Source organism: Falco punctatus, assembly GCF_963210335.1.
Source record: "Falco punctatus genome assembly, contig: scaffold_138, whole genome shotgun sequence".
Lineage (NCBI taxonomy): Eukaryota > Metazoa > Chordata > Aves > Falconiformes > Falconidae > Falco > Falco punctatus.
Window position 1 is genome coordinate 2,549 of NW_027660057.1, and position 72,089 is coordinate 74,637.

Here is a 72,089-nt window from a genome sequence, read left to right on the forward strand (position 1 = left end):
TGGCTGGTGATCTGTCCCGCTGCTTGGAGGTAATCCCCTCCATACCACCCTGAGATGCAACGTACCCAGCTAGAAGGAATCCCAGAAGAGATGGACAAAAAGATGAACACATGCAGGTATTGCTCCCCAGCAACATGCGAAAAAATTCATCAGCAGTACATATCCTGGCATGTATCCGTTCATATGGAATGTGGATATTTATGGTTTTTAGTGTAAGTCAAAAGTTGTTGGACAGTCTGTTTTGCCTTGGAACGAAACCATAAAATTAAATTGCGCAAAGCAACCCGTGTTTCAAATCCGTGGACAAGGTGAAATGCCATGTGCGTGAGAGCGTTTCTCATCAGCGCGGATCTTTGCTGTCTCTAAAGCAGTGCAGGCTGGGGCTGTGGGTGCTACTGGAGATACGCAGCCCGCCTGCACTGTCGGAAGGTCATTCTGGTCTCACTGTCAGATGGAGCTGTATGTTGTACAATATTGTACGTGTTGTGCCAAGCTTTCTGCAGGTAAAGAAAGCAGCAGTCATGTATTTGACAAGAGCAATCACAGGTGATTCTATGAAGAAATTCAGGGAAAATCTGCGGCGCATGTGATTTTGACTATTAGTAATGTGTCATTAATTTAAAAATAACCAGTGCAGTTAAAGAGCATGGGTGTTGGTCAGAAATGCCTGGTTTCTCATGTGTAAATTCACCAAGTCAGACGCACTGATGCAAGTGCCTGGATGAATGGGTAAAACAGGGCTGGGCTAGCCAGGGTTGGCACGGGCAGCGTGTGCAACACGTAGTTGTTTAGGCAATAGCTCTAATTCAGAGTTATGATGGAGGTGCTGAATGTGCTTGGTTTTGAAAGCACGCAGTGTTCGTTAGCTTCAACGGAAACTGCAGGATTCTGCTGTGCAAATCAATGAAACTGTGAGATACAATCCACTGTTCAGGAAAGTCAGAACATGTTTTTAAGGAAGTCTCTGTTGGTAGGTAAAACCTCTGCTGAAGCAATAGCAGTGATGGAGCATGTGTAAAAGAGCCTAGGGAGACCTGCAGCCTTCTGGAGCCAGGCAGAATATTTAGGTTTGCATAACGCCATCCAGCTTTACTCCCAGCACTGCTGTGAAGTGTCGCACCTCATCTGAAACCAGCAGGCAGGGAAATAGGGAAGTGATTCTCCCTTCCAAGCCCTGAGGAGGAATGTGGCCTCTAGAAATGCTGAGGGACTTGGTACTTTATGCAGTAAGATTTGCACATGTATTTTGCCAGAGATACTGAGGCTAGAAAAACGTGGCATGAACATTCTATGTTCAAGATACCCATCATTATAAATTATACATATAAGCACTTTTCAGCTGCAACGCTAGGACTCCTGGAATAAAAAGGGTTTCAACACCAGCTGTTTCCCTTTGAACTGGTGGAAATTAAGTGTCAGGATTACCTGCTCTTCTGCTGTCAGACAAATGGCGTATGAAGTGAGTTGGGAGGAGGTATGAAGATGCACAAAAACCTAGGTGAGCTGAAGACGACCAGATGTCAAGTTTACAATCTGCATTATCTGTGCTCCTGGGAGCTTGGGAGCCCAAGCCTGTGTGCCACCTCCTCCCGGGTGTGCTTCCTAGTGAGAGGATCCTTAGCCCGAGTGGGGCGGCTGTGGTTTGTCTGTGAACCTGTGGGCAAGGGTCAGGAGGGAGAGGAGAGCCTGATGGGGAAGAGCCCGTTTGTCATGTCAGAAGCAGATGGTCCCTGTGTGAGGCCACGTGACACCAGCCCCCCGGTTCCCATGAGAGTTGCCCCCCTGAGTGCAAAGTGCCAGGGCCGGGAAGGCTGGGCTGGGGCTGTGTGGGCGTTTGTGTCAGTCTGTGAGTGACCTCTCCCTGCCCCTCGCCTTCCCAGCTCAGCCTGAAATGGGTTTTGCTCGTCTGTTGCGCTCTGTAAAAACTGCTGGGTGCTCAGGGAGCAGGGAAGCAATGGCAGCTGCTCTCATGTAACCCACCCGCTGTCACCCTGGGATGTGCCATGTTATGTCAGCGTCACTCCAGTCTGTGAGCAGCAACTGATATACCGACAGAGAAGGAAGAAGAAACCCAGTGTGTAACTCTTCTGGAGAGCAGCCAATAGCACTTGTGCTCTGTTTGTCTTGTTCCATGTCAGTAATACATCTATATAACTTTTTGTAGTGATTTTTTTTTTTTCTTTTCTACAAGATCACTTCTACAGTATCCGTATTGCAATGTCTGGAAGTAAAATTCAGTTTTCCAGCAACATCAGTGGGTCTTCTGCTCAGGCGTCTATTGTCAGGGCAGCAGTTTGACTGAAATACTCTGTCTAGATCCATGTCTAGAGACACATTTGTGTCATGCAAGGAATAAAGCTGGGGTCTTCAAGATTTCAAGCCTGTGACTTTGTTGTTTGTGATTTTCTGTGCGCAACACATAGGGAAACTGAAATTGCTGGAGGAATACTGTGTGGCGCACAGTGTGTCAGAGATACAGAGGTGTATATCTACGTATGAGAGAGAGAGGTTGTGCATGTTTAAGAAATAGGAATGGCCTATTTGTGACCATATATAGCGATTTTCAGCAAATTTCCCGTATACATTAAAAAGTATAATGCCCTGGAAGAAAGGAATTCACACAGATGCATCTTAAATCTGTATTATGATAATTTTCTCTCTAGGAGTGCACAAATTTGAGGGGATGTTTTATTTTGTGTTAAGATTTTTGTCACAAGTAGGATGATTCAAGATGCACTCTAGGTGTAAATAAGTAGTATTAAGTCATGCTGGTTATAAAAATGTGTGGTTTTTCACTGCACGTGAGAACTCAGGATCTACCTTTCATATATCATTAGCTGAAAAAGAAGACATGAAGGATGCCATTGAATATTGTGGGATGTGGGTATGTAAACCCAAATATTTTGGATTACAGTCTGATTCAGTAAGTTGTACTATACACTAAGGTAAAGAAAACTTACCAGTCAGTGAATAATGCTGAAGGGATGTCCTGTAGGTGAAGGCTGTATTACAGTCTGAAGTAAAGTTGGATACAGTCGTCTTATGGTGGAGTAAAATCCTTGTCACTATGTCGGATGCTTGCTGTTACACTGATTTGTTTTCAGCTCGTTTGCTTAAATTTTGAGCGGTGTTTTTCCTCTTGTGCACTGCTGAGAAACAGTGCAGCCAAATGCGGGTTTTTTTGCCTTGCAAAACGCACGTTCAAGTGAAGAGGGAGATTTGTCTATAATACGCTGATCTGATTGATTAAACATGCCGGTCTTCCTCTTTGTAAGAAAATGATCAAAGAGAATGCCTTGAAATGTGGTGATCTTTCTGATGCTGCCCCAGCCTTTGCAAAATACGCTCTTGTTTGGCCATGTGAAGTGTTTGAAAAGGGTTTTCTCCGAGGGTATCCTAGAGGGGAATAAGGCAGGCGTCCTGCTTGTGTTGGGCGTGCAGGGCAGGGCTGCACAGCGGGGTCTGGCGTCCTCTGGAACACCCGAAGGGACAGCATAGCAAATTATTTCCAGCCCACAGCCAGGCATCACGAGAGAGGGACGTGCCTAATTCTACCAGGCAAAGCACAGGACTTAAACCTGTTGCAAGGTGGTAGTAGTTGGCCAGTAAGCTTGGGAAGGGAGAGGGTGAGACAGGTGGTGGCTGGCTGAGGTGCTCCTTCCCTCTTGTGAGCGGAGGGGTCTTTGCCGTGGGAGAACAGGGCCTGGCTGAGAAGAGAGGAGCACGAGGAGCATGACGGTCTCAGCCTGCTGGGACACCAGGGCTGCAGGCCCTGTTCAGAAGGCACCACGAGCTGAGGAGGCGTGTGGGGAGGGAGCGTGTGGGCAGGACTGTGACACGGGGCAGAAGCAGTCGGAGCTGTTGAGAAAGAGCGTGGGGACAGGGGCTTGAGGGGGCTGGGTAAGGTTAAGGCATGGTGCGGTTTTCCTGCAAGCTTGGGTTCCTGATTTCTGGGATGAGGGCAGGAGCAGACAGGTTTCCCTAATAAATCCTTTCCTTTGCACCTTGAAATGGAATTTATTATTTCTGAAGCTTGGGTGATGAAATAATCCTCCCTTAGCCAGTTCTCTGTGTGGTGAACGGTAAAAAGCTTGTCATGTTCATTCCCCTTGGGTTAGCTTAGACGGCTGGGGACTGTAAAATGCCAGACAGTAGAGTGCAATGGAGGGAGGAGGGTGGGTGAGAAAAGTGTTGGCAGTTTTAATTGAAAATGGTATTAAAGCAAAAAAACGTGAAAAATAAACATACTCTGTGACAAATGCCAGCAGTTACAGAAAGCAAGCAGGCTAAAAGGTAAAAGCAACCCTAATGCCTAGGCAAATCTAACCCAAGAAACTGTTGCTTCCAAGTCCTTCTCTTGTTAAGAAGATGGTGATGCACTGAACCTTTCATTTAGTATCCTTGATTTTTATTATAAAAATGGCTTTCAGAATGCCTTATTTCTATTACAGGATGAGTTTGCAACATAAATTGCATAGATTAACTGTAATGTTTTTTCTTGATAATCTTTCTGTCTGTACCTGTTTACTTAAGGATAAATATATTTTAGAAACTACCAACTTGATAGAAAAAATCAGCACATGAAAATCACACTGATAAGGCAGAAATTTTACCTCAGAAAATGAGGAATTGCACAGTGCTGACAAGCAGTTCTAAGTCCAAAACCTTGGAAAGAAAGAGATGCAAGAATGTGGGTTGAAAATGAGAAGAGGGAATTGAAAACAAGTTTTAAAAGCGTTACAGCAGAACTAAAGCAGCTGCTTGGTGAAATTAATGAAACTGGGAAAACTACTTCCTTTGTGGAAGAAATGTCAGAAGATGGCTTCAGTGCTGAGCTGAAGAGTTCTCATGTTGTTTTGTCTCATGCAACAGAATCAAGTAACAGCTTAGAAAGTAAAGGTGAATTTGGAGACATTAAACTTACGCTAGGTGGGAAAGTATACCCAAAATGGAAACTGTAATCCGAGTCTTGGTGTCCTTTCTGATCAAGATAAGTGAAATGCAAACACGGAAGATACCTGGAGTACAGATGAAGGAGATTGCACAAATAATATCAATGATACAAAGATGCCTCTAGCAAATGCAGAGAGAAAAAAAAAGCCTCCTATGGAAATGGAAGAGAATGAAACTGGAAGTAGTAGAAATGCAGTGGGAGGTTGTGAATACTTCCTGAGATACAGCTTAAAAACCAAGTCTTTTGGATGACGTTTCTAGTATTATTCTTAAAATAAGACCAGTTTCTACACGTGATGAAAATGCACTTTTTGTAACAGAGAGGGAACTTGGAAAAGACTCTGGATTTAGTGATGATTTTCCCAGGGACTGCTTTATTGACAACAAAATAGGAAAAACAGAAATGGAAAGTCTTTTTGCGAATGCTCAGCAATCATGTGCCATGCTGAAAAGGAATCTTGATGAAGAACTAAAACAAGATATGGGAAGATTTAAGGGTAAGGTAGGAATGCTGCAAATAGTATTCCTGGCTTTGGAGAAAGAGAAGGTACAGCTGCCAAAAGAGGTAGTTCACCTGCTGCTCTTTATTCTTTAATCTCGCTCCGGATCAATGGTCCTATTCACTTTAGCTATTTGTCATGATGGGAAGATGCTTCCTACAAATTAGGTTTTCTTCTAATGGAAATAGGTGACTTGTGAATAAAGAGAGCAGTGGAGAGTTGTCTTTTTCCCCATTTTTGGAAAATGGAATGCATTATTGTTCCAGTTTAACAGCAGGTGGCACTCGGTTCCAGTGCAAGTGGTTATCACTTTATTGCCATAAAAAGAAATCCATATAAATATGTCGGTTCTGATTCTGAATCAAAGAATGAAAATAGCTTCTGAACAGGGTCTTGACTATTAATTCATGTGCTGTGATATCTGCATGGTGTGTCTTCATTGTCTTTCGTGAAAATTCCTCTTTCCTGTGAAACCATTTGTGTTTGTGTGTTTGGGATCTTTTTTTTCTTTCCTCCCCTTGTTCAGGGAGCAGTAGCCCAGCACAGTTCCACTTGATTTTTTTCTGGTGGTGTTACAACTAACACTGCAGTCCTTCTAACTGTCCATCTGTAATGCTTTCACTTTTTTGTTGTTCATGTTTTAAGATACACTATTGTTTTCTTTCTAAGGGCTGTATTCTTGTTATGTCTTTCATGATGAGTGAATTTGAAGAACTCTCAATGACAAATAATACAATTTGTAGTGTAATTTTGTGAAAATGCTTCTCTGTGGATTAAAAAAAAGATATCATTTTATATTATTTGAGGGGTAAACCCTGAATTAATCCATCTTGGATGTGGTGTTTCTGTCTTCTAGAAATACTAAGAAATACATGAAGCTTAACTTTGTTTTTATAGGTTGAGAAGAAAAAAGCAAACAAAGACGTTCAAGAGCACAGGCGTTGGCAAAACAGGAATGTCTGGACAGATTAAATACACCACCAGGCAACATCACTAATTGGCAAATGAAGCAAAAGATTACTCTAAGGAAGAATGTGTGTTTGAAAATGGAGAATAAAAACACGATAGAAGAAAAAGACAAAAAGAGTTTTTCATCTGGGGAGCGCTCAAAATTGATTAAAATGCCAACAAAAGGGTAAGCTAAGGAAATAATCTCTAATTCTTATTTGTAGTGCTATGTAAGTGTCTTAGGTTTTCTAATACTGTAGTAGTTGAAGTAGTTTCCCCAGTGGTGAAAGCCATAGTGAGTAGTCCACTGCTTCTCAAAAAGTGAAGAAAATTTCTTTTTAGAAAACACGAAGCTGACGATGGAGGTTCAATTTTATTGCCTGCTCTTAAAAAAGAAAAGGGAAAAAAAAAAAGAAAACAAAACCCACCCAAATTCCTGTGATTTACATGTCAATACTGAGGCAAAATGCATCTTCCAAACCAGAAAGATGCATAAGGAATGTTGAAAATAAAACTTACTGATAAAAATTGCCCTGAGAGCTGGAAGCAAGTTTGGATTTTTGTTGGATTTTGGGTTTTTTGGCAAATCTGATGCATATGAAGATTCTTGTTCTTTTGTGTGACCACACTACCTGATGTGCTTTGTGTTGACAAACACTTCACTTTTGTTTAGAGTGCTTTTGAACATGCTGGCCAAGTCAACAATAAGGTCACGTGCACAAATTCTGATTAATTACATGAGTGTGTGCACAGGCATAGAAGTATTACATGTGTTTAAAAAGGACGAGGAGAGACTTACAGAAAAGCAAAATTACTCTTTCACTGCAGGTATCTCAGGATTTTTTGCCCTGCTCCCCGCTCCAACTTTTCTCTCGCAGCTGTGTACCCTCCTGACTTCTTGCCCACCCTGAACTTACTTGTGTGGGTTGTGGCAAAGTGAGAAAGAGAAGTTGTTGACGCTGTTCAGCCTTAGCTAAAAATCTGGTGTGTTATCAACACTGTTTTGGGCAGAAATCTAACACACAGCGCTGTGTGGGCTGCTGTGAAGAAAATAAACTGCATCCCAGCCAGACGCAGGACACCAGAGAATCCAAAATTACAGTTCTTTGACCTGTAGGAGAAGGATTCTCAGTATTGAAGAGAGCTAAACCCTTGGTATTAAACAGGGAATGCACGTAACCGTATAGCTACATGTCTGTAGCTGTAAGATTTCTGTCACTTTGTGTGAAGCTGAGAGAATAGTTATTTCAACTATTTGCTTAATATCTTGTGGAAAAAAATAGCCTTCCAATAGACATAATGGTAGACAATAACTGTTTCAGTCTTCAACTACATCTAACAAAGTTGTTATACTACATTTTAGTTTAATTCATTTCTGCAATGAAGTTTTCAAAGCAACTGTAGTGTTATTCATAATCAATGTAAGCATTTCAGTACTGAAATATATTTCTGTTTTCTAGACCTGCAGCAACAACCAGGAGTGGAAAGAACAAGGTACTGTAAAACTGGTTTCTTGTTAAATGGTTTCTATCAGCTTTTAATCACTTAGATGGGAACTGTGTTTACGTCGTTGTGATAAATAACTTAGTCCCAAAATAGGATTACAATCAAAGTTTGCAATTTATTAAGCAAATAGAGGCAAGCAAACAGCGCTGGGTGCACTGGGAGTCTCCGCTCCACCAAGACGCGTGCTGTACAAAGTTTATTTTTGGTTTATATTTCCTAAACCAATACATATTCATAGCTATTTCTAAGAAAGGGTCGGTTTATGTAAATGGATCCTTGGAATAGGCGTGTACTTCGTGGCGCATGCTCTTTCTATCTCTGTCTGGTGGTCGGTGGATGAAGTCAGCAGTCTTCCTCGGCTCACCCTTAGGATGACCCTAGATTTTACACACGCGCCCTGTAAACTTCTCTTACTTAACACTATGCTGTTAGCACCTCAGCCTGCGTATCAGGGTGTGTAACCAGATGTCCTTTTTAAGATACAGAAATTAGGTATGTAGCCAGATGTTCTTTGCAAGATACAGGAACTATATACATTGATCACTCTGTTTTTCTTAAGCGTGTGGTTATACAAGGGTATGTAAGACAGAAGGTTACATTTCATCATGTGGTCCTAGCATTGTTCCATATCGACACGAATCAATTGAACACATTTCACACAGGGAAAGCGGCTGTGAAGAGGGAGAGCAATTTAGTGGGGCAGAAGGTTTTAGCCCAGCCGCAGGGTGGGAGTGGGCCAAACCAGGGGAAGTGGTACAGGCTCCCCTGCGCAAGACTGTGGGAAATGAAGGACTCATTACGGTGACGGTCCAGTTTTCAATAACAGAGTTGAAGAATTGCAAAGCAACCGCAGGAAATTACTGAGACAACCCTGAGAAAGTGGCTGGTGTTTTTGAAATAATGATGGTTAAAAAACAGTATCCAGAGTGTAAGGATATAGAGGCAATACTGCAGGTTTTGTTTGATAGTAGTGAGAAGGAGATGATTTGTCAAGCCGCTAGAATACATGTGGAAGCTGAGGTTAAAACAGGAACTGTGGAGCATCATTTCCCCTGTTGGTCCAAACTGGGACCTGCAAATTAACGGACCCAGGCATCTTTGGACTCGGTATCAGAAAGGGATTATATTTGGCATTCAAAATGCTGTGGCTAAGGCAATAACCATGTCTGAATGGTACAAGGCTAGGCACGATAGCCAAGAGCCCCCCACAGATCTGCAGAACAGAATGAAGGAGGTAGCCCGCAACTCTACAAGTATTGACCCTGAATCTTAAGAGGGATGAGATCAATTGGCCCCTCTATTGGTGGGCCAATCCTGGGATGGTATTAGAAGAAAATTACAAAAGTTAAAAGGAAGTGATTGCTCAAGATAGGGGAAAGCTGTTGGATGTTGCTTGGATTGCATATCATCATAGAGAGTCAAAAGGGAAGAGTAAATTGTTGCTTGTTGGCGGTATCAGAGCAAAATAGTAGGGCGAGGGCAAGGGCCTGAGGATGGGGCAGAGCCCCGAGAGGGGGACTGCGGCCCAGCCCTTGGTTGGGTGATAATCAGTGTGCACAGTGCAAAAGGGATAGGCATTCAGAAGAAGACCATCTGCTTAAGGATTGGAGCCCCTCTGCCCCTTTGCTCCCAGTAAGCGAGGAATGAGGGGGAGCGGAGGAGTCTCTCCCCAGAGGAGCCTCTGGTTAAAGCAGAGCTGGGAAGTGAAGAAGTTGAGCTTTGGGTAGATCCTGGGGCTACTTCCTCTGTTCAGAAGACTTTAGAGGGGAACTAAGCAATAAGAATATAAGCATTGCTGGTATGGCAGGGACCCATGAAACTTGGCCATTTTTGAAACCCTTAGCCATGAAGCTGGGAAAACAGTGGGTTACTCATCAGTTTTTATATTAGCCAAATTCTCCAAAAGCATTGTTTGGGGAGAGATCTACTCCAAAAAATTGGAAGCAGAAATCTGATTTTAAAACGAGGAAATAGAAATCTTAATTCCAGAAACTGTTTGTGTTGAGGCAGCAGCTTTGTTATTACAGGCTATGCTGCCTTGAAAAGAGAAAGATACGCCCGGAGGTCAGAGATGCTGTGATTCCTATTGTACGAGCCGGAGAGGTTCCTGGAAAATCCCACAGGTCAAAACCTGTAAGGATTGACTTAAAGCCTGGATCATCCCCGCTGAGAATGAGAAGCTAGGAATGGGTAGGTAGCGATAATTCAGAAATTCTTGAAGCACAACCTGTTGGTGGGCTGTGCGTCAAAATCCAACACCCCTGTTTTGCCAGTGAAAAAGGTCAAGGGTCAAGATTGCCGTTTCGTGCAGGATTTAAGAGCAATAAATCACATACCTCAAGGTATTTATCCTGTAGTAGCACATCCATACAGATATGAAACCACCCTTACAGGGGAACAGGGATGGTGTACAGGTTTTGATGTGAAGGATGCCTTTTTCTGTGTTCCCCTGGGCACTGACAGTCAGAAGCCTTTTGCTTTTGAATGCGCAAAACCAGAAACGGGAAGGAAAATGCAATACACTTGGGTGGTTATACTACAAGGCTTTCAAAATATCCCGACAATCTTTGGGAATCAGTTGGCAAAGCAGTTCGACATTTGGAGAACAGAAAATGATCAGGGAAGAGTTCTGGTCGCAGCAGGGACTTGGGAGCTGTGTCTTTCCCTGATGATAAGCCTTCTAAATATCTTGGGAATTAGTGGATATGGAATTATCGAGGAGTCACGTCCACATTTGGGGTTTGAAGTGCTGGAAGGCCAGAGACAGTTGGGATCTCAACAGAAGGAGACTATTTGCTGCCTCGCGGAGCCTCAAACTCTCAAGGAACTACGAGGATTTCTCGGGGTGGTCAGATGGCGTTGGCTTTGGGGAGGCAATTGTGTTTTATTTGTGAAAGCTCAGTACGAGCTACTGAAAACCTCCTGCCATGGGTCTATTGGCGGGACAGAGGAGGGTAAAGCCACTTTCAAGTGTCTGAAAAAAGTGAGCTCTGGTGGAGGCCCCCGCGTGGGGATTACCTGATGTGACAAAGACCTTTGCACTTCTTAAGCGTGAGGGAAAAGGCATTGCCTTTGGAGTTCTGGCACATTGTTTAAGGCCTCAGGGGCGGGCTGTAGCTTGCTCCTGCAAAGAGCTGGATGAGGTGAGCTCAGGATGGCCTGGATGCCTTAAAGCAGGAGAAGCACCTGTGCTACTGATGCAGGAGGCCCCTAAGTTCACCATGGGGCAGAAGGTGACCGTCCATGTACCACCCACAGTCGTCACGGCACTAGAAGATAAAGGAGGACATTGGTTGGCCCCTAGCATAATGTTAAACTAACAAGTGTCATGTGGGGAGGCGGTCCTCCCATTTTGGGATGGGGAGGGGTCTGGTTTTTGGGCTCCATTTCATTGACAGTGCAGATCTGAGGGTTGCCCTGCTGCTAAGGACTTCCATCGAGGGGGAGCTTCTGCGTGACAACTGCATGAGAGTGACCTGCTGGAGGGTCCCCTTGGGGGGTCCTGATGTCCCAGGAGTGCTCTGTGGGGGGTCCTTCTGCTTCCAAGATGTCCCTAATGTCACTAGGGTGTCCCTGGGAAGGTTCTAATTTCCCCGGGATTGTCCCTGGTGTCCCACAGATATCTCCAGGGATGTCCTAGTGTTCTCAGGTGTCCCTATAGGCATTTGGGTGTCCCAGTGTGTCTTGGGGGGGTCCTGGTGTCCCAGGGGGAGTTCCTAATGCCCCTACAGTTTCCCTGGATGCAGGTCATGTGTTTCCAGGGGGGCCCTAAATGTTCCAGTGTTGTCACTGAGGTGGTCCTGGCATCCCCAGGCCATTCTAGATGTCCCAGTTGTGTGTCTCAATGGGTCCTTGTGTATCACAATGTGTCCCTGGTGGGGGTCATTAATGTCACAGTGGTGTCCCTGGAGGGGTCCTGATGTCCCCAGGCCATTCTAGATGTCCCAGTGGTGTCTGTCAGTGGGTGCATGTGACCTAATGTGTCCTTCTGGGGGTCCTTAACGTTCTAGTGGTGTCCTCAGGGGAGTCCCTGATGTCCTAATGGTGTCCCTGGGGAGTTGGTGGATGGGGGTGGGGGGGTAGTCCTGGTGTTCCAGTGTGTCCCTGGGACATTCTGGGGTGTCCCTGGGCATGGTCCTGGTGTCCCCATGGAGGCAAGTGGGTAGTCCGTTATGTCCCAGGATGGGGTTCCTGGGAAATTCATAATTTTACAGTGGTGTCCCTGGAGGGGTCCTGATGTCCTAAAAGCTATTCTAATGATGTCCCAGTGGTGTCTCCCAGTATGTCCTTGTGTCGCAAGGTATCCCTGTGGGGGTCCTTAATGTCCTAGTGGTGTCACTGGGGCGGTCCTGGTGTCCCTGATGTCCCAGTGATGTCCCCAGGAATGTCCTTGTGTCCCCAGTATGTCCCTTGTGCGCTTCTGGTCCTGCGGGGGTCCTGGTGTCCCGGGAGGAGTCCTTAATGCCCCTACATTGTCCCTGGGGTAGGGCTTGTGTTAAAGGGGGGTCCTTAATGTCCCAGTGCTGTCCCTGGTAGGGGTCCTGGTGTCCCCGGGGAAGGTGAGGGGGTGGTCCCTGATGTCCCAGGGGGCGTCCCTGGGAAATGCCTAATGTCACAGTGGTGTCCCTGGAGGGGTCCAGATATTACCAGACCATTCTATATATCACCATGGTGTCTCCCCGTGTGTTCTTGTGTCCCAGTGTGTCCCAGTGGGTGTCTTTAATGTCCCAGTGACATCCCTTTGGGAGTCCTGGTGTCCCCCCGGAAGTCCCTAACATCATAATATTGTCCCTGCCTGTGTCCTGGTGTCCCTAGTGTGTCACTGCAGAGTTCCTGTTTCCCTAGGGATGTCCTCAGTGAGCACAGCCTCTCCTGCCTGATCTCTGCCTGCCCTCACCCTCGCTGCACTCTGCGACCGAGACCCGCAGCTGCTGAAAAGCTCACCCTCACCCAGCCCGATGGCCAAGGCCAAGAAAGGTGAAGCACTGCTGCTCCTCCCGGGGAGGATTCACAGCAGGCCTCTCTCAGGGAAGTCCCTCAGCAGCTCTCCTGCTCTTGCTTCTTGGTCAACAAGGAGCGAAAGCATGCCCAGATCTAGTCTGAGAAAGCATTTGGCACGTGATAGAGTTTTGCTCTTCCCTGTGGTCAGCCTTTGTGTCGTTTTCCTGGGCAGGGGGTCCTGGTCACAGGACTCAGACCTTTGCTACGTTCCAAGAGCAATTCCAAGGTGAGGAAGAGGTGTACGTGGGTCGAAGACCCGTCTCCCAGCTAGACATTGGTGAGTTAACTCTGCGGGAGCTTGCGTTCCCCACAGAGGTTATCCCTGGTGAGAAGGCAACGGACACCATCCACTTTCCTGCGCCCTGTTTGGGACTGGGGTGCATGCTCTCTGCACTTCAGAAAGGGCACAGAGAAATTGGGATTTCAGAATTTCTCTGGAGAGAATTCCCTCCAAAGTTAGGCAGACAGCTTGAGCTCCTCCCAAAATAACCACTCCCCAAGAGCCGTTTCCATGAACGACCTTTTCTCTGGCATTCCGTTTCTAATTTTACATGGAAATTCAGCCCGCTCTGCCAGTGACGATGTTCCTCCTCCTTGCAGACAATGTCAAGATCGAGCCACTGAACTACAGGTGGCTATGGCGAGCCACTTCCTTCCCATGGCACGTGGTGCAGAGCTGTGTGCAAGAGACCATACTCTTGCACTCTTTCCAACTGAGGAACAGGCAGCGCCTTGCCTTCGCCTTCAAGGACATTGGCATTCTGTCCTTCACCGACGATGTCTTGTGCATGCATTTCTATCGCAACTGCGTCACAGGGCTGGAGAGCAAGGCCAGCTGGACTGCTCTGCTCAACACTGCGAGTTGCTCAGGCTTTGAGGGTGATGCAGTGACTTTGGGAAGCCTTTTGAAGGGTGAGCAACCCGATGGCCATTGGCCAGCCTGCACATGGCAGGCCAGTCCGACACCTTTCCACGTGCTCACCCGCACTGACTTCTCCATTGGAAAAGAAGTTTTATTCTGAGCTTCTGAGTTCTTGCCCTACAGAAAGGCTGGCAGTGTTACTGTGCAGTCTCAGTGTTTGCTGTGCAGCTTCTCCAGAGCAAATCAAGGGCTCATGTTCACGGAGGAAGATTTGGAGAAGGGGTTTGGAGAAGTGGCTTCCTTTTGGAGCAGGAGGCAGGTCTGCTTCCTTTGGGAGCCAAGAGCAAAGTGCCTTGGAAACCTTCTAGCAGCTCTGTGTCACTTTACAGAGGCTGTGGATGCCCGGTGCAGCTGTCTCCAGTGGAGCGACCAGCACTCGGGGGATGCAGGCTGCTCCTGCCCACGCTTTCCCCAGGTGAGTGCATTTTCTCTGCAGCCCTCGACTGACCGAGCGGGCGGATTCCCAGCTCCTGATCAGGAGTGCGCCTTGCCGGGGCTCGGCATTGCGCGTTGAGTTTGGGAGGGGACCTGACCTGAAGGGGCTGGTTTCTGGTTAACTTACGACGAGTTGGGGTTACACGTGTGTTCCCCTGGAGTGGCCAGGCACCATCATTGCATTTCTCATGCCCAGCCTGCCCGCCATTCCGTCAGAGAGAGCCAGATGCACACAGGGAGGGCTTTAAGCTACACCGTCTGGTGTTGGGGGGAGATTGCTAATAAAACCCATGCATGGCTGCATGGCCACGAGAAGAAGGTGTGCCATGCTTCACACAAGAGTTGTGAGGATTAGTGCTGGGAAGCTGCAGAGGGTAGGGGTCACCCTTCAAGCCTGTGTCATCATTTCCTGCCCAGGTTTTGCTTTACGGTGGTCAGCAGAGCAGTGGCCAAGGCTTTGTCCACCTGGGCCAAGAAGGCTGCAGCAAAGTCCAGGCTCAGACAAGGTATGGGAACAGGTCTCTGCTGCCCAGCTGAGGCCCTGCTCTGCGCTTGGTGACCACAGCTCCGTCAAAAGGCACTCCTCAGGGGGCTGCTCTGCAAAGTTTCTTCCTTTGCCAGGTGCAGAGGAGCATCCTGGCAAGCTGCTGCAGAGACGGATGAAGCTTTCCCTTGCTGCACTGCCAAGTCAGGGGCCAGGCACAAGACAGAAAGACTTGGGCAAGAAGACTTCTGAGAGGTGAGACCCTGGTGGGAAGGGATGAAAGGGATCCTGCACCCATGGAGGAGAGACATCCCCTCCGAACACTCCAGCTGCAGGGACACGGCAAGGTCCCTGACACATGCCACATGGTTCTTACGTGCTTGTTTCCCCTGTTGTGGGCCCCTCACTGGGGAAGGTGGTGGATGCTGAGTGCACCCCACGTCCCTGTGGTTCCCTTACACAAGAGCTGAGGTGCAGTCCTCCCCCGTCCATCTGAGGGGGCTCAGGAAAGGCTTCCCCCTGCCAGCAGAAATGGCCCCACCTCCCGTGCTGCTTCTGCCAGCCTGGGGAGCTTTGGTACCAGGCGAAGGTGGGAGAGCAAACTGCCCCGTGCTCATGCCGACTGCTCCTGGTGCCTCTTTGCAGTGCACTCCCCCCGTGTCCAGGCAGCTCCCCCAGGATGAAGGAGGCAGGCAAGGCAGGCAGGCAGGAGCCGGCTTCTCCAGCCAAACCCACCTCTACACTCCCATCTTCAGACGACTGCCAGAGAGCACTGCAGGTACGTGCCTTGCTGTAGCTACCGTGCTGCTGGGGACTCGGCAAAAGCCTCTTTGTGCAGAGAGCCAGCCTGAAAGGACCCCTGGACATGTGCTCCTTGTCAGCTGTCTGTCACCTCCTTCAGATGTTCCTTGCCCCCTGGGTTGTCACAAAGCACTTTCTCCTGGCCCAGGGGCTATGGGAGATGCCCAAGTCCTTTCTCGGCTGTTCACAGTGGAGGGCTTTGGTCACAGCTGTGTTTGCCAGGAGCCTAGAATGACCCCACAGCCCCCAGTCTGTTAGGGGCAAAGCCCTGCCAACCGACCAGCTGAGGCAAGGGGCAGCAACACGGGTCAGACCCGAAGGACACCCGTTCCAGGAGCGGAGACTAATCCTGCCTTCTGCTGCCTTGCCATCTCCTCCAGGAGGTCTGGCAGCTGTCTGCAGAGTGGGAGCAAGTGAGGCCCAAGTGGCAAGAGCAGCTCAAGCAAGCAAAGGCAGAGTGGGCAGCGTGGGGAGCCTGGTCTGCAGGGAAGGACTGACAGCAACCCCAGGTACGGGCAGCGATTGACACTGCTGAGGGCAGCAGCGACCCTCTCCTTCGGGGCACCCAGGGCGGCAGGTCTCCAGAGGTGGGGAGCAGGACAGACATCTGGCTGCAGGGCAGAGGTTTGCCTGCTCATGCACATGAGGGAGAGACTGGCAGCAGGATGCAAGCGGCAAAATCAGCTGTGATGACGGGCATGTAGTGCTGGGTCTCCCAGCTGCCAGGTCCTGCTTCAGGCTCCTTTCAAGAGGTCCTCTGGGAAACAGCACCTGTGGATGCCGTCTGCTTTGTTGAGAGCGTCTGCTCCTTGGCAGGCACTCAGCACTGGAGGCGCTTGGACTCCCCACCCTCCAGCCCAGCCCAGGAGAGAGGCGGTCAAGGAGAGGTGGAGAAAGGCTCCAACCCCCTCTGGCTACAAGGACCATAAACCTAACCAACCCAACACATGGCACTGCATATTCTACCACTAAATCATGTCCCTAAGCGCCTATGTTTCCCCCAGTACCCAATAACGGATGCTTAGATCTCCTTTTGCCCTTAATGTTTTCAAAGGAGGAGCCAGGGCACTCAGAACTGCAGGAGGACAAGTGGTAAGAGAAGCCTCAAGGTTAAGTCTTTAGGTTAAGTCTTAAGGTTGAGTCTTAGTGTTAAGTCTTATCGAGTTAAGTTTTAAGGCTATGTCTTAAGGATGAGTCTTAGGGTTAAGTCTTAGGGTTAGGCCTTTAAGGTTAAGTCTAAGTTTAAGTCTAAAGGGTTAAGTCATTAGAGTGTAATTCTTAGGGTTACGTCTTATGGTTAAATCTTTAGGTTAAGTCTAAAGGTATAGCCTTCAGAGTTAAGTCTTAGGGTAATGTTTTAGTGTTAAGGCCTAGGGTTAAATCTTAGAGTTAAGACTTTAGACTAAGTTATAAGGTTAAGTCTTAAGGTTGAGTCTTAGGGCTAAGTCTCAGGGTTAAGACTTCAGGTTAAGTCTTTAGGTTAAAGTCTTAAGGTTGAGAATTACAGTTAAGACTTAGGTTAAGTCTTAGAGTTATGTCTTAAGGTTAAGTCTTAAGTTTAAGTCTTAAGGTTGAGTCTTAGGGTTAAGTCTTAAGGTTGACTCTTAGGGTTAAGACTTTTGGTTAAGTCTTAAGGTTGAGTCTTAGTGTTAAGTCTTAGAGTTAAGTCTTAGAGTTAAGTTTTAAGGTTATTTCCAAAGGTTGAGTCGTAGGGGTAAGCCTTAGGGTTAAGTCTTAGGGTCAGGTCTTTAGGTTAAGTCTTAAGTCTAAAGGATTAACTCTTTAGAGTATAACTATTAGGGTTAAGTTTTAGGGTCAAGTCTTAGGGTTAAGGCGTAGGGTTAAATCTTAGAGTTAAGTCTTTAGGTTAAGTGGTAAGGTGAAGTCTTTAAGGTTGAGTCTTAGGGTTAAGTCTTAGAGTTAAGTCTTAAAGGTTAAGTCTAAAGGTTCAGTCGTAAGGTTGAGTCTTAGTGTTAAATCTAAGGGTTAAGTCTTGTAGTTAATTCTTAGGATTAAGTTTTAGTTATAAGTCTTAGGGTTAAGTATAAGGGTTAAGTCTTAGGGTTAAGTCTTCAGTTTAACTCTAAAGTGTTAAGTCTTTAGTATTCTTAGGGTTAAGTTTTAATATTGTATCTTAAGGATGAGTCATAGGGTTAAGTCTTAAGGTTAAGTCTAAAGGTATAGTCTTTAGAGTTAAGTCATAGTGATAAGTCTTAGGGTTAAGACCTAGGGTTGAATCTTAGAGTTAAGTCTTTAAGCAAAGTTATAAAGTTAAGTCTTAAGGTTGATTCCTAGGGTTAAGTCTTAGGGATAAGATTTAGGGGTAAGTGTTAGCGTTAAGTCTTTAGATTAAAATCTTAAGGTTGAGAATTACGGTAAAGACTTAGCGTTAACTCTTAGAGTTATGTCTTAAGGTTAAGTCTTAAGGTTGAGTTTTAGAGTTAAGTCTTAAGGTTAAGTCTTTATGTTGAGTCTTAGGGTTAAGTCTTAAGGGCAAGTCTTTAGGTTAAGTCTTAAGGGTTACGTCTTTAGAGTATAATTATTAGGGTTAAGGTTTAGGGTTAAGTCTTAGGGTTAAGTCTTTAGGTTAAGTTATAAGATTAAGTCTTAAGGTTGAGTCTTAGGGTTAAGTCTTAGAGTTAAGTCTTAAGGTTGAGTCTTAGGGTTAGGTCTTAGGGTTAAGTCTTAGGATTAAGGCCTAGGGTTAAATCTTAGAGTTAAGTCTTTAGGCTAAGTTATAAGGTTAAGTCTTAAGGCTGAGCCTTAGGGTTAACTCTCAGGGTTAGGTCTTTAGGATAAGTCTTAAGGTTAAGTCTACAGGGTTAAGTCTTTAGGTTAAGTCTTAAGGTTAAGTCTACAGGGTTAAGTCTTTGGAGTTAAGTCTTAGGGTTAAGTCTTTAGGTTAAGTCTTAGGGTTAAGTCTAGGTTAAGTTTTAAGGTTAAGTTCTAAAGGTTCAGTGTTAGAGTTAAGCATTAGGGTTAAGTTATAGGGTTTAGTCTTAGGGTTAAGTCTTAGGGTTAAGTGTTAAGGTTAAAGTCTTAATTTTGAGTCTTAGGGTTAAGTCTTAAGGTTAAGTCTTTAGGTTGAGTCTTAGTATTAAGTGTTAAAGTTTTAAGGTTTTGTCTTAATGTTGTGTCTTAGGGCTAAGACTTAGGGTTAGGTCTTTAGGTTAAATATTAAGTTAAAGTGTAAAGGGTTAAGTCTTTAAAGTATAATTATCAGGGTTAAGTCTTACGCTTAAGTCTTAGGGTTAAGTCTCAAGGTTGAGTCTTACAGTTAAGTCTAAAGGTGCAGTCTTAGGGTTAAAGGCCTAGGGTTAAATCTTAGAGTTAAGTATTTAGGCTAAGTATAAGGTAAAGTCTTAAGGCTGAGTCTTAGGGTTAACTCTCAGGGTTAAGTCTTAAGGTTAAGACATAAAGTTGAGTCTTGGGGTTAAGTCTTAGAGTTAAGTCTTAAGGTTGAGTATTATGGTAAAGTCTTAAGGTTAGGTCTTTAGGTTAAGTCTTAAGGTTAAGTCTACAGGGTTAAGTCTTAGTGTTAAGTCTCAAGGTTAAGTCTTAGGGTTAAGTGTTAAGGTTGAGTCTTAGGGTTATATCTTAGGGTTACGACTTAGGGATAGGTTTTAGGGTTATGTCTTTAGGCTAAGTCATAAGCTTTTAAGTTTGAGTCATAGGGATAAGTCTTAGGGTTAAGTCTTAGGATTAAGTCTTTAGGTTAAACCTTAAGGTTGAGACTTAGGGTTAAGTCTTAGGTTTAAGTCTTTATGCTAAGTCTTAAGGTTAAGTCTAAAGGTTCAGTCTTTAGAGATAAGTCTTAGGGTTAAGTCTTAAGGTTAAGTCTTAGAGTTAATTTTTAAGTTTAAGTCTTAAGATTGAATCTTAGAGTTAAGTCTGAAAGTTGAGTATTACGGTTAAGTCTTAGGGTTAAGTCTACAGATTAAGTGTTAAGGTTGGGTCTTAGGGTTAAATATTAGGGTTACGTCTTAGGGATAAGTTTAGGGTTAAGTCTTAAACTTAAGTGTTAAGGTTGAGTCTTAGGGTTAAGTCTTAAAGAGTTAAGTCTCAAGGTTAATTCTTAAGATTGAGTCTTAGAGTTAACTTTTAAGGTTGTATCTTAATATTGAGTCTTATGATTAAGTCTTTAATGTTAACTCTCAAGGTACAGTCTTTAGAGATAAGTCTTAAGATTAAACCTTTAGGTTAGTTCTTAAGGAGAAGTCTTAGGGTTAGTTCTTTAGGTTAAGTCTAAAGGTTAGAGTCTTAAGGTTAGAGTCTTAAGGTTAAGTGTCTAAGGTTGAGTCTTATGATAAAGTCTTTGGGTTAAGTCTGAGGACTTAACCTTAACACTTAACCCTAAGGACTTAACCCTAAGACTGAACACTAAGACTCAACCTTAATACTTAACACTAAGACTTGACTCTCAGACTCAAGCTTAAGTCTTAACCATAAGACTTAACACTAAGACCCTATAGATTTAAACCTACAACATATCCCTAAGTCTTAACACTACGACTTAAAACTAAGTCTTAACCATAAGGCTTAACCCTAAGAAATAACACTAATACTTAACCCTAAGATTTAACCCTAAGTCTTAACTTTAAGATGTAACCCTAAGACTTAATGCTAAGACCTAACCCTAAGACTCAACCTTGAGACTTAACCCTAAAACATAACCCTAAGACCTAAATCTAAGACTTAATGCTGGCTTAACACTAAGACCAAACCCTAAGAAATTACCCTAAGAATTAAGCCTAATACTTAACCCTAAAACGTAATTCTAAGACTTATCCTTCAGAACTAACCCTAAGACTTAACCCTAAGACTCAACCTTAAGACTTAACCTAAAGACTTAACCCTAAGACTTAACCATAAAACATAACCCTAAGATTTAACCCTAAAGACTTGACTTAACCCTAAGACTTATCCCTAAGACTTAACCATAACAGTTAACCCTAAGACTCAAATTAAAACTTAACCCAAAAACATAACCCTAAGACTTAACCCTCAGACTTAACAATGACTTAACTCTAAGACTGAACCATAAGACTCAACCTTAAGAATTAACCTTAAGATTTAACTATAGGACTTAACCCTAAGACATAACCCTAAGACTCAACCTTAAGACTTAACCCTAAGTCTTAACCTAAAGACCTATACCTAAGACTTATCTGCAAAACTCAACCTTAAGACTTAACCCTAAGACTAAACCTTGATATTTAACCCTAAGTCTTAACCTAAAGACCTATCCCTAAGACTTAACTGTAAGACTCAACCTTAAGACTTAACCTTAAGACTTAATCCTAAGACTTAAACTAAGACTTATCCCCACGACTTAATTCTAAAGACTCAACGTTAAAACTTAACCTTAGGGCTTAACCTAAAGACTTAACCCTAAGACTCAACATTACGACATAACCCTAAGACTTAAGCCTAAGCCTCAAACTTAACACTTAAACTTAAGAATTAAGCTAAGGACTTTAACAATAAGACTTATATATAATGCTTAACTCTAACACTTAAGCTTAAGACTTAACTCTAAGACTCAACCTTCAGACTTAACCTTGAGATTTACCTAAAGACTTAACCCTAAAAATTAACCCTAAGGACTTAACCATAACACTCAACCTTCAGTCTTAACCGTAAGACATAACCTTAAGACTCAACCTTAAACTTAACCATAGCACTCAACCTTAAGCCTTAACCTTAAGACTTAACTCTAAGGCTTAAAACTTAGAGTCAACCTTAAGTCTTAACCTTAAGATTTGACCTTAAGACTTAACCCTAAGGCTCAAGCTTAAGACTTAACCTTAAGACTCAACCTTAAGATTTAACCCTAAGACTTAACTCTAAGACTGAAGCTTAAGACTTAATCCTAAGACACAACCTTAAGAATTAACTTTAAGACTTAACTCTAAAACTTAACCCTAAGAATTAACCTTAAGACTCAACCTTAAGACAACCTTAAGACTTAACCCTAAGATTTAACCTTAAGACTTAACCCTAAGTCATAACCCAAATACTTAACCCTAAAGACTCAACTCTAAGATTGAACATTGAGACTTAACCTAAAGACTTAATTGTAGAGTCTTAACCCTAAGACTTATCCCTAAGGCTTAACCGTAAGACTTAACTCTAAGGCTCATCCTTATTCTTAACCCGAAGACTCAACCTTATGACTTGACCTTAAGACTGAACCTAAAGACTTGATCCTAAGACTTAACCCTAAGACATAACATCTAGACATAACCATTAGTCTTAAGCTAAAGACCTAACCCTAAGACTTGACCCTAGGACTTAAAACCCTAAGGCTCAACCTTAATCCTTAACCTATAAGAATTAACTATATGATTTAACACAAAGACTTAACTCTAAGACTGAACCTTAAACCTAACCTTAATACCTAGCTCTAAGACTTAACCATAAGACTTATTCCTAAAACTCTAAGCCTAACACTCAACATTTGGACTTAACCTAAAGACCTAACCTTGAGACTTAACCCTAAAACTTAACCTAAGACTTAATCCAAAAACTTAACCGTAATACATAACCCGAAGACTTAACCCTAAGACATAACCATAAGTCTTAAGACTGAACCTTAAAACTTAACCTTAGGACTTAACCTAAAGTCTTAACCCTAAGACTTAACCTTAAGACTTTACCTAAAGACTTAACCCTAATACTTTACTGTAAGACCTACCTCTATAGATTTAACCCAAAGCCTTAACTCTAAGACTCAAACTTGAGACTTAACCCACAGACTGAACCTTAAGACTTAACCTAAAGACTTGACCCTAAGACATAACCCTAAGACTTAACATCGAGACTTAACCATTATTTTAAGGTAAGGTCCTAACCCTAAGACTTAACCCAAAGTTTAACCACAAGATTTAACCTTAAGACTTAACCTTAAAACTTACTCTAATTCTTAAACCATACACTTAACCTTAAGGCTTAACGCTAAGACTTAACACTGACACTTAAGCCTAAGATTCAACTTCAAGACTTATCCCTAAGACTTAACCCTAAGGCTCAAGCTTAAGACTTAACCCTAAGACTCAACCTGAAAAATTAACCTTAAAACTTAACTCTAAGACTTAATCCTAAGGCTAAAACTTTTAACCTAACCTTAATACTTACCCTAAAACTTAATCCTAGGACTTTAACCCTGAGACTGAACCATAAGACTTAACTGTAAGACAAAACATGGAGGCTTAACCCTTTCTTAACCTTAAGCCTTAACCCTAACACTCAACTTTAACCCTTAACCTTAAGCCTTAACCCTAAGATTTATCTCTAAGTCTTAACCCTAAGACTCAACTTTAAGACTTAACCCTAAGACTTAACCTTAAGACTCAACATTTAGACTTAACCTTAATACTTAAACGCAAAAGTTAACCATAAGAATTAACCCTGATACTTAACCTTAAGAATTAACCCTAAAACTTAACATTAAGGCTTTAAGCAAAGTCTTAAACTAAAGGCCTAACCCTAGCGACGTAACCTTAAGACTCAACCTCATTACTTAACCTTAAATCTTATCTCTAAGATTTAATGCTAAGACTTAAATATAAGACTTAACCTGAAGACTTTAAGACTTAACCCTATCACTTATCCCAAAGTTTTAACCCTAAGACTCAACCTTTAGACTTAACCTTAAGACTGAACCTAAAGACTTAACCCTAAGACTTATCCCTAAGACTTAACAGTAAGACTCAAACTTAAGACTTAACCTTTAGACTTAACTTGAAGATTTAACCTTAAGTCATAACCTTAAGACTTACACCTAAGACTTAACGCTAAGACTTAACCCTAAGGCTTAACCCTGACAGTTAGACTCAACCGTAAGACTTAACCCTAAAACATAATCCTAAGACTTAACTCTAAGACTTAACCCTAAGTCTTACCCCTAAGACTTAACCCAGACAGTTAACCCTATAGAATCAACCGTAAGAGTTAACCCTAAGACTTAACTCTATAGACTGCACTTTAAGTCTTACCCCTAGGACTCAACCTTAAGAATTAACCTTAACTCTAAGACTTAACCCTAATTCTAACCCTAAGACTCAACCTTAAAAGACTCAACCTTAAGACTTAACCCTAAGGCTCAGCCTTATGAATTAACCTCTAGACTTAACTCTAAGTCTTAATCTAAAGACCTATCCCTAAGACTTAACTGTAAGACTCCACCTTAAGACATAACCCTAAGACTTAATGCTAAGACTCAACCATAAGAGTTAACCTTAAGATTTAACCTAAAGACTTCATGCTAAAACTTAGCCCTAGGATTTAACCTTAAAGACTTGACCCTAAGACTTAAACCTAAGACTTAACATTGAGACATAACCATTAGCCTTAACCTACAGACATAACGGTAAGACTTAACTCTAAGACTGAACCTTAAAACTTAACATTAGGACTTAACCTAAAGACTTAACCCTAATATTTAACCTTAAGTCTTAACTCTAAGACTTAACATTAACACTTAACCCTAAAACATAACACTAAGACTTAACTCTAAGACTTAACCTGAAGACTCAACCTTTAGACTTAACTTTAATACTTAACCTAAAGACTTAACCCTACGACTTAACCTTAAGAATTTACTCTAAGACTCAATCCTAAGACTTATCCCAAAGACTTAACCATAATACTCAACTTTAGACTCAACCTTAAGACTGAACCTAAGGACTTAACCCTAAAACTTACACCTAAGACTTAAACCTGACAGTTAACCCTAAGACTGAACCTTAATTCTTAACCCTAAGACTCAACCTTAAGACTCAACCTTAACACTTTACCCTAAGACTTAATCTTGATACTTAAACCTAAGTCTTAACCCAAATACTTAACCCTAAGACTCGACCCTAAGGGTTATCATTGAGACTTAACCTAAAGACTTAACCCTAGTTATTTAACCCTAAGACTTATCCCTGATCCTTAACACTAAGACTTAACTCTAAGGCTCAACCTTAAGGCTTAATCCTAAGGCTCAACCTTAAGACTTAAACTAAGGACTTAACCCTAAAGACTCAACTCTAAGATTTAACGTTGAGACTTAATCTAAGGACTTAAGTAGAGACTTAAGTAGAGACTTAACGCTAAGACTTATCCCTAAGGCTTAACCCTAAGACTTTAAGGCTCATCCTTAAGACTTAACCCTAAGACTCAACCTTATGACTTGACCTTAAGACTAAACCTAAAGACTTGACCCTAAGACTTAACATTTAGACGTAACCATTAGTCTTAACCTAAAGACCTAACCCTAAGAACTGACCCTAGGACTTAACCTTAAGGCTCAACCTTAAGCCTTAACCTATAAGAATTAACTATAAGACTTAACCCAAAGACTTAACTCTAAGACTGAACCTTAAACCTAACCTTAATACTTAGCTCTAAGACTTAACCATAAGACTTATTCCTAAAACTCTTAAGTGACGTACGGAATTAGACTCTATAACTCGAAAGTTATAAAGTAGGTATGTTTATTGCGTGCAGATGCACGGGGGATCGCTCCACCACAAGCGTGCATGCCCGAAGTGATGAACCATCTCACATTTATACAATAAAACAAATGAATATTCAATTAACACCTATACATATTTGTTACCTAAACCCACCTACTCTTGCTTCGTATGTTAATTAGCTTATCAGTCCTTTGCAGGCAATGTGGTGGTCTTGCAGGTTTGTAGGTGATTCATGTCCTTGTGACCATCTGATCTTCTCCAGCAAGAAGACTTAGCACTCCCTCCCTCTAGATAACATTGGAATGTCTCTCATCCTTTTCTCATCCTTTTTATAAATAGCCCCTTTGTTAGAGGAAGAAGGGCAGGCGTCTCCTCAAAGCTGTGTGGCTATGTGACCGGACACCACACCCATGACCAGTCACCATACCCACATTCCTTGAGCAGACATATACAGTCACAATCGATGTCCATTGTCCCTCTTTCACACTATTTCTCCATATCAAGACCAAATAGAAATTACTTGAACTATGCATGAACACTTTAGTGAAACTAAAGACCACTGTGCTTTTAAATGGGGACGAAGCTCATAAGACCCAGTGAGGATTAAGTGTGACTAAAGGTCATCGTAAACGGTTTTTCCAGGTGTATAAAGTATTTTCCTGTTGCGAAGAGCTGTGCTAGCTTTGTGGGTTTGCCCCCCAGCTCCCATCCCCACAGACACGCGTAACTGGTCCCTCGGCCGTGCGGGTGCTCGATCTGTTGCACAGCAGGCGAAGGGATCCGGCCATTTGACGGCAGAATCAGGTCCCGAGGAGATGGTCGCTGCCAGCCCTGGCTGGCCTTGGTGCTCGGAGGGGCTGCGCGATGTCCCGGTGTGACAGCGGCCGTTACCGGGGCTCGCCCCCCCGTCTGGGTGTGAGGGGGGTGGCGGCGCGGTGGGTGGCGGTCCTGCCAGGGTGGGAGATGCGGCTCCAGGTGATTTGCCCGCCGGCCCGGACGGTGCTTTCGCTTCTCGTTACGCGTTCGGGGGAGGCAGGAGGGTCGCTGTTACCGTCAGCGAGCCCGTGCTGCCGCCGCTGGCCAGCATCGGGGCTGTGTGGCATCCCGGGGTGGCGGGGAGCAGAGCAATGCACCTCATCTTTGCAGAGTGCTGAGCTGCCCTTCCCCGGGGCCAGGGCTCGCTGCCGCTTCCAGCGGCACAGGATTTGGTCCCGCAGCCTCAGTGTGAGGGCTGGATTTTCGCGAAACGAGGAGGAACTGCTGGCAACTTCTGTACTAACGGGCGGCTTGATTTCTTGCTGTGCTTTTCTTACATTTTTAATAGCCAGGTGGAGTACAAATTGTAAAGGAAACTTCATACAGAGAGTTTTAAAGTTTGAAGAGAGATTATTCACCCTCTAGCTGTCATGAGGTTTCACCTCTCCTTCCTGGCAGGACTGATCTTCCAGTTAGAAGTGAAACAAGGTCAAACGGTTAAAAAAAAAGGCTTCCTTCTGTCAGGGCGAATCTAAATCAATCAAATTCCCGGGCACCAAAGTGTGTTGTGTAACAAATGGGAGTGCAAAGGTAAGCACGTAGCTTTGCGTGAGCAAGAGCGGTTGTGGGACTTCTCTGTAAGTTCTAACACCTTGCTCTTTGTGCTGTTCTTCTGCAGATTTGCCTGGATTTTAAGTATGGACAGAAGAGGGAGAGAATGAACATATGCATTTGATTTGCTTAATAGAAAATACCTTGGCAGAAACACATGCTTGTGCTGTGTATTCTGTTGGAGTATGGCTTTTTAAAATACTCATGTTCTGTCTAATGAAAAGCTGATAGTATCTCCCATTCACCTAAGAATATGTTCAAACATAGCTTGAGATATGCTGCTAACCATGTTAAGAAAAATGTATAGCTTAATATCAAACTAGCTAAAGTGCAGTCACTGGGGGATATCTTGGTGCTTGTAAACTTTAAATTAAAGAGCGCTACGAGGCTGGATTACCTGATAACCAGTACAATTGGAACAGCAGTATAAACCCTCTTTTTTGAAGGAAGACTGTAGGTCATTTTGAACAGTGTGGAATCATAGAATCATTTAGGTTGGAAAAGTCCTTTAAGATCATTGAGTCCAACCATTAACCTAACACTGCCAAGTCCATCACTAAACTGTGTCCCTGATCACCACATCTACACATCTTTGAAATGCCTCCAGGGATGGTGAGGCCACCCTGAAACTTCCCTGGGCAGCTGGTTCCAGTCCTTGACAACCCTTTCGGTGAAGAATTTTTTCCTAATGTCCAATCTAAACCTCCCCTGGGGCAACTTGGGGCCATTTCCTCTTGTCCTATCCCTTGTATCCTTGTTGGATCTGATAGAAATGATCCCCAAATGGCAGTGTGTAAAGGATTAATTTAAATTCCAGATTCCAGTTGCCTGGCATTAGCAAAAATAAAGCTTTTGTGTTATTTCTCTTAACAGTTAAAAATTAGATGCAGGAAAAATAAAGAGAAACACGTAAGTTCGGAATTTTTTTTCCCCCCTCCATTTACATTTTGGTAAGACAGAACTAATTTGCTCTCCTGTCTGCTGTGCATCCTGGTGCTGAGCTAATCTTTTCTATGCCCTAGATTGTTATTAGCCTTGCTTGCTTATTACTGAAAGATTTACTTTTTAGGACTCCTTTTAATTCCATTTGCTACTACGCTGCCTTTTGTCTTAAATGTTATTTTTTTGTAGTGTCCTTTAAAAGATTCTTGGCCTTTTCTAACCTGGGACAAATTTATAGTAGCCTGGTCGAGTTTTCCTAATCATTAATGATCTTCCCAGCAGGATATGTTCTTTGTCTTCTTCCTAACATGATTCAGGACACATTCTGTTTTAAAGTGCCCTTACCCTTGAACCATTGTGCTGGGATTTAGTGTATTAACCCAAACTCTAGTAGATTTTTCTTGAGGCTTTTCTCTGTCACTTTGCACAGCACTCCTAAGATACCTGCTGTCAAAGTGCTTGCATTTTAGTAACAACACCTTGGCACTGTTAAAGTAAGTATGTTTAAATTTTCCTTTGGCCGACTTACCTGTTTTAATTCCTTAAATATTCAGATCTCTTCTGAGACAGGTCGAGGAAAGGAGCACTTGTTCTTTACAGACGATGAAATAGCAGAAATAAATGTGTAAATAGGCATGACCTTTAGGCCATTAGGGGTGTTTCTATGGGTATGTCTGCTATGCCCAGAATGGTGTAAGAACAGTAATCCGCTTTGCAAATTTGGCTGTATGACCATATCACTACGTTCAGAGGTGCAGGCATCAACAGATGCAAGTGTTTTCAGAGAATTAAGAAAACCATCTTGTTCATGCAGTCCAGCCATAAACGATGCACAGAACAAAAAATGATAGAAAAAAAAAATGTCTTTTCAGACCCATATGAGTAAATAAAGTATTCTGTGCTGTCCTGTACACGCATGTGTGTACATGTATTCGTAGCCAGTGAGTCATGGCTCCTAAGCCTGATTTTAAAACTGAATGAGTTCATTACAATCCCCCCCCCCCAAAAAAAAAATAAAAAATCTGAGGAATCAATCTCATCTGCTTTACTAAATGAACATGTGAAAGTGCTTACTAGGGATAAACCTGAGGACTATACATATTTCTATCTTTTTCCTCAAACAGAATGAAAACACCTTTGAGACAATAAAGGAGTTAGGAGAGGAGCCAGTGTGTCCCATTCAGTATTCTCTGTGTATCTGCGTGCACCGCTTCCCCTGTTTGGTTTCTGATCTGAGCGGGAAGGACACGGGGTGTGTAAGGACATTGCAACTCTCACGAGAGAAGATAGGCTTTTGTGCTGGCTTCCCCCAGTTCTGAGCTCTTTGGGGCTTAAATCTCCACAGAATGGGTGTGATGTTGAGTTTGTCTACTCCAGGGCAAATGGAGAGGAGGAGGGGCGCCTGGAGGGAGGACCACTGGCGCAGGGGACACCCTGAGCATCAGAAGTTGTTGGAACCACTGATGACTAGGGCTGTGACCAGGGGGGACCTCTCAGATTTATCTGCATGGGGTACCCCAGTTGCTGGGACATACATTAAGAAGAGATTGTGCCGTGTGGTCGGAGGGTGACTTGGTTTGCAAAGGGGGAGCTCAGGCCAACCCCCTGCAAGGCAGGTAGAACTGCAGATCCTCCATGTGCTTCGTGTTCACCTTGCCTATGACAACCTGCCGCAGAAAAGCTGAGCACAGCCCTTTGCTGACGCCCAGCAGCTTGTGCTCCCTCTGAAATGTTTTGGTTGATCGTCATTTCATGGAGAGCTCTATTGTCCCCCCAGCCACGGATACTGCAGCAGTAGCAAACCAGGGCTTCTAGTTACTCCCCGACGCCTGCCTTCCTGCCCCCTCTGCATCTCCACAGCTCTCACAGAGGAGGGGTTGCCAGTGGTGCCTTCTTCAGGCAGGGCACATCTGCAGCTTCCATTGAATACCCTCCTTTCCTTTGAAAGCCCTGCCTCTTTCTGGTGCGTGGGGTTTGCTCATTTCCATGGGCGCTTTTGCAGGTGGTGGTGACATGGGAAGGAAAGGGACATACAGTGCTGGAGGTAAAGAGCCGCTGCGCGTCTGTTTACACCGTGTTTGTACAGCTGAGGTGGATACAAATCAGGGGCGGCTTTGCTGGAGAACTTTGCCAGGGATATAACTGACCGCCTGTTTGGGAGTCCCAGAGCAGCACGTTCGGTAACAGGAGATCGCTGCGCTGCCTGCCCTTGCCGTTGCTCTTGCGCATGCGGCAGTAAATACCTCCTCTGCACAAAACTGAGTCCGGGTAGAGTCCATGGAGACAGTTTTGGTAAGAATCCCAGATGCTGCAGAAAAGCAGTCTGAGGTCTCAGCTGAGCTGTACTGCTTCAGAAGGGAGATTAGCCATAGATACGTACGTGCGTTCTTTCTCAAAGAGGGGAAAGATGGTGTGGGATAGTCCTTTGCTCAGTGGTCCTGTGGGCATGTGTACTGGAGAGGAGCCATCACAAGCCACCTCTTCCTGAGCAAGCCACCACTGTGGGAGGCACTGAGATGCTCAGCAGAGGCAGTTTAGGAGCGACAGGGGTGGCTGGTGATCTGTCCCGCTGCTTGGAGGTAATCCCCTCCATACCACCCTGAGATGCAACGTACCTAGCTAGAAGGAATCCCAGAAGAGATGGACAAAAAGATGAACACGTGCAGGTATTGCTCCCCAGCAACATGCGAAAAAATTCATCAGCAGTACATATCCTGGCATGTATCCGTTCATACGGAAGGTCAATATTTATGGGTTTTAGTGTAAGTCAAAAGTTGTTGGACAGTCTGTTTTGCTTTGGAACGAAACCATAAAATTAAATTGCGCAAAGCAACCCGTGTTTCAAATCCGTGGACAAGGTGAAATGCCATGTGCGTGAGAGCGTTTCTCATCAGCGCGGATCTTTGCTGTCTCTAAAGCAGTGCAGGCTGGGGCTGTGGGTGCTACTGGAGATACGCAGCCCGCCTGCACTGTCGGAAGGTCATTCTGGTCTCACTGTCAGATGGAGCTGTATGTTGTACAATATTGTACGTGTTGTGCCAAGCTTTCTGCAGGTAAAGAAAGCAGCAGTCATGTATTTGACAAGAGCAATCACAGGTGATTCTATGAAGAAATTCAGGGAAAATCTGCGGCGTATGTGATTTTGACTATTAGTAATGTGTCATTAATTTAAAAATAACCAGTGCAGTTAAAGAGCATGGGTGTTGGTCAGAAATGCCTGGTTTCTCATGTGTAAATTCACCAAGTCAGACGCACTGATGCAAGTGCCTGGATGAATGGGTAAAACAGGGCTGGGCTAGCCAGGGTTGGCACGGGCAGCGTGTGCAACATGTAGTTGTTTAGGCAATAGCTCTAATTCAGAGTTATGATGGAGGTGCTGAATGTGCTTGGTTTTGAAAGCACGCAGTGTTCATTAGCTTCAACGGAAACTGCAGGATTCTGCTGTGCAAATCAATGAAACTGTGAGATACAATCCACTGTTCAGGAAAGTCAGAACATGTTTTTAAGGAAGTCTCTGTTGGGAGGTAAAACCGCTGCTGAAGCAATAGCAGTGATGGAGCATGTGTAAAAGAGCCTAGGGAGACCTGCAGCCTTCTGGAGCCAGGTGGAATATTTCCTGTTCACTTTAGCTATTCGTCATGAAGGGAAGATGCTTCCTACGAACTGGGTTTTGTTCTAACGGAAATAGGTGACTGGTGAATAAAGAGGGCAGTGGAGAGTTGTCTTTTTCCCCATTTTTAGAAAACAGAATGCATTATTGTTCCAGTTTAACAGTAGGTGGCACTCGGTTCCAGTGCAAGTAGTTATCACTTCATTCCCTTAAAAAGGAATCCATAAAATTCTATCAGTTCCACTTCTGAATCAAAGAATGAAAATAGCTTCTGAACAGGGTCTTGACTAATAATTCATGTGCTGTGATATCTGCATGGTGTGTCTTCATTGCCTTGCACTAAAATTCCTCTTTCCTGTGAAACCAGTTGTGTTTGTGGGTTTGGGATCTTTTTTTCTTTCCTCCCCTTGATCAGGGAGCAGTAGCCCAGCACAGTTCCACTTGATTTTTTTCTGGTGGTGTTCTAACATTGTGCAGTCCTCCTAACTCTTTGTCCATCAGTAATGCTTTCACTTTTTCTGTTGTTCATGTTTTAAGATATTGTTTTCTTTCTAAGGGCTGTACTTTTGTTATGTCTTTCATGATGAGTGAATTTGAAGAACTCTCAATGACAAATAATGCAATTTGTAGTGTAATTTTGTGAAAATGCTTCTCTATGAATTAAAAAAAAGATTTCATTTTATATTATTTCAGGGGTAAACCCTGAATTAATCAATCTTGGATGTGGAGTTTCTGTCTTCTAGAAATACATGAAGCTTAACTTTGTTTTTGTAGGTTGAGAAGGAAAAAAGCAAACAAAGATGTTCAAAAGTGCAGGCCGTGGTGACGTGCAGAATTAGACTCTATAACTCGAAAGTTATAAAGTAGGTATGTTTATTGCACGCAGATGCACGGGGGATCGCTCCACCACAAGCATGCATGCCCAAAGTGACGAACCATCTCACATTTATACAATAAAACAAATGAATATTCAATTAACACTTATACATATTCGTTACCTAAACCCGCTTACTCTCGATTCGTATGTTAATTAGCTTATCAGTCCATTGCCTGCAATGTGGTGGTCTTGCAGATTTGTAGGTGATTCATGTTCTTGTGACCATCGGATCTTCTTCAGCAAAGAGACTTAGCACTCCCTCCCTCTAGATAGCATTGGAATATCTCTCATCCTTTTCTCATTCTTTTTTAAAATAGCCCCTTTGTTAGAGGTAAGAGGGGCAGGCGTCTCCTCAAAACTGTAGGCGTCTCCTCAAGGCTGTGTACCTATGTGACCAGGCACCGCACCCATGGCTAATCACCATACCCACTTTCCTTGAGCAGACATATACAATCACAATCGATGTCCATTGTCCCCATTTCACACTATTTCTCCATATCAATCCCCCCTTTTCTATCAAACTAAGTAAATTCTTTTACTTAAGCAGTCTTCCCGAATGATATAAAGCATCATACATAAGTGTTACCCTTTTAAACATTCTCCAAACCCACAAATATAACATAATGGTTAGTATTAAGGAAATTCCTCAACTGATCAATAAGATCACAATGGGGTGTACCATAGTGTTAAGAATTCCTGTTGCAGAAGGTGACCAGCCAAAGAGAGTATTCCACCAATTATGGTTTCCATCCTGTTCTACCTTATTTTTTTTTTTTTTTTTAAACTTTCTTGATCCCCTCTTCATCATGGATCATAAGAAGAGTTTCGTGTCCCTTTTCTTTGGTTTCTTCCAGTATACGTTGTAAATCTGCATGTTTTAATAGTTCTTTTATACTACTTATATTTAGTCCTATGGGGGTAGGAATTATCATCTGTGATAGGGTAAAGTTAGATTTTAAGAATTGATGAGACACTACTGGGGCTGAGTAACTAAAATCGCATCCTGTTATAGTAGTAATATTACAGATACAGTAATTTGAATATTGTGCAGTCTCCTTTACCTCCCCATCTACGGTTATTGTGTTACACTTAGTTCTCAAACACGCACATCCCTTACCTGCATATATAATTACTGTTTTCAAGTTTGCATTTGGTCGGGCCTCGAAATGACATATTTTCTGATCTGTATCTAAACAAGTATCCTGAGCTATTATAGTACTGCTTTCACAGAGGAAGCCCTGCTGTTCTCGCATAATACAAGATTCTAAATCTACTGTTTGCCACTTGTCGCCTGTCTTTCTGGCCTATGTTCTATGTTCAAAAGGATATTTTCCTAGGCATATTATAAAGATGGGCTCGGTTAAGGTAAAATTGTGCCAACATTCCCGTGAATTGAAGCACATGGCTGTATTTAGAAGGGTAAATTCCTTATCTACCTTTCTGACATTAATCAGGGTGTATCCCGAAATCTTGGTGTTATCCTTTTCATTATACGTTTGACACCCTACTTTTATCTATCTCCTAATTTTCCCCATAATCGGTCGAATTTGTGTACATCCTCCCGATCCCATTGATTCCTTTGGTACACCTCATTTTCAGAAAAAAACACCATAGCTAGTTTCGTCTTTGAGTCCACCTTTCCCATTATTCCAGTGTGTTTTTTCTGGGCATGATTCCAAGGCCAGTTATCAGGCTCTTGGTTGTAGGCAAGAGAGAGGGTACAAAAAACCACAAATGGTTTAAACCTACTATTGATCTTTTTAAGAATCTAAACGTTCCTCATATGTACATATAAAATCTGTTTTGATCAAAAATATCTTTGTTTGAGTTGGGGCTTACTGATAACAAATTGGGCAAGACTGGCCACTGGCTCAGTCCCAGACTCCTTTGTTCTATATTGTTTGTTGTGGTGCCCTTCCCATATGGTGGATCCACAACTGCTCAGGTTCGCTTACTTGTCACCCACATTGTTCCCATTTGTCCGAGTAAATTTAAGTTTCAGTTCTTTTTTATCTGGGGTTACTTTCCACGAAGTTGCAGGGGCTTTCTTAATCCGGGTATGGTGAATCCAAGAATTCTGTCCCTCAACCTTGATTGCAGTATAGGTGGTGAGTAGGACTTGAAAAGGTCCGGTCCACTGTGGTTCCAGGGTTTTATCTGTAAAACACTTAACGTATACATAGTCCCCTGGTCGTATATCGTGAACAGGTCCATCCAGACCCCTACTGCGTGTTCCCATCACATGCTTCTCAATTCTTATTAATTGTTTGTTTAGTGCCACCATATAGGAAGTCATTGTTTCTTCACCAATCTGTGAAGACGTCCCCTTTTGTACCCCATAGGGTCGTCCATATAAAATTTCAAATGGGCTAAGCCCCTCTTTTGCTCTTGGTCTAGTTCGAATTTGTGTAAGAGCTAATGGCAAAGACTGGGGCCAAGTTAGATTTGTTTCTTGACCTAACTTGACAATCTGTTGTTTGATTAGATGATTCATCTTTTCTACCTGGCCACTCGATTGTGGTCGGTATGGGGTATGTAATTGCCAATCTATTCCTAGATGGTGGCTGATCTGTTGCATTATTCTGGACACAAAATGTGGTCCTCTATCCGAGGACATTACTGCTGGGACTCCAAACCTAGGTATTATCTCTTGGAGCAGTATTTTGGTCACTTCCCGGGCTTTAGCAGTTCTGCATGGGAAGGCTTCTGGCCAACCTGAAAAGGTATCTGTTAGTACCAATAAATATCGATACCCCCCTTTTTTAGGAAGTTCCGAGAAATCAATCTGCCAATGTTGCCCTGGAACATTTCCTCTACTAATGTTCCCTAGTTTTATTTTATTTGCTGTATTGGGATTATTGCGTAAACACATTTCACATTGCTGAGTCACCTGTTTTATTACAGTATACAAGTTTTGCCCTATCAATTTCTGATTTAGACTTTTATATAAATTATCAGCTCCCCAATGCATCTTATTAATAATAGGGCTGTGGTCCATATTAAATTGGATGGTACTGATATGGAGAAATAGTGTGAAATGGGGACAATGGACATCGACTGTGATTGTATATGTCTACTCAGAAATGTGGGTATGGTGACTAGTCATGGGTGCGGTGTCTGGTCACATAGGCACACAGCTCTGAGGAGACAACTACAGTTTTTGAGGAGACGCCTGCTCCTCTTCCTCTAACAAAGGGGAGACGTGGAGACGCCTGCCCTTCTTTCTCTAACAAAAGGGGCTATTTAAAAGAGAATGAGAGAAGATGAGAGACATTCAAATGCTATCTAGAGGGAGGGAGTGCTAAGTCTCCTTGCTGGAGAAGATTGGATGGTCACAAGGACATGAATCACCTTTCCTTGCTGAAGAAGATCAGATGGTCACAAGAACATGAATCACCTACAAACCTGTAAGACCACCACATTCCAGGAAACGGACTGATAAGCTAATTAACATACGAAGCGGGGTTTAGGTAACGAATATGTATAGGCGCTAATTGAATATTCATTTGTTTCATTGTATAAATGTGGGATGGTTCGTCACTTCGGAGATGCACGCTTGTGGAGGAGCGATCCCCCGTGCATCTGCACGCAATAAACATACCTACTTTATAACTTTCGAGTTATAGAGTCTAATTCCGCACGTCAGTTTTGGCGAGCCAGCCAGGAGGATTTCTGCTCGGCTGAGGGACCAGCTGCGGAGCAGACGCTCCTAGGCACGCCCCGGGAGATTTCCTCGGAGGAGCCTTCTCTTCTCAGCTGTTCACCCGGGAGCAGAAGAGAACCCCTGGATCCGCGGATAAAACGGTATGTTTAGTAACGGGGCGGCTGGTGAGACGCACGGAGATGTCCGGCTCGCAGCGTAGTCCCCAGGAGGAAAGGTACCTTGGGAGGGGGTTTGCTGACCAAGGGGTGGCCGCTAGCGATCTTGAGGGCAGATCGAGCAAACCCGAGGTTACTGCCATTCCTAAAAGTCCGGAGGCCTCGTGACGGAAAGCGGGGGGCGGGATGGAATAAGGCGGAATCTCACCGGAACAAGAGGAACCTCTTAGCAAAAGTAAAAGGGAAACTTTTGCGTAGGAAAAAGAAAAAGGGGGAAGCTAAAAACTTCCATTGGGTTGTCTCAAGAATTGGGGAATTCCTAGAATATAACAACTGAAATAGCGCTCTGTGTCTTGTTTGTTCTATGTGTTGTCTTGTTACATGTTCAAAACTTGGAGTTATGAAATGTATGTTGAAAAATAATAATATTCTGGTAATTTGTGGCAAATAGCGGAAAACTTAACACTCTGCTTAAGACCAGGAAAAATGTGGTTTTTTGTTTGTTGTTTGTTTTTTGGCAATTGTTCATTGAAATGCATACTTTGTGAACTGTCAGTGTTCCTAAAAGTTGTACATAAGTGCACGGTACCATATAACATACTGCTTGTGTGACTGAGGGCTGCCCGGAGAGTGTGAATGGTGTGATTGAGATGCGCATTTTGATTTTCCATGTATAGCTTAATTATTTTGACTGAGTGTGAGTGCAAGAGTGCTTGAGACACGCTTTTGAGTGCAATACGAGTAAGGAGCTCTATCCGCGTTTCCGACCTTGGGTGGCTAAGGCGGCCGGAGAAAAACAAAGTAATTAAAATTGTAAAATGGGAAATGGAAGGAGTAAGCCCTGTGAAAAATCGCCCTTGGGTTGTATATTAAAACATTGGAGTGATATCGTAGGACATGGTGGTACCGAAAATAGAAGGAAATTGATTAAATATTGTAATCAGTGGTGGCTTTTGTATAAATTGGAGTGATGCGAAATGGCCTCAGGAGGGAGGAATGTTAGATTATAACACTCTCCTGCAATTAATGTTGTTTCTGAGGAGAGAGGGAAAATGGGACGAAGTATCGTATACAGACATGTTCTTCGTCCTCCAGGACAAACCTGAGTGGCAAAAGGACTGTGGATTAGTACCCCCTCGGGATCCTATGGTACTAACACTAGAAAGAGTGCGGGATTAACATCACCTGATCTTTGATTATGGCTCTAGAAAAGGATGGGAAAAAAACTGAGACCTAAACTAGAAAGATGTTCTTGTTGAAATTTTTGTGTTAAAAAGCTCAGGTTGCAGTTCCTTCTGTGGAGCAACCAGAATGAAACACGTTGTAAGATATAAAAACTTGTACTAATGTATGTAAAACCTGAGGCGGGGGTGGGTGGAGAATCAAAGACCTTGTGAAAGTGTTAAAGTATTGGGGTGAGTTTGTACAAACCCCCGCACCCCCTCGAAGGTGCGACTGAGTCATGCTGGATGCACGGCAGGGTGTTTGCTATTTGCCTGTGAAGGCTGATATGTAATAACACAGACTTAAAGCAACAAGTAGCAGATGTGCATTCAGGGTAAGAAAGAGTTCAAACAGAAGTGCTGCTGCAGAGGCAGGCTTGTGTAACCTGCAGAGCAGGAACAGCATCTCCTGCCCCGAATCCTCCTGATGGTGGGGAGGAGGGGGTTGCTGTTGCTGACAATTGAGCAGAAGGACCTGACAATGTCACCCCAATTGCTGCAGCATTTGCAGTACAACAGGACCCATAACTGCCCTTTAGGGCAGGAAATGGGTATGAGGTAGAATTTTAGTGAATACGAAACCAACTTATTTGTTGAACTTCAGTAAAAAAATAATTATTTGTTACAGTTGTGGGAGCTGCTGGCCACCAGGAAAACATCCTGAAACCTTTAAAGTACAAACTAAGAAAACAAACAAGAATGCCAAATTCCCCAAAGGCCCTTCTTGGTAGGGACTTATTAGAACAATTGGAGGCAACAATCAAATTTAAAAAAGCGGAAGTTACTCTGGAAGTAAATGATCACCAATACATACAGGTTATGAGCCTATCTTTGGCCAGTACTCCTATAAAAAGGGAAATTGATACCAGAATTATTGATCAGGTATATCCCGGAGTATGGGCAATTGACATACCGGGACGTGCCAAGAATGCATCACCTGTTATAGTAAAATTAAAGGAAGGACAGAGTGCGATAAGAATTAAACAATACCCACTGAAAAGGGAAGATAGGGAAGGAATTCATCCAAACATAGAGCGATTCATAGAATTAAAACTACTAAAAGAATGTGAGTCAGAATTTAACACACCTATCCTCCCAGTTAAAAAACCTGATGGGTCTTATAGGATAGTTCAAGATTTAAGGGCCATTAACAAAATAACAGAGGATCTGTATCCTGTAGTAGCTAACCCCTATACCTTACTAACAACCCTGACACCTGACCTAGCTTGGTTCACAGTTTTAGACTTAAAAGATGCCTTCTTTTGGCTCCCTCTCCACGAAGCCAGCCAAAGAATTTTTGCTTTTGAATGGGAAAATCCCAGAAGCGGTCGAAAGACCCAGCTCACATGGACGGTGTTGCCACAGGGGTTTAAAATAGCCCCACAATTTTTGGAAACCAATTAGCAAAGGATTTGGAGTTATGGGAACCACCGTCAGGAGAAGGGAAAGTGTTACAATATGTAGATGATCTTCTTATTGCAACCAGAACCGAAGAATCTTGTATTATTTGGACTGTGAGCCTGCTGAACTTTCTGGGACTACAAGGATATCGGGTTTCTAAGAAGAAGGCACAGGTGGTGTTACAACAAGTCACATACCTAGGGTACGAGATCAGTGCCGGACAACGGGTCCTAGGGAAGGCCCGAAAAGAAGCCATATGCCAAGCCCCCCGACCACGAACTGTAAAGGAACTGCAGACATTTCTGGGAATGACAGGATGGTGCAGGCTTTGGATATGTAATTATGGCTTGCTTGTTAAACCATTATATTCCCTGATAGCAGCTAATCAGAAGGATCTTCAGTGGGATGCTGAATCAGACAGAGCTTTCCATGAACTGAAGAAAGCCTTAATGTCGGCACCAGCACTAGGACTTCCTGATGTGAGTAAGCCATTTTTCCTATTTTCCCATGAGAAACAGGGAATGGCATTAGGAATACTGGCACAAGATTTGGGACCATACAGACAGGCAGGGGCATACTTCTCTAAACAGCTGGATGCCACTGCAAAAGGGTGGCCTGGTTGCCTGAGAGCAGTAGCAGCTGTCATCCTAAACATCCAGGAGGCCCGGAAGTTTACCTTGGGCCAGAAAATGACTGTCTTAGTATCCCACACAGGGTCTGCAGTCCTTGAAACAAAAGGGGGGCATTGGCTCTCCCCACAGAGATTCCTAAAATACCAGGCCATAATGGTGGAACAAGATGATGTTGAGATCGTGACTACAAACATCGTCAATCCGGCCTCATTTCTTAATGGGAATGTTGGCGAATCAGTCGATCATGACTGTCTAGAAACAATCAAAGCCACTTATTCTAGTAGGACAGATCTCAAGGATGTTCCTATTAATGGAGCTGAACATTGGTTCACGGATGGGAGCAGCTATATGCTGAATGGAAAGCGACATTCCGGATATGCTGTTACAACCTCTGAAGAAGTGATAGAATCGGGACCGCTACCAGCTGACACTTCGGCACAGAAGGCTGAAATCATAACCCTTACTCGAGCTCTGGAGAGAGCTCAGGGAAAACCTATAAATATTTGGACTGATTCTAAATATGCCTTTGGAGTGGTACATGCTCATGGAGCAATATGGAAAGAAAGGGGACTGTTAAACTCCCAAGGAAAAATCATCAAACATGCGGAAGAAATTTTGAAACTCCTAAATGCGGTCCAGCTTCCTGAAAGGGTGGCAATTATGCACATCAAGGCACACCAGAAAGTGAGCACAGAATTAGAAAGAGGAAATGAACTGGCGGACAGGGAAGCAAAACAGGCAGCCAGAAAAGCAATCAAGGTAGAGGGTGCGCTAGTACCCGATGGACAAATATCTCTAGAAGGTAAACCAGACTATACTAAAGAAGATCGCAAACTGATTTCTGACCTAGAGGGATCATATAATGAGGAAGGGTGGGCTGTAATCTCACATGGGAGAATAGTGATTCCTTCCTACATGGTATGGTCAGTAGTTTGGGAAGAACATAGAAAAAGGCACTGGGGGGCAGAAGCTCTATATAAGGATCTCACTAAAAACATAATAGCACGAAATTTGTATACTACTATTAGACAAGTAACCCAACAATGTGATCTTTGTCTCCAGACTAATCCTAAGATTACCAAGGGGCCAAAGTTGGGAAAAATTGGGAAAGGAAATGTTCCAGGGCAACATTGGCAGATTGATTTCTCGGAACTTCCTAAAAAAGGGGGGTATCGATATTTATTGGTACTAACAGATACCTTTTCAGGTTGGCCAGAAGCCTTCCCATGCAGAACTGCTAAAGCCCGGGAAGTGACCAAAATACTGCTCCAAGAGATAATACCTAGGTTTGGAGTCCCAGCAGTAATGTCCTCGGATAGAGGACCACATTTTGTGTCCAGAATAATGCAACAGATCAGCCACCATCTAGGAATAGATTGGCAATTACATACCCCATACCGACCACAATCGAGTGGCCAGGTAGAAAAGATGAATCATCTAATCAAACAACAGATTGTCAAGTTAGGTCAAGAAACAAATCTAACTTGGCCCCAGTCTTTGCCATTAGCTCTTACACAAATTCGAACTAGACCAAGAGCAAAAGAGGGGCTTAGCCCATTTGAAATTTTATATGGACGACCCTATGGGGTACAAAAGGGGACGTCTTCACAGATTGGTGAAGAAACAATGACTTCCTATATGGTGGCACTAAACAAACAATTAATAAGAATTGAGAAGCATGTGATGGGAACACGCAGTAGGGGTCTGGATGGACCTGTTCACGATATACGACCAGGGGACTATGTATACGTTAAGTGTTTTACAGATAAAACCCTGGAACCACAGTGGACCGGACCTTTTCAAGTCCTACTCACCACCTATACTGCAATCAAGGTTGAGGGACAGAATTCTTGGATTCACCATACCCGGATTAAGAAAGCCCCTGCAACTTCGTGGAAAGTAACCCCAGATAAAAAAGAACTGAAACTTAAATTTACTCGGACAAATGGGAACAATGTGGGTGGCAAGTAAATGAACCTGAGCGGTTGTGGATCCACCATATGGGAAGGGCACCACAACAAACAATATAGAACAAAGGAGTCTGGGACTGAGCCAGTGGCCAGTCTTGCCCAATTTGTTATCAGTAAGCCCCAACTCAAACAAAGATATTTTTGATCAAAACAGATTTTATATGTACATATGAGGAACGTTTAGATTCTTAAAAAGATCAATAGTAGGTTTAAACCATTTGTGGTTTTTTGTACCCTCTCTCTTGCCTACAACCAAGAGCCTGATAACTGGCCTTGGAATCATGCCCAGAAAAAACACACTGGAATAATGGGAAAGGTGGACTCAAAGACGAAACTAGCTATGGTGTTTTTTTCTGAAAATGAGGTGTACCAAAGGAATCAATGGGATCGGGAGGATGTACACAAATTCGACCGATTATGGGGAAAATTAGGAGATAGGATAAAAGTAGGGTGTCAAACATATAATGAAAAAGATAACACCAAGATTTCAGGAGACACCCTGATTAATGTCAGAAAGGTAGATAAGGAATTTACCCTTCTAAATACAGCCATGTGCTTTAATTCACGGGAATGTTGGCACAATTTTACCTTAACCGAGCCCATCTTTATAATATGCCTAGGAAAATATCCTTTTGAACATAGAACATGGGCCAGAAAGATAGGCGACAAGTGGCAAACAGTAGATTTAGAATCTTGTATTATGCGAGAACAGCAGGGCTTCCTCTGTGAAAGCAATACTATAATAGCTCAGGATACTTGTTTAGATACAGATCAGAAAATATGTCATTTCGAGGCCCGACCAAATGCAAACTTGAAAACAGTAATTATATATGCAGGTAAGGGATGTGCGTGTTTGAGAACTAAGTGTAACACAATAACCGTAGATGGGGAGGTAAAGGAGACTGCACAATATTCAAATTACTGTATTTGTTATTTTACTACTATAACAGGATGTGATTTTAGTTACTCAGCCCCAGTAGTGTCTCATCAATTCTTAAAATCCAACTTTACCCTATCACAGATGATAATTCCTACCCCCATAGGACTAAATATAAGTAGTATAAAAGAACTATTAAAACATGCAGATTTACAACGTATACTGGAAGAAACCAAAGAAAAGGGACACGAAACTCTTCTTATGATCCATGATGAAGAGGGGATCAAGAAAGTTTAAAAAAAAAAAAAAAAATAAGGTAGAACAGGATGGAAACCATAATTGGTGGAATACTCTCTTTGGCTGGTCACCTTCTGCAACAGGAATTCTTAACACTATGGTACACCCCATTGTGATCTTATTGATCAGTTGAGGAATTTCCTTAATACTAACCATTATGTTATATTTGTGGGTTTGGAGAATGTTTAAAAGGGTAACACTTATGTATGATGCTTTATATCATTCGGGAAGACTGCTTAAGTAAAAGAATTTACTTAGTTTGATAGAAAAGGGGGGATTGATATGGAGAAATAGTGTGAAATGGGGACAATGGACATCGATTGTGATTGTATATGTCTGCTCAAGGAAAGTGGGTATGGTGACTAGTCATGGGTGCGGTGTCTGGTCACATAGGCACACAGCTTTGAAGAGACAACTACAGTTTTGAGGAGACGCCTGCCCTTCTTCCTCTAACAAAGGGGCTATTTAAAAGAGAATGAGAGAAGATGAGAGACATTCAAATGCTATCTAGAGGGAGGGAGTGCTAAGTCTCCTTGCTGGAGAAGATTGGATGGTCACAAGGACATGAATCACCTTTCCTTGCTGAAGAAGATCAGATGGTCACAAGAACATGAATCACCTACAAACCTGCAGGACCACCACATTCCAGGAAACGGACTGATAAGCTAATTAACATACGAAGCGGGGTTTAGGTAACGAATATGTATAGGCGCTAATTGAATATTCATTTGTTTCATTGTATAAATGTGGGATGGTTCGTCACTTCGGAGACGCACGCTTGTGGAGGAGCGATCCCCCGTGCATCTGCGCGCAATAAACATACCTACTTTATAACTTTCGAGTTATAGAGTCTAATTCCGTACGTCAAAAGTACCGTATTTCTTTAAAGGACTTCTTTTTAATAGTCAGTGCTTCTCAGGGTCGGAATTGTGCATGTCTGCATTGCTGAATAGCATCTAGCATGGTAAGGCTTTAACTGGGGTTTATTTATACTCTTGCAGTATAAATAAAAACTATGTAAAAAGCTCCAATGTAAAAATGGTTATACTGATGAATTGGTTAGGCGGCTTTCCAAAATGGAGGTTTATTAGTATTACTCAATTAATAGGCACTTAGCTTTGTTTATTTACATTGCATGGCTTCTTTATTCAAGCAAGTTTTATTCCTTAATGTTGGATTAAATCTGCACTTAGGCTCATTTTTATATTTAAAGAATTATTGGCCTTATCATCAAGCTTTAGGAGAAGGCAAATCATACAGGTTTTTTGAGCTTGTTTATGGCGCCACTTGTTACTTGTCTTTCTACTCCACACCAATGTTCACATTATAGGTAGATATTTTTTTTACCTCTTAATTTTATACCCTAATACAGACATTTCCAACAAAACCTGTAGCTGTACAGTAGTTCTAATTGTCTGTTATTCATCTTTTCCTTCTTGTGAAGGAGTTGATACTATTATCAGTAACACACTCCAGGAGTAAGTGGATAGTAGTTTTACAACAGTGTATCTGTTTCTCTGACTAGTCACCTAAAGATCTGTCCCTTTCTGTGCCATTCTTACCTTTCCCTTCCCTGCCTCAGGAATGTTGCAAGTTAAATGTTCTAGTATGAGAGTTACCTGATCTGGTTTTAGAAGTTAAAATTAAAAGCATGTGCTGCTATGTTGTGTCTAGAAATTAACAGCAAGATTTAGGTTTTAAAGCAGAGAAATACTGTGCTTAGTTCTCAGAAATATCGACAAACTTGCTTCTGTATTTTTCATTAAGTATATTTAAACATGATATGATCTGTCTTTTTATGGTCTGTCCCAAAATTGTTTGAGGATCTTCAAAAGCTATTTAAAGTAGAAGAGGGGTGGTAGAAGGTGCTTTTAAAGTATAAAGATCCTGAAGTATTGTGGGTAGGAAGGTTAAAGTAAATTAGGTACAGAACAAATGGATCTTTGTGGTTCTTCCTGCATAATGGTTTTCCATGACAATTTGCAAGTGACACATTCACAGAAAAGCACCTTGAACGTGTGCCACTTATAATAAAGAGGCAACATTAATGTCCAAGATGTAAAGTATGAGAGTGTTCCTGTTTACTCCTGTCTCTGCTTAGAACAGTTTTCTACTTAGTCTTCCTTTGTATTTTAAGTTTCTTTCTATACAATGTCTTCAGAATGCTTGTAGCATTTAAACACATTTAAAATGTAAATACATTTAAGTTCCTTGTTACACTTCACAGGATTGTCTTGTGTTTGCTGCTAATAAAAAAGTGTTAAAACAAAAGAAACAAAACCAAAAACCTTCTGAGGAAAATTTTTCATGGATTAAGGTTTTGTATAATGACTTTACATGTAGAACTAAATCATTTAAGCATAAAAGTGATGTCTGCTTTTTAGTTGTTTTTATGTAACCTGAAGATGTATTGCAGTATGCTGAACAAGTGTTGCAATTCAAACTCGGATATAAAATTTGCAAGTGAAATTTTTCTACAGTAAAGAAAGAAAAATTGTACTGCAGTGACTCAGATTTTTACAGGGTACTAACCTTTTTCAAGATTGCAAGTAATATATTTGAATTAAACTTTTGTTCCTCCTTCAGATTGCTTTGTGGAGGTGAAGAGGGATATTTTAAACTCATGCGGTGTGTGACTGCTGATTTATATGTGTACATACAATTGTGTTTTGGAATGTCTTCAGTAAAGCAATTTTTACAAATGGAAGTAAATCAGTTTTATCTGGAACAATTCTATATTAAAATTTTTAAAACAGCACTCATAGATTTGATGTTATCTTTAGGAAATACACAGGCATAAAGTCATCAAACAATATGTTCTTGTGTCCTGATGTTTTTCCATATGATAATACTGAAACATGTCAGCTTCATTTGTTGCAGGAAACAGAGGGCTTGAAGGAACAGAGCACCGAAAGCCAAATCCCATCCCATAACTCTTCAAACTTACTTTCTCCTCTCTCATCCCCACCCCGCAATCATATTTCCTGGAGTTCCCATCCATATTTGCATTCTTCTGGTCTCTCTGTTCTTTTTTCTGAATCATACTTCTGTTTTTTTGTAGAGGAAGAGAACTGCTGAGAAAATGCCAAATAAGCAAAACTACTGTTTGTTGCCCTTGCAGTTCCTTCAACAGCCTTCAAAGTACTGAAGATTTCTTGGTTAAGAAGTGTTATACTACAAGGTTTATCAGCTGTGCAGTGTTCCCTGGCCAAGTTGGGAAAGGGTTTGTCAGAGGACTACATACTCTGCCTTATTTTATCTCAAAAGAAAAGTAGCTCTTCCTTGGTACCGTATTTGAACTGCCCAAACTGATTTGGGAATGGTAGACTAGTGTGATGCTTAACTCTCCTCAAATGCTGCACAGCCTGGCTTCTGTTCCCATTTGATGTTTGCAGCTGGACACTGAGTGTAGTCTTTCAGCTTCCAATGCTACTCATTTCCTTACTCCTTCCATATGTAAATAGCAGTTGTATGGGTTCTGTTCTCTTGCTTTCCCTTTTCAGTTTGATGATTGTAGAACCCTTTTAAGGGGCTGTTGAAGGAAAAGAGTCTCTTATGGAGCCATCCAGCAACATGACTTGGTTATTTGGTACCATCAGAGACAGCTGAAATATGACTGAAACACATTTTGCAAGTAAAAAGTGACACTGTGGTCGGTGGAGGAATTTTGAAGAACAGTGTCCTAAATTTGTCTCCTCTGGAGGTTACAAGTCCACAATTAGTTACTTAGACCATTAACAAAACATATTCTTGGATTAATTTATCTGATCTAGTGACATATGTAAGATCATATCTAGTTGACTAGGGAGAGTTGTGGTAGGTCATAGTGATCCTCTTATTCCTACTTCATCGCTTCTCAGCTTAACTGTGGCAGTTCAGTGTATGTGGCATGAAGTTACCAGCATTAAAGAAACGTCGGTTCTGTCATAGGTGTCCTGCTGTAGCACACTGGGTATCTATACAGAAATGATGATCTGTCTCCATCTATGTGGAGTCTAGAGAACATCTCTTCCAGAAACCACTTGAGAATTCTTCAGCGCCTGGTCCAACACTCCCAGTCTGTTGACCTTTACTTCTTAAAGAGATAAACATACAGCAGTGTGTATGCGTGAGATTATACACATGTGTAAACACACATTAGGTTATTTTTTTTAAAGAAAGGAAACCTGGTGGTGTGTGATCAATGTACTTGGATGCATATGCTTCTTTTGAGGGTGAAAGGTATTAGGTGTGTTTTTTAATGATGATTACTACAAGCCTAGTTTAAGAGCTTGCATTAACTAGAATTCCTGGAACTCTTCAGCCATTTTACAGAGACTGGCATGTACTCAGCCTCTGTCAGGTGTAAATTCAGCATATGCAAGTGATGCAGCTGGTAACCTCCAGCACGCCTGCTACTAGAGATTTTTCACTTACTGATGTTTGCCTAGAGTCTAAAAATCTACATGACTAAAAATGTATGTTTTCAAATATGCTAGCCTATGATGTAACCTAGAAGTCACCATTATCACCTAAATCATACCTGATTTAATCTGCTCATTAGCTGTGTTTTCTTGCTCAGAATCTCTCACTGTCTTCATTTCCATCAAAACAGGCAGTTGAGTGGGAAACCTGGGACTCCAGTGTCTGCTTATTTTTACCAAAGGAACTTCTGTCATTTCATAAAAACTCTCATTTTTTGATTCAAGTACAGTTTTATTTCTCTTACTTATAACACTTATGTGTGTTTCTAAAACAGTGTATGTAGATTTGGAAAACAGGAGGAGAAGGGACAACAAGAGGTCACCTGCTCTATACACCAGCCTAAGGACAGGCTTATCTCTCTACATGGGTGCCAATATTTTCTGTTAAAACCTCTATGATTAAGGTTTTAAAACAGCCCCGGTCAACACCACTTGCAATACTTTACTGTCCTTACTACTAAAAAGGATTCCATGAAGGCTGAGTATCTTGTTTTGATATCTTCAGTACCTAATACAAATTTCCCTTAAGCTTATTAGTTGTCCTATCCACTGTGGACATGAAAATTGCTCTAATTTTATGCAGCAACCTTTTGCACATGTGGTACACATTTGCACATCACATCTCTCTCTAATTTTTTCCTTTCTTCAGATAAACTGGTTAAATTCAATTTATTTATTTATTCCTAAAGCTAGAAACCATGATCACCACTCCTGGTATTTCCCCTACCTCTATTTTGCTCAGAACTTTCTTGAAGGATAGAGCCCAAAACTATACTGGGCTTATTTTCTAAAGCTGCTTTATAATATTGTTTACACAGATATCACAGTCAACTCGTCTAATAATTCCTCTAGAGCCTGTGAGACTCTATGCCTCTGCTGAACTTTGTTCCAGTCTCAAAACAAGCTGTGCAGTGACACCATCTGGTTTGGTTTTGCCTATATAGTTCTTCTGCATTTAAATTGCTGTTTCAACCTAATTCAGTTTAAGCTGCTTTATAAAAACTCTCTCCTTTCCTTGTAATAGCTTTGTGTCCTCATTCGGTGCCGCCCACACAGGACTTCTCCTGTTTTCAGGAATAGAGTTGGCGTTTCTCCCACACGAAAAGTTTGTGGGGAGGGGGCAGTATATGTTATCAAACTAATTAATTTTGAAAACGCAGACAAGCTTTTTGGTACAAAAGAACTTTAGTTCTGAAATAGCTGAAAAGTTTGAAGATAAACCTGGGTTCAGAGCAGTCATTCTGACTTGAACATAATTAATTTAGTTTAAGAGAGTCTTTCTGCTGCTTAAGTTTGAAATTATGAATAGAAGAACCATGACAAGGATTTTTTCCCTTTTTTGTTATGATTCACTTGGAGATTCTCCATGATCGTGGTTTGTTTAGAAAAGCCTTGAAAACAATTCATTAATGCAATAAACATAAAGGACAAATCAGAGACAGGGCAGCTGTCTTCTCCTTTTTGATGTTCCAGCATAGGCACTAGAAATGGGTAAGCTCTTGCTGAATGAGGAATGGGTGATCTGCAGTTGCCTGTATTGTCTGTGACAACCATGAAATACTACATTCTTGAAATACAAATGTGAAAATCTGGTAACTCATTTCTTTTTTTCTCTATAAACCGACACCTTCCTACTGAAGTTCATCATTTTCATATTGACCATCTTTGTGATAATAGAACCATGAACTTGACCTGTCTTTGCCGTGTTTGATCACACAGTCTTATGATTGGATGAGAAGAAAAATCACAGTTACCTCAGTCATAACCAGTGAGGATTAATGAAAGGGGAAAAGATCAGGTTATTGTATTTTCTTGAAGAGAAAACTTGGGTCGTTCTCTGCTTTCTGTTGCAATACAAAGATGCCAGGAAAAAAAAATCTCGGGAGAGGTGGAGAGAGGAAAACTTACAGCTCATGCAGTTGGTAGGACAGCTTGACCTACATACCACTGAATACTCCATTTGAAAACTCAGGAGAACCGTCTATTGCTAGAATTCACAGTTATAGTAGCTGAAATACTTCTGTATTTTGTGACTCTGAAAATTATAAAATAATTCTTGAACATAAACCAGAATTTAGCTGAGAGAAGGAAAGATTTACATAGTTAATTTACTACTTCCGTTTATGATACCTGCTTGTATATCTTTTAGCTATGTAAGGGTACCAGAATGGATTTGATTTTTACATAGCAGCTGGGGGGGAGGCAGCGGTCTGTTTTGCCAGAACATATTTTTCATTGGTAAAGCTGCTCTGCTCAATGAGAGACTATCACCAGAACTGTCCATTGTGTTGTTTTTTTTAAAGTGATTTATTAATCAAAGATGTATTGTCTGGCAATTTTTTTATAGTTATGTGTTGAATGCAGCAAGTGCTTTTGGACAAAAAAGGAACAAGAATATTTTTTCATTCTCCATTTTATTTTCAAGACTAGAATTCTTCAAAGCAAATTTTGGTATTTTTAATTTCAAATCAACATTTTCAGAGCAAATTAAGGTGTGTAAAATTAAGCAAACAGGAAAGCAAAACTTTCTGCAGTAGTTTGCTGCTTTTCTTGGTGTGGTTTTGGCTTTGGGTAGACTCAGAACTGTTTGGGTTTGGTTTGTATTGTTCTCTACCTCTTACTTTCCCCCAGACATACTCATTGAGCTTGGACAATCAGTGACTCATACTGCTCAAAGGCTGTTGTCTTACGCAAACAGCTTCTTTCTTACAGACTTCCATGAAACTCAATTTTATCTTTTTTTCTTTGTCAGTAATCCAGATTAAAAGGTTAACAGGAACTGTAGAGTTACATATAGTTTTACAAGCAAGAACTTAAATAGTTAGGCATACTGACTTCAAGGGTGAAGTCAGGATAAAAAAAAAAAAGTAAACCAAATAATACTGTGGCTAAGAGATGAAAAACATATTACTGTTACTGCATTTGTGAAAATGGTAGCAATTTTATTGGTAAGTAATATTTTTTTCTCAAAGTGACTACAATTGAATGTGATTTACAGAAATGAGCTGTGGTGTTTTGTTGGGGTTTTTTCCCCTTTTCCCTATTAGTGGGCAGGAAAGAATCAAAGTGCAGGGAGTTTTTTATTGCTGCATTTGAGTATGGTCTTTTTGAACAACCTGCCCGCCAAGTTTGTTAGGAATCTTACTTAGATGGCACTGTTTGCTACACTTGCTAATAAAATATTGCCAAATAATAGCTTGAAATTTGTAGGTGAAGTTGCACAGATAGCTGAGCTGATTTAACAGCTCAACAGTGCCAAACAAAAATCTTCCTTTTTTCTACCTGTGTGCCTTCCACCTCCCCTTGTATAAGCTTCACTCAGAATGCTCTAAGATGCTGCAGCTCACTAAACTATTAGACCAAAGAAAAGTTCTTTGCCAGATTGTGGAGCTGGATCAGCTTAGCGGAAGGGCTAAAGAGCACCAAAAATGGCTTAATACTGGGAGGGATCATGGAACTAAAAGTTGGTGCGTGGGGACGAAGGAGGGGTTTAGGTTTTGAAGAGGATCTGATTCTTCATCCTTTAGTGGACCTGAGCTATTAAGTTGGCTCCAAGGTATGTAATTCTACCATTTGAGAAGCTGAATTGTACAACATGTTTTTCAGGAAAAAATGTTGTGCCCAGAAGTTGTAGTAAATTCTTCTGAGTCCCTATCATGTGTCCGCCTGCCCCCCAGTCAAAACTAAATGCATGATTTGAGTAGATCTGTCCTCTTTAAGACTATACATATTTTCTTCTGATATGTTTCTGTTATTTTTTTAGAAAGTCTTGTCTTTTTTGTTGTTGTTGTTGTTTGAATTGCTGATGCAGTAGCTACCAGACGGTGGAAGATGACCTCACCAAAAGCCAAGAAAGGCACAGCATCCAGAAGGGGAGTCCAGAAGTAAATTATAGATGGAACAACAGATTAAGTTGCTCTTTGGCTTACCTCTGGGTTGTCTTTTTTCAGTTTTTTTTTCAGTTACTGTAGCACTGGAATCTATTTCATTCCTTTTAAAGTGATAATCCTGATAAAGTGATAAAGTGATAAAGTGATGAATCCTGAAATGATGTTTGTACCTGTTTTGAAGAATACATGTTTTATTAAAATAGATGTTTATTAAATAACCATTTTATTAAAATATTTGCACAATTTATGAATACTTCAATACAAATGCAAAGTTTTGCCAACTTTGAAGTGAGGATGTGTTTTCTTTATATACACAAATTCATATCTTAAAGGCAAACTAAAGTGCTTTTTTCTGCTTTATAATGTAGAAATAAAGCTTCATTTACTTTTGTTGTGGGTACTTTATAAAGAACAGTGGTGTTGCATCTGATTTCTTCTAATTTTGAGTAAGTCCTATTGAGGGCCACTTAGATGTACACCAAGAGGAAGTCTGAAATGGTAGAGACACCTTTTAAATATTTTTCAAGTGTTTGAATTAAAAAAAGAGAATGTAAGACAAAAATCACATCCTTGCATTCCAGTTTGTTTACAAAATATGTTTAAACAATTATTTGGAGAACAGGTAGTGAATGTTAGTTATTTTTTTCATAGTATTTGTGTTTGTGTCACTTTTCTAATTATTCAGATTTTCTCTGGAAAGGAGGAGACCAGAATTTCAGACATAGGGCCCAGGGCAAAGAAGAAAACAAACCAAAACCCAAGGTCCATTCTCAACCGCCCCCTCAGGTTTTCTTTTTATGTTAGTGAAAAGCTGTAATTATTAATAATTTTGTAAAGTGTCTAGTTCCAGTGGAAGCTTGACTCACATGTGCTTCTCATAACAAAATAATGGTTTACCTTTTTTTCATAGTTGAGAAGCATGTAACCTTCCATAACCTTTCTTAAAAGTACTTCCTTGCCTGGCTTTGAGTCTTGTTTTCAGAGCTGTAAGTAAAAAAATGCAGTGTTTAATTTTGGTGTGAAATACCACTACTTTACATTTAGATACTGAAAAAAAAAAACCAAACCAGTTAGGGCATGAACATTATTCTTATCAGGGAGAGTGCTTTATGAAGCTTGGCAAACCAAAACGAATGCATATGAGCCAGTGGGTGGTGTATTTGTGTGGATGTCCAGTGCTCTGCTAGCTTGATTTTATGTCTGAATCGCTACTGAAATAAATATGTTGTAGCATAAAATGTTGAATGAATGCTGAGGTTATGTTTTGAAAACAAGGGAATCCATTGTTTTGAAATAAAACTGGAATAACATATTTAAAAGTTCGTTTCTACTCTGGCTGCTATACAGACTCAATCAGCAAAGTGTGGCTGGTGACTTTAAGCATAGCATGCTTTTCATTTCAGATGCAAAAATAGGACTGCTAAAGCCTCTCTCATATTTAAAACTCCTCAAACCAAACTATCATTTTAATGACTTCATTTAATCATTTTGTTCAAAAAGTATGTCACACTATTCCGAAGAACTGTTGTCAGGAAAGCATATTGTATTCTCTTGCTGTCTTGCATACTCAAAGTTAATGTCATTCTTTTGTACTTTAGTTGTTTGACATTTTAATTGTTTTAGAAACTTATTTACCAGTAAACTTTCTCTCTTTATTTTGAAGTTTACAAGCAGTGTGTTTTCTTTTGAGACTGCCAAAGCCAAATGCAGGAAACACAGGTATTTCCATATATTTGAAAAGAATGTTCTGAGGTGCAGATTTTGTAAGCCATCCCTGCCTCTTCCCACCCCAAAAAACTCCTGGAAAAAGTTTGTACTGGCAAGTGTTCTGCGAAGAAAAGGGGTGCTTTCCATCCTAGGTGAATGTTGTTTCAGGGCTTGCCTTTGCTCACAAGAGACTGCAAAACTACAGTCTTGGCAAGCAAGAATGTCTTTGGCTCACTGTGAACTGCAATGATGTTTTAAAGTGTGGGATGGTCAGGATAAGCGAAGTGGAAGGCTATGATAATCCTGTAGTACTACTGTACATACTGCGTACTGTATGTGCTTGCACACGTGTGTGTTGTTTTGCAGAACAGGGATAGGGAAACAGTAGGATTTTGTTGCCATGCCTGTTTGAAAGTAAAGCCCGCAACACAAAAGAAGCAAGCTGCCTTTAGACTGCATCTACTGCTCTTGATGGCTCCAGGTGTGTGTAAATATTAGAGAACAGCAGGGTCCTGCATTCCCAGAGCCACTTGAGCAGTGCCGTGAAGACAAGTGTCCTTACTGGTATTGCAGTCATACTCCCAAGCTCTCCTGCTGTTTCCAATCTGTGCGCACAGCTGTGAAAAAAACGGACTGACATTTACAGCACAGCAGGGAGACTCTTGAGTAGGGAACGTTAAAGACTCCGCTACCTATGTTTCAAAGTGGCCGCTATACATGATAAATCTTCACAGGAGAACTAGTGGGCACTTCAGCTGATGGTGTCATGAGGCTATTGATAACGAAGCACAGAATGCTTCTTTTAGTGCTTGAACACTTTGCAGACAAATTGTTTCTATTTTTTTTCCTTAATCTAAAATATCTGGCGAAAGAATCAAATTCAGGATGGGTATAAGATATTTTTTAGATGGTGCTGCTTTGCTAATTTTTACAGGAATATTTCCCAATAAGTTAATATAAAATGATAATGCAATTCCCGATGTCTGTTACAGCTAGCATTAAGAAGGGGGTCAGCTGCTTTCCTGAGTAGTTTGACAGACTTTACTCACTGTTTTATCCTAGTGAGCTGCCAGATTTGGGATGCCATAATAACAGTAGTGCAATTAGGTTTTCTGCACGTTGTCTGGTTGACTTCTTAGTTAAGAGTTTCTTTCCCTTTGGGAATAAGACTAGACAGACTGTCATTTGCTATTACTAATTCTGCTTAGCATTATCACTGGAGCTTTTTTGTAATTAGCTATCTTAGTTGGCTCTTAAATTTTCATAGCCAATTGAAGCTACATTTTATCCAAGTTCCATATCTGAATTGCATTCAGTCCATTAACAAAGTTGGTTAAAAGGCTCTTAAAACAAAAGCCAATAGATGTGGTTAGCACTTCCATGTTTGCAGCAGTAGCAGTACCAGCCTCCAATGAATATTCTCAAGAAATGGCACTTCCTTCTAGCAAAGGAAGTGAACAAAGAATGACCAAAGTTTGTTTTGGGAACAAAGGCTGATTATGCAGAATACTTGTAGAAAAAAAATAAAATTGAAGTGTGTCTTTTCTGGAAGAAGGTGGGGGAGATGCAGAAGGGGGAATTAATGGTTCTGCTCAGACTTGACAGGTTCTGGAAAAGCCAAATAAATGAAGTTATGTTTTTCTCCATTTCAGCTGATCAAAATTATTAGCAAAACCATCTGAAGCACCTTCTGGTGGAATTGTCATCTTGCTGAGTTTAGTTTGTAAAACAACCTGCCAGGCATTAAAAAACCTGTAAGCATGCCAGCACATAGGCTCAGAGCACCGCTTCTCTAGTTGATAGACCCTATAATTTTCTTTTATACTGAAGACCATGGCTGGATACCTCAGCCTCCCAAATAATTTAATGTAACATCAGTCTGAATTTTTTATCCCTAATAACACTTGTTTAAATTAGATTTTTCTCCTCTTTTCTTTCTTTAAGGTGTAGGCAGGAGATTAACAGCTTTTGAATCATCCCATGACAAATAATGGCTTTCTCAGACTTTTCTACTTTTTAAAAAATAAATAAATCTTTACTGTTGTGAAGACATCAAATATTAATACTGCTACAGTTTTAATACAGAGTCTACTAGTTGCTGATGAGTTGTTTCAAGGATGGTTTGCAATGCCCTCTATGTGTGATGATAGGTAAGTATCAGTAGATTCATTGCAGGAGGTGTGAGGCAAACCCCAGATTATGTCTGAATAATCAGTGTGTGTGTGTGTGTGTATATGTATTTTTTTATTTTTATATATATATATATATGCTTTTACCAGCATATATAGTGGGACATCTAAATTAGTTTCCAGAGTGCACCACTTCCATTGTTAAATAAGACGTAGAGCTGGAGCTCTTTGAACATGAGTTGGATCCTGTTGCTTGTAGCTGACCTGCAGTATCAAACCAATTGGAAATGCTCTGTGGCAGTAAATGCCAGTTCCTTCATCTCTCTTGCTGTTTTGGGGTGCTGGGCTCTCTGTGATGATGCAGTACTCGAAGGGAGAAGGAATCTTATCTGTCTGAAGGTTGATTTTCATGATGTCCTTTCTCACAGGTAGGGAGAAAGCAGGTGTGGTGGGATCAGCTTCTTTGGAAATTCCTAGAGTCCTAGTTGATCTCATGGATAGCTTTATGCAACCGCATGCTAACTCACATGCATTTCAGTTTTCTTCCCCCATATTTTCAAGACTGAGCAACTGAAGATTTAGAAAGGTGATTCTATGAATTATTGCTTCATTTTAGGCCTTCTTTATCTCTGTAGATGATACCTCTATAGCAACAGTTTTGGGGGGTTGTGTGTCTTGTTGTCTGGGGTTTTTTTTCCTTTTCTCCTGAAGTGATACATAAAAAAGGGAATATACTATTTTTGTGAACTGTTTTGCCTGGATGCAGAGTAAGCCGGACAGCTTAGAAAAATGCAGTAGCTCTAATTGGATGCTACAGACTAGTTTTTCTCTGCACTGATGTGCCATGTTTTTAAACATGAAGTCAACCAGCAGTATTGCACTTGTACTTCTTTCTAGTTGTCTGTGTTTCATCTTATCTCAATCAAAACCTGTCTTCTTTCAGACTAGAGCATATCCTGCTCATATAGGCTTTCATGCCAGATTTTAATGCCCTTGCATTTAGGTCTACTGCATACAAATAACTGAAGTATTTTCAAATGGACCTCAAGTTCCACAACTAAGCTGCTGACAAGTGGATCCTGACAGCTTTTTCTCCATCATTGTGAATGCTGCAACAAGCCAAAATTGAGGCTTTGCATTTTCTCAGCGATATCCCAAACAGTAAAAGGGTTGTGGAGGAACTGTTATTTGATGGGAGAAAGATTGCCTCCCGTATTTCTGCCCCTTGTGTTGGAAGGTCAGCTTTCCAACCCTGCAGACCTTAGCTGCTGTGATGAGTTTTCATAAGTATACTCGAAAGAAAAGTGACAAGAGTACAGTGAGACAGCTGTGAAGTGTAGTAGAAGTGAAAAGAAAATAGACGTTTATGAACTTTCCTGAACTAATTCCTTTTGCCAAACCGCTCCAGACAGGAAGAAGCTGGCACAGTGGTAATCTGCATCTGCAGCTCCTGAGAGAAGGAAAACGCTTCTTTGGCAAATGAAGCAAGAAACCTAGAAAATTAAGGATTAATATGTTCATTTACAGAGAAGCAGTGAGAACACAGTAAGATGAAATACAACCAAGGAGGATGCATTTAGAAGACAAAAGAGCCCTGGAAGGGAAGGTACTTAGCTTTATTAGAATGCAAACTATAACACGCAGTTCTTGGAACTGGTGAGTTGCACAGCTGAATGTTAAAAGAAATTAGTTCATACCACAAGAAATACACAATCTGTGCCTTGAAAACCTGAAGGTACTTTTCTTTTCTGCCAGGAGAGGAGTGGAACACTGGATCTACTTGAAAGTAAGTAACCCTCCAGCTAATTTTGTCTATCTGCTGCTAAACTTCAAGAAAAATAGTCTTATTAATAAATTGAATTCCTTTCTGAAAACAGATATATCTATAAAAATGCCTTTATTCCTGCATTCTCACTAATCTGTCATTATGGAAATGTTTGCTTTGGAATGGTGAAGGTGGATCTGCACTAACAAATGTGCAGTCCCTGACTCACTTCTAATAATGCTTGTCGATAGCCATAGTGAAAGGTATAGAGTAAACGGCACCACATTCAGAAGACAATATGGTGCTGAAAATATCTGGACATGGTCTAACAACTAGTTCCTTTTGTCACCGATGGAGCTGATGATCAGTAATTTGTAGGATTTGGGGTTTTTTTAATCAGTGTTGTCAAACCTGGGATGAGGTGGAATTTAAAACTCTCTCTTATCCAGACCAAATGTTACTTGATATACCACTTTAGAGACTGACAACATTTTTTGCCTCTGTTATCTTCATACATTAGCTGGTTCCATGTGTGGCAGTGAGTTACCTCACTGATTGCTTATTTCCTTTCCTCAAGTCAAAGCCCTCCTAAAAACAGCTTTGAAACTTGTCATCCATTTCTGGTGTAAGTGCAACACAAGGTTTTCTTTAAATCTGACCAGAATACTTTTTTCTCTGTGTGGAAACTATTCTGTTTTGGGGATGAATTCCATTGTTTCTATGGAAAGCTTGAGTTTTCTGAGGTGGTAGTGCGCAAGATATCATTTGAAGCCAGTAAGAGCTGCAGTTACCCAGTATCACTGAAAATCAGGTTTATGTTCCTCTAAAAATATACCCCTTGCCTGCAAGAAAGATGATGATATTTTTGGCTGTTTAGCACACTGCTGAATTATCTTTAAGAGCAGTGATAGAAGCAAAATTGCAAGATAGGCCCTAACAAAGAATGAGCAATTTGTTAATGAAATTGCATGCTGCAAGACTGTAACTCTCAAGCTAACTCACAGAACTTATGCTTGAACTTGACATTCTGACATTCAAGGTACTGTGAGCAAGGCAATGAGGAACCACAGGCATGAGAAACAAATGTATTGAAATGTGTCGTGTTTTTGCTCTTCACAGTTTTTGCCTGTTGGCTTTGTTTTAAGCTCTTTCAAGAGGTGGTTGTCTTCTTACCCATGTGCATAGTACCTCGTGTACTAGAATGTGAGATGTTGAGTGCTGATGGTGAAGTGAATTTTCTTTTATCAGGTATTTTGCTTACTTCATGTCAATATACTTCCTCCTTCTGCCTTCCAAGAGAATTTTTTGGTTATTCTAACCAGTAGTTTAGCTTTATTAGACTAATTATTTAGCCTCATTAAGCTAATTATTAGCTTTATTGAAATTGGCATTGCCCTGAAGAGCACTGAAAATGAGAGGAGCCATAGCAGACCTGAGGCACTGGCAGGCATTGAAACAGGCCAGGGCACACCAGAGCGTTGTGCTTAGAGCTGAGGAAATGGAATTGCTTTCCTGGACAGGCTCTCTGATTCTTGCCTAGGGTTGAAGTTCCAAGGTGTGGGCCTTTCCTACAACAATGGTTGCCTTGTTGCTTCCTCTTCACCACAAAACAAGACAGAGCCATCCACCTTGGGTCTTCCCTTCATCTCTGTCAGTTCTATTCAATCTGATTTCTTCCCCCTTTAAGTGCAGACAATGTTAACTGCTATTTGATGCACTTGTGATCATACAACTGATGTCTAATCAGGGCCGTGCTTGCAATGTTCAGAGCCCTGGGACCAGAAGTAAGAGTCCTGCACAGGTACTGGGGAACCCACTAGATCACTCACTGTGGGTCAGCTGGGTTTTGCAGCTTGACAGGGGCTAAAATGTTTTGTTGTTGTATTTTGTTTGTTGTTGTTTTGGGTGGGGGGGTTGTTTGGTTTTGGTCCCTGTGGAGTATCAGCCCAGTCCTAACACTGAAAAAAGGTGGAGAAATTAAACTTCGATATGTCTTTGATCATTCAGACTCTGAAGAAACTCAGAACAAATCATTGCTGCATCTTTCTGTTTTCAGAACAAGGTTTTTGAGAGCAGTCAAATTCAACAATTACTGTTCTGGAATTTTAAACAGATCACTAAAATACATCAATATTTTTGCTTCCTCCTCATCAAAGTATTTGATTACCATTTGATGATTAGAGGACTTCACAGTCAGAAACCTTTTGCCTCTCACTGTTGTATCCTTTGCAAAGAAAAAGTTGAGTTCAAGACCTGCCCCAGAATTCACGCCTACTTTCTAGCTCCTTTTGAGAGGTCGAGGGGTGTTAAGAGTAGCACATAGCCTACAGAGGGCATACACATAAGTGATACCAAATGGAATGTAAACTGTTTCTGAAATGTCTAAGAGCACCTCTGATGTGGAGCACAGTTCTGAGAATTAGGGCATGCTATTCCTCTACAGTTCTTTGCTGTGGAAGAAATGGACAAGTCAGTGGATTAATTATGTAAAACTTGTATTTAGTTTTGCTTCCCATTAATGATGAGGATAGCATGCATGGGAATTTATTTTTACATTCAGGATTTCTTACAGTTAGCCTATTTTACCAAAGTTAAGATTCAGTCCATTCTCCATCTGACTTTTCAGTTCTTATCAGCGATCCTGACACTTTATTGATGAGATATAAATATGAAATGGAAGACTCTACAAGCTCAAATGCAGCAAAAGAGCTTTTTATAGGGCTGTTTTCCCCCTTAAGCTGTTCTGTTCTGCCTACCCTAAAAAACAAGCAAGCACCAGAAGAGAAGAATTAACAGCAAACAAAATGATATAAAGGGAGACATTTTTCACCTGTCCTTTTTAGAGGGGTAATTGAAAGAGACAGAAGTCAACTAAATTTAGTACACTAAACCAATGTACAGTGCTGTGAGTTCCTCAACCTAATGGATCAAATACAGTTCTTTAAATCCTTCCCATTGCAAATGCAAGGAGAGAGAATAAAAAGAGGCTTTGTTTTCAGAGTTGTTATTCAGTTAACTGTAAAATAATTTCCAAAGATAAAAAGATGTCCTTAATGCTTTACACAGTGTGGATTCAGGTTGGAATCTTTTTGTTTTGCAAAAAGTCTTCATCACCAGAATCTCTTTTCTTCCTTGTTCAGGCATTTAAAACCCACATTCAGACCTGTCAAGTCTTACACTTGGAGAATGAGACTCATTCAGTTGATTCCTGTCTCACATGTTTCTACAGATAGCCTGGATATCAGTCAGAGAGCAGATTGGCTTTACAACAAAGTTAATCTAATGGGTTCATGGGGTCAGTAGCACAGTCCTGCTTCCTTTTGCGGCGCCCTAGTTACGTGTTCCTGCCCCCTTTACTGTGCCAGTGTTGCTCATTCAAGCCTGTGGTGAGCTGGCTAAACCTGCTGAGTGTACATCCCTTTTTTTAAACAGGGGTCGGGGTGGTGGTGGTGTTTGTTTTCAGAAGGAAATATTAAAGCCCCTTTTTATCTAAGAAATAAATATTTTTCCCTCGCCCATAATACTTTAATGTCATCTGTTACTGGACTGGATGTGAATCATTCAGGTACTGGCCAAAAGTAGTTGTTGGGCAGCTCTGAATACATGTTCTGTCCTAAGAGCCCTACACTCTCTGAGAAATTCCAGTCTGCCTTCAGACAGTAGAGAATTAGCCAAATACCTGATCAAGCTGCATCGTCGGCCCTCATCACCGGTATTTTCCTATTGAGAAATACACATCATAAGTTGCATGTGAAAGTCAATTATGGAAAGCAAACTTATGCAGGACGAAAGAACAAATTAAATCCCCTCAATTACCTCCATTTTCTGGCATTGCTTCTAGTACTGGAGCCTCAAGCATCACTAGGTGTTGTCACTCTCAGCATGGCACTTGCACCACACTTTGCTGCTCTTCTGCTAAGCAGGTCACAGGGTTAACTCCAGAATGTCCATTTCAAGCTATTAACTTTGTAATCAGAAGTGTTGAGGAATATGATGAACTGGTTTAGAATAATTTCCAGGGCTGTCAAGATGCACTTGGCTTGCCCCATGACTCCAAGAGACATGCAGTGGAAGCTGAATGATTGGGAGGGACAAATTGGAACCAGTTTGCTTCTAGGCTACCCTGTATGGGTTCTTGTATTATAATAAATGTATGCTTATACAGTGGGTGGATTTGATTTTTCATGAAATGGATTACCAGTAAGTCTATGAGGTGGTCATGACATTATCTTTTACTGTAACATTGAAAGGAAACAAAATACACATCCTTTCACAGAAAAGCAGTGGTCCCCAGGAAAGTCTTTTTGTGTTGGAAGGATAATGAGATCCTTCAGAATTTTAGGCCTTCACCTCAAATGTGCATGCCTGAAGCTTTGTGTGTTATAATTATGAAGGGAAGGTGTCACAATGGAGGGAAGACACAGTCACTCAATATGAGTGATCAGCAGGCTTCGTTTATTGTCCCTTACAGTCACCTTTTATGCCTTGTTATAATTAGCTCATACATATTACAAAAGTTAATGGTTAGTTGCCTAAATATCAAGTCCGCCCCTAGTTTCTCTTCTGTAATTATCTGTTCCCACCTGCAACATTCTTTTCCCACCGAAATCTTCCTGATATTGTGTAACAAGAACAGCCAAGGACAGTGTATTTTTGCTTTACTTCAGATAAGCTGAGAGCGATGTGCATTTTTGTCCAGCCAGCTGGACTATGTCTATGTGAACTTTTTCAGTTAGCCAGTTATCCACAGGAAGGCATTCTTCCCACAAGTGTACTACCTGTTTGAGAGAAAGAGAAATTACAAAGAATGTGGAGTGTAAAATCAGCCTTGATGTTTTAAATAGTATTGACCAGGGACTCTAAAGATTTCCATGGACTGCTTGATAGAGTAGAAAGAGACAATAGAGAATTTTCTGCATGCTGGCTTTGCAGAAACATGTTCTATAATTGAGTGTTTTATTGAGTGCAGCAACAGAGTATACAAAACATTTGGAATCAATAATGATTTTGTACATCTTTCTTCCAAAGTTCCTAAGCTATTTTTCAAACATTGAGCCTTATGGCCTTAGGAGGAGGAACTCATATCTAGGTCCCAGGTACCCTCTTCCTTTTAAAGGCAGGGAAACGGGACCAGTAACACTGTTCATATTGCGCAGCACTACATGCTAAGTCAAGTGGTAAACTGCATATGAAATCCCCACCCAGCACATGCCACTTCATCTCCTGGTCCTTCATACAAGTCCTGAAAAGCATTTGTTCCTTGTTCACTGACCAGCTAAATTATTTAGGAGCAAAGTTAATGCCCTGTGGAGGCCTTGTGGAGTAAAATAGCCTCAGTCTGTTCAGTCAAAGCTAAGGAGCTATCTGTAGTGGAAGTTATACAGGTTCTTCTCTAAACTCCTTTATCTGCCACAAATGAAGAGCAGTGTGGGTATGTCCTGCATTATTTCTCTTGGTCAGTTGCTCTTAAATACCAGGGGTGGTACTGAATTCATCATTTGGCCTCCCCTGGGCTGGGAATTCCATTAATCGCCTTAAGACAGTAAATGCATGTGCTGCATCAACCAAGCATTCACGTGGCTGACAATTTCCCTTTACAAAAGCCCTTTAACAGTTAAAATATAATTACCTGGGCAGACATGAGATGATTGACTGACTAGGTTGTATCATCACCTTAACTGTAATTCTAGGACTCCGCTAGCGTTATGAAGGGAAGAAATTAGCACATTTCTGCCTCTTTATCTGAGGGAAACTTCCTAATGCTTACAAATTCTGATTCTTTAATTATTTGCAACAATAAGTGCAATCTCTCTCATTACATTCTTGAAACCTTCCTCTTTGTATGAGTATGGACATTGAGCTGGTATATGTTTTCTTTGCATTTTGAGGATCTAGTCTTTTCAAAATGATAGATACTATTTTATAGGAAGCTGCTAGTACATCATTAATAAAAGATCAGGTATGTTTACCTTTCGAAATATTGTTTAAAATTTGTCAGTTTTCTAGTAATTCTATGATTGCAATCAGTTCGTAAGTTTGTGGGAAGAATTCTAAATATATATTCATAGAGGATGTTTTCTCAAAAAGGGAAATAACAATGCCTAGCACAAGGTTAAAAAGCAATAAAGGTCTTCTGTTGTTTTTACAAGTCTGATTTAAATGAAAGGTGTTTTGTAATGCTAGTAAAAATAGCTGTGCTTCATTTTCTGAGGGTGGTGAGGGGAGACAAAACTGGTGCCTACACATTCAAAAATTTCAAGGGGGAAATTAGATTGTCAGGAAAGGGTTTGAAATGGATGCTCAGGTATTGTAAGGAGCAAAAATGACAGTGTCCAGCATTCCTAGATTTGGCAGTGTTGAATACAGACTCTTTGAGTAGATATTAATCTTTTGTATTAATTGTAATTAACTCATTACATAAATGTGTTCTGTCTCTGTCTCCTCACTGCTTCCTGTAGCAGTGCGGAAAGAAGTTGACCTTTTGTGTTACCTTAATAGCTGTATATGCAAAATCTCTACTGCTTGCTGGACTGCCTGCTTGAAGCCAGCTATGGCCTACCATCAAAAATTATTTATCAGGTTTCAAGAGCCTTTATAGTGAGGCGGTAAAACCAGTACAGCCACAATATTACTGTACGTGTAGCCCATATAGGGGCTAAGGTACAAGCATGCGAGGTGAGGTTTTTTCAGAAAAAGACTTCTAATGCAACTGCCAGGTACTCACAGAGCGGAGTGTGTCACTGTGTATGATTTTGCCTAAGGACAGAGCAAGGGTGGGAGCAGGAGGACCCACTGACAAGTAGCCCAGGGATGTTTGGGGTGGGATGTGGGACCAAAGCTGAGACTAAACATAAATTCTGCATCCGAGAGTAGATGGGCACTTGCTGATGCTCCATTCTCCCACCCCCCAGTGGAGTCTGCCACGATTCAGGCACAGCAAGGCCAGGGTTAAGTGATGCCAAGGGCCCTCCCACCTGGCAGAGGAAGACTGTGGTAATGGCACATGAGGCTGCTGGAGGCTAGAGAGTGGGCCAGCCCTGTAACTCAGGCTTATCATCACGTGCAAAGCAGCGTGGGCTGTAGAGGGGCCAAGGGTGTGTGAGATCTGGGGTGGCACTGAGCCTGCACGTCCATTCAGACAGCTGTGGGGCTCTGCAGGAGTGTGCTGCCTGGGATCAGGTGAATTAAGTGGTTGCAGTGAGGCTGTCAGGAATTTGTTGTTGTAGGAAAACTTTGTTTTTAACACATGGAAGAAATCCTCCTCACCTGGGTTACAGCTTCCACTTAGCTCCACCTGCAAGTCCATTAAGGCACTTGAAACTTCCCAGTATTTTGGTACACAGCTCAGGCCCCATAAATACACACCAGACCTGCATCACAGCTCTGGCTGAGAGACTGCCAAAGTTTTTAAAACTTTATAAAGCTATAAACATATATGAACCATATATGTACACTGGAAACAATCCAGATGCAAAAATCATCTGAGAAGGGGTGGTAAACACAGTGCCAGTTACTTTTTCATTACATAAAAGCTACAGGTTTTCCTCGGAACTGCAGAGCTCTGACCACGGTGAATTTGGCAAGCGAGCTGGTGTGGCTTAAGGCAGACCTATTTCTGTGCTGGAGAAGTGATTTCACAGGTATCTGGGGGATTTGAGGGAGAAGTAGAGGAGTATCCCTTGTTAGCTAGAAGTGGCTCCATGTATCTGAGCGCCCCTTGAGATGTACCCAGTTTGAGCCTCCTTCTCCACAAGGAGCATTTACAAAAATGTAGCCGTGGGCCTTTGCCTGCATAAAGAAATTTCTGTCATTGCTGGACTACTCGCTGACCTTGTAGTCTTCTGTGCCACATTGCAGAAAAGCAGTGTGCTTATTTAATAGATCTTCACGTGTGTTCAGGACTTAAAGCCAGGTCCCACCAATAAACCACAGGCCTCGACTGACTCCAGTGGGGACCAGTGGTGTAGTGGAAAGACCTTTCAGTAAGCTGAGAAGAGCCCAGAGCAGGGGTCAGGGCCGAGTGGTTGTACTGACAGGAGTCTACATAAAGCGGTAGAGATGTGCCACGAGTAGTGTCTGCAGAGAACTCCACTTGCAGCCAGTTTGTGGCAACGAAGAAGAGGAATTTTGCTAGCAAGTAGTAAGAAAGGAGCTACAAACTGTTTTCAAAAGAAAAGCAAGCTTTAAGCAAGAGGTCTTAGTCTTCCGCCAGAAGGAAGAGGGCTCGGTACTGGGTTGGCCCAAGGCCTCAGGCTGGGCTGCGCCCCCCTGGCACGGCGCAGTAAGGGGGCACACAGCTGCAGTCAGGAGCTTCTCACAGGCCTGGACCTGTCGTGGTTTGAAGGTGTGTTTTTAAAAGAATATTTGTGCTCTCAATTAAACTTCTCAGCTTCTTGCTTCTCTGTTGCGTTACCTCTGAAAGGGTTAACAGGGGAAGGAGCTACACAGCTGAGAGACTTCAGAGGGAAGGGGGACCCAGGGCTGGGAAGGGCTGTGCCCCCCAGGAGGGCCTGGGCAGAGGTGGGGCTCTGCCAGCTGGGTCACTCATCTGGGAGTATGGTTCAGAGGCCCCAGGCCAGAAAGAATAACCGACTGTTCGTCCCGTACCCCCTCCTTTTGCCTTTTCAGTGGCACTAGGGACCTGTTGAAGCCCTGGAGACTGAGGGGTGTCAGCGCAGAAGCCCGTGGGCTGAGCGACGCCATAGGCGGGCAGCGTCAGAGGCCTTTCAGCCTTACCCTGCACACATCCATGGAAGAGCTCCTTCTCTGAGGCCCTCTGCACCCTCCCTGTGCCACGGGTCCTGCCACCCTGCCATCGGCCCAGGACACCGTGTGGGAGAGCCAGGCTCATGGGGGAACTGCTGCGCCCACAGCCCCTGCCAGCTGCTCACTGGTCCCTTGGCAAGCACTGCTGTTCTGGAGCTAGTTTGGGGGGGGTGGGTTTTTTTTTTCTTTTGTCTTCAAATGCCTTCAAAAGATAATTACAAGGGGTTGGGGCCATTTGCTCAAGTTACTTTTAATCCTCACAGTGGTTATAATGAAGTGAGTACTGCACATCCATTTTACTAAAATAGAGTACAAGAACACACTTGACTTTCTCTCTGCAGACGAAAAAGGACAGATCGTTAAGAAAACAGATTTCCTTTGGAAGAGCTGCAGACTGAGTCTTTTAGACCAGCTGAGATCTTCGGTAAAGGGCTTTTGGATGCTTCCTTTCCCCCAGTGCTGATCCCAGCATCATTGCAGGTTTTATCTCAAAGCAGACAGGCTTACTTCCACAAGAACACCAGTAAAAGTGTGCTAGTGAATAGGAGAGATGTCCGTAAGAGAAAAGCAGGTAGAAACATCCCTTACCATGAACAAACACTTTTCTGAAGATTTCCATTTTGTAATACTGGCAGGTGCCATTCCCTCATGGTTCAGGTGAGTGTTGGGGATTTGGGTGTTTAGGTGCTGGCTGGCTTGCCTCAAGCTGAGTGCCCAAGGTACTGGTAGAGGACAGATGTTTTCACATTCAGATCCTCCTTTCCCAGTTCTTTACTGCTCAGAAGTTGCAGCACATACGCAGATGCATACTCACTCACTATTTCCTGAAAAATTGGCTTCTCAGAGCTGCTCTTGAAAGAAGCGTTGTCGTGCAGTCTCTTACAGAGGAACCAATGACAGGGATTTAAATCAAGCCCTTCCTGTCGAAAGAGTACGTAACTCCCTATCCAGAGTGCATTTTGAAGCTGAGATTACATTGCAGCTTTCAAGCTAGATATGTTTTATATAAAATAATTATGCGGTCTTGTGTTTAAGATATTCACTCAAGTTTCAGCCTTTGGTCTAGGAAATGCTTATTTCCCAAAGTGGAACAATGTCACTAGGAGAGATTCATACCTCAAACAGCCTTACTGCTTCAGGGCTGGGGTGCTGTCCTGGGAGACTGAAAACAGGGCTGTTCCATTCCAAGTGATCTACCCAAGCATTGCAATTTGTGAATAGAAGTCAGAGGTGAAAATGGGGCAGGTTGGCATCAGCACTTTTGTAACAATTTAGACTTTCATTTTCTCTGCTCTTTTTTTTTTTTTTTTTTTTTTTTTAAGGGGGGGGAGGGAAGTTACCAAAATAATTCATTTCAATCCAAACAAAATGCAGTGATTTTATCTTTGCTACAGAAAACACAAAAATATATTTGGTTCGGATGCATTTGATTTTTGTCTATTTCTTCTTTTGTTTTGGTTCACCTGGTAAATAATATTCTCAAATATGATTAGAGGAGTCTATGCAGAGATTAATTGAGCAGAAACTGGTTCATAATTTCATAAATCTTTGCTCAATGGACTTGGAATTGTCTGTCAAAGCTTTGATTGACATGACAACATTATGATGCATTTTTGTCCGTGGTGACTCATCCAACATCCTTTGCTAGGATGGAAGAGAAGTACATTGCTTTTTCATATCTACTGAGGGGTACAAACACCAGGAAGGGATAGGGATAAATTACTAATATGCATGAATCTTTTGCTTTTGTGTCATCCTGCCATTCATCATGTCTTTCCCCAAGTTTCTTAATGTCAGGACTCACTAGGATGAAAGTATTAAGTTAAAGGTAACTGGGGATTGAAGCTTTTAACACAAAAGCACCATTGATAAGGTTTTGCTTCACTGTTCTGCAATTCAAGGGGACTTTGAAGTCCACATATGTAAATGGCATAAGTAAACTCTGAATGACCACTAAAAATAAACCTGTTTGCTATTTAATATTTTATAGCACTACTGAATATGTTTGTTACTTCAGAGATGTGAAAAGAGAAGACCTCATCCTTAGTTGTCTCTGCAGAGCATTTGCAGACAAAGAAGTCAGCATGCACTGGTACGATCCTTGTTATAATCATACTACTACTCCACTACATTTTCAGAGTAATGAAAATATATTCTCCTTTTGGAATTACGGGATTCAATCCTTTGCCCTGTGTTAAACAGATAGTAGCTCAGACTAAGTGATTTTAGTAATCCTTCATCCCTTAAAAAATGTTAACCAAATCTACTACTACGAGTTACAAAAAATGCCATGGCTGTATTAAGGTGTTTCACAAAAGAACTTTTGAACTCTGGATTATAATGAAAAGCTCATTCAGAAAAGAGCAAAATAGTTAATTTTGCAGTGAGAGTGAAACACGTTCTTTGAATTTCCCAAAGAAGGTTTTCCTGTGGTAAACTCAGCCAGGTGAGATCTCAGGAGGAATAGTAACCAGAAAGTGATTCCTGTGATGTTTAGACTTGCAGTTTGCTGTTTTGAAATGTGCCACATAAACTGACTGACAGAAATGTTCATTTTCAATTAGGTGTCACTGATGGAGCATCTGTACTTCTTTGAGAGGGTGCAGTGCACTCCAGTCCTGCATTGTTAGGTTCTGCCACCGTTAATTCAGAAGTCAGTGCTGATTTCTGCTTCACATTCTCCTATGGCAGCCTTAAATGTCTTTCATTTGCCATGACAGAAGATAGGTATCAGTCTATTTTCTTTCCTTTCTCACTGTATCCCAACTTGAACTGAGCTTTTGGTGGGCTCACCCCATGCTTCCCTTATTATCACATTTAAGGCATCCAGGTGGGGAGACAGAATGGAATAAGACACCAGCCCTCCATCTGTTAAAAAACAAGAAAAAAAAGAGAAATGAAATACAAGGTTTTATTGTTCTTTAAGTAAGTAAGAACAGATACAGTCCGTATGTCAAGGCCAAACTATATCCTACTAAATCTATCCCTTGAAGTCTTCCATTGGGCTGACCAAGGATAGATGGTAAACTGTTATCATTTGATATGGGATTAGGTCAAGTCAAAGTTCAAGTTTGAAGGTAACAGTGAGAGTCTCAGTTCAGCTGTCAAATGTGTTAGTTTATATAATGAATAGCACATAGTCAGCATCTTTGCTACTGTTCTGCTAGTGGGGAGATTCATTTAGCCACAGATCTCCACACTCTTTAGAAGTCTAAAATGGCAACACGTATCTGTTCTAACTTAGTATCTGAATATCAATACAATCTTTATTCTTTTGGAGAAGAAAAGAATTTAGGTCTAGGATGTACTGGCCTAAAATATAAGACAATTATTTTTTGATGCATTTTCATCAATTGCCTCTGTGTTTCTGTTTTCTTTGCATATTTGCCAAACGCCTATCACATGAATTTATCAGGACATTTAAGCTTTTGAAGATACTTCAAGGACAAAATGCTTAAAAGTTTTTATGATGGCTGGATGAAAAGTGGGATGATGCAAAAAACAAGGGTTCCTTTTGTCACTTTGCACTAAGCTTGTAGAATGTAAGTTATACAGAGATATTATAAAATGGCACATATGCATAGCGTCTTAACCATAATGGAAAATGTGTGTCAAGGTAACACAGTTGATTTGGTAACATACCTGTATGAAGAATGATGTTGCTGTCTGCTGGGAGAGGGGGGGAAGAGAGTAAGACATTCCGCCCCTCTACCCCTTGCCCTTAACATATTCTTATCATGTCTGAGACATATATTTTTAACCTAGGAATAAGGAGATTGAGGTCAAATCTCTATTCTGTGTGCTTCTTTTTAAATCCCTAGGGAATCTGTCCTTTTTTGAGTAAAACGGTGAGTCTAGCCTATAGCAGGTCAGGGAAAGGCTGCTGAGTACTTCCTTCCCTTCAGTTTCTCCTGCCCTTTTTTACTGTGGCACCGAAGGCCGCTGCTGCTTGGGAGCCCCCATCTCTAATACAACAGCCCAACATTCTTGTTGAAGCTGAGTAAGCTTGGTTTCGGCTAGCTAACGACTATGAAGTCGTTCTCCTGAAGTAGTGGAGTCATAGTATACTACCATGTGTGGGTGAGTGTCCCGCAATCCAGGGGAAAAGTGTCTGAGCTGCAGCAACAGCAAACTAGTTGTCCGATACAACAGCTGAAGGGCAAGTCTGGCGTTTCCCCTGTTCCAGCCCTGCAGTCCTGCTACTTCCTTTGCTATTTGGTGAGCACAAGGACCGTTGAGCTGACTGGACTGACCAAATAGTGAGTCTCCCCTCGAAAAAGACCATTATTATAGTCATAGAGCAAACACCCTAAAAATCATTCTTCTTGTTGAAGTTTTATAAGAAATGTATATATATATATATATATATATATATATAAATATAAAGAAATATTTAAAGAACTGTATAGATCTGTGCTAGAAAACCTAGGACATCTACTTACAGGTAGTACAGTAGAACTCTTTCTTAGTGATTCAAAACAATCCATCCAAAACACAAGTTGAGGAAAAAATTGTGTTGTTTTTGACTCAGTTACTGTACTCTGTCAGCAGCACATTGCTGGAGATAGAAGAGAAGAATTAATGTCTTCTGGAAGCGTACAGTGTCCAAAAGAAACGCAAACACAGCATCACTAAATTTGCACCCCAATCTAGAATGTTAACTGTGTCCTCAGCAGCATCAAAACAGGTTTGCAAATGCATGAAATTTATAACTATTGCATGTATTGTTGCGATGACATAACAAAAATAAAAGGCATACCCAGTGACTAATGTTCACTCTGATTGAATACTTATTTCTATTGAATTTTAAACTCGCTGGGGTAAAAACTTGGGAAAACAACTTCTTTCTGGAAAGGATCCCTTTAGCAAGTGCTGTGACCACTCCTTAAATGGTTTTCAGTTCATTGGTCCCCCTAAACAGTTCTCCAGTTCAGCTCATTCTATTATGCACGTGTGAAATAGGTTTTTTTTCTAGCCTGAAGTTTTCTTTTAACCTAAATGTAGATAGCTTAAATTGATATCACCTAGGCTCTTTTACCTTTATGCTACTCTGTTCCAATAGCCATGATGTTTTGTTTGCCTGTCAGATGGGCGAAGTGTGTGGTTGCAGAATAGTAGTGCTTTTCTGTCTGTGGGGCACGAAAACAAGGGTGTATTGGAACCCTGCTGTTACAGGTCTGAACATTAAAGCTTGATCTGTTCAGGCATTCCTGCTTGGCAGCATTTAATCCTGGCACAGAAAGGCAATTCTGAAGTCCCTGCGTAGGTGATAGTTCAGTTGAGTAGCTTAGCAGCAGGCTACTTCTAGATCTAACAAAAAAGAGTGAACAGAATAGTGATTTGAATTTGAAAAAAAAAAAGGGGCGGACACGACACACCAGAATACAGTAATATTATCCGGAAATCCTGTGTCTTTGCATCTCATGTACATTCTCATTGTTTCTTCACTCCTTTCCTGTTTGCACAGGTGAAATGGACCAGCACTTCATCTGGCAAGTTGTTTTTCTTCCCTTCCTCCTGAAGGGGAGGCAACTCCCTGAAACTCCTGGAGAGCAGACAGAGATAAGGAGCATTAGATGCAGGAGCTGGAGCAGCATCAGAAGACTGAGGCCTATGAAGTCTTTAGCAGGAGAGCACAAGACAGACAAAAAGGCAAATCACACAGACAAGGTATTGAATGGGACAAAAATATGTGCCTGGAACAACACAAGATTCCCAGCTGGTTGTGCAGACTGACGCTCGTTTACAGCCTTTGATGTAAAGGCTTGTTAAAACGTGGATGCTCATCTCAGGGAGCTCATCTGTGGACATGAAACAGAACATTTTTCTTCCTGCAGATCCAGGTTTCATAAACGTGACATACAGCAATATACACTAGAAACAGCAATTGTCATCAGCAGTGACCAAACCATTGTTAATTGTTCTCCATTGTTCTGGTATTGCTTGTTAAAGAAAATGTGTTTTGAATTCAGAAATTTAAAGTGCTGAAGCAGTTAAAGTGGCAGAACCAGGCCTCGTCCCCAGTATAGCCCTAATCCAAGGCTGGTTTAACACCCACTCCAGTTAATCAGTGGGAGAACAGAGAAACAACAGATGATCAACTTGTGCACACAGGTGCTTGCAGAAACGCAGGTGTTTCTAGAGAAATCAGTAGATGTGAATAGGAATTGCTTGTTCAAAGACTTAAGTGTGCTTGAAGGAGTGTGTGAGTTAAAGCTGGCAGAGATCACGATCCCAGGAGGAGCCTGGAACCGAGGCAGAGACTGGAACCGAATAGATCAATCAGCTGGGACAGGGTCAGGTGATGGATTTGCAGAACTGACAAGACCAAAGGAAACTTCTATAAACTTCGGACGTTGACTAATGATTTGATAAGTGTATATACGCCGTGCTGTATCCCTTTGCTCTCTGCCACTCGCTGGGGTGGTGGCCTAGCTCTGACTTGTGATTAAAGCAAACAAATTATAACAAAGTTGTGATTATACCAAACCAATGCTGCCAGCAACTAGGTGAGATCGCCTGATGAGACTTGGACATGGGTAATTCCAGACACAGACCTGAAAGTGCTCTTGCGTTTAAATTTTAAAAATTGCATACTGGTGAGGAAGGTAATGAATTCGGTAAGAATGGAAAATACACCCAGCATTGAAAAGGAGGCACCCCTTGCTGAGTTTTTAGAGAATTGGGAAAAGATATCCCTGGCACAGGCTTTGCTGAAATGAAAATTCATTATTTTGTGCCAGGAGGAATGGCCATTCCTGACTCATACTAGAGGAGGACCCATGGATGTGTGGCCTCCTAGAGGAACTTCTAAGCCTCATAAACAAAAACTTTGAGAATAATTTTAGAAGATTTTGGCAGCCAGGATATTGATTATTGGTATATATGGTATAATTGGGCACAGCAAAGATGTAAATCACCTAGAAGAAGGGTCCTAGCTAATGCAACTGCAAATTTATTTTTTTTTATTTGTTAGTTGTTTAACGTATTCTCACCCTCACATACCCTTCCCCCGAGTTGTTTGCCTCAGTATCATGTTTGGAGAGATTCTGTGGATTAGTTAATAAATGTTAACTAGTTATTTTGCCCCTTCCAAATCTTTCATCTTTGTGCATTACAT

At 41.7% G+C, this 72,089-nt stretch overlaps 2 long non-coding RNA genes across 3 annotated transcripts; one reads left to right on the forward strand and one right to left on the reverse strand.

The window, feature by feature from the left end:
• Positions 1-16,467: 16,467 nt before the first annotated feature.
• Positions 16,468-20,087, forward strand: LOC308058162. Its single transcript, XR_013925699.1, has 2 exons — positions 16,468-16,872; positions 17,716-20,087. It is a non-coding gene; the product is annotated as an uncharacterized lncRNA (long non-coding RNA).
• A 140-nt stretch (positions 20,088-20,227) lies between these two features.
• Positions 20,228-25,914, reverse strand: LOC308058163. Of its 2 annotated transcripts, none has more exons than XR_013925700.1 (3): positions 23,870-25,914; positions 22,443-23,829; positions 20,228-22,327 (listed from the first exon to the last, which is right to left on the reverse strand). It is a non-coding gene; the product is annotated as an uncharacterized lncRNA (long non-coding RNA). The 2 variants fall into 2 exon arrangements; XR_013925701.1 differs by having other exon boundaries at positions 20,231-22,234; positions 22,526-23,829.
• Positions 25,915-72,089: the final 46,175 nt, after the last annotated feature.